The sequence below is a fragment of the Passer domesticus genome, chromosome 16 (assembly GCF_036417665.1).
Source record: "Passer domesticus isolate bPasDom1 chromosome 16, bPasDom1.hap1, whole genome shotgun sequence".
Classification (NCBI taxonomy): domain Eukaryota; kingdom Metazoa; phylum Chordata; class Aves; order Passeriformes; family Passeridae; genus Passer; species Passer domesticus.
The window spans coordinates 8,837,922-8,905,630 of NC_087489.1; the positions used below are offsets into that span (position 1 = coordinate 8,837,922).

At 54.0% G+C, this 67,709-nt stretch overlaps 4 protein-coding genes across 6 annotated transcripts; 2 read left to right on the forward strand and 2 right to left on the reverse strand.

Annotated features, from left to right (window-relative positions):
- Positions 1-489: 489 nt before the first annotated feature.
- SAMD10 (sterile alpha motif domain containing 10) lies at positions 490-12,636 on the reverse strand. 3 transcript variants are annotated; one of them, XM_064391467.1, is made up of 5 exons: positions 12,499-12,636; positions 6,973-7,166; positions 3,480-3,648; positions 2,020-2,160; positions 490-1,757 (listed from the first exon to the last, which is right to left on the reverse strand). In XM_064391467.1, the coding sequence occupies exons 1-5, from the start codon at positions 12,527-12,529 to the stop codon at positions 1,693-1,695; spliced, it is 600 nt and encodes a 199-aa protein (XP_064247537.1). In that variant the 5' UTR covers positions 12,530-12,636; the 3' UTR covers positions 490-1,692. The 3 variants fall into 3 exon arrangements, with proteins under 3 accessions (XP_064247537.1, XP_064247536.1, XP_064247539.1); XM_064391466.1 differs by lacking the exon at positions 12,499-12,636 and adding an exon at positions 9,400-12,492; XM_064391469.1 differs by lacking the exon at positions 12,499-12,636 and adding an exon at positions 9,400-12,490 and having other exon boundaries at positions 490-1,800.
- A 9,071-nt stretch (positions 12,637-21,707) lies between these two features.
- PRPF6 (pre-mRNA processing factor 6) lies at positions 21,708-45,503 on the forward strand. Its single transcript, XM_064391302.1, has 21 exons — positions 21,708-21,903; positions 22,851-23,019; positions 24,096-24,214; positions 24,710-24,788; positions 25,425-25,601; positions 26,408-26,563; positions 27,184-27,278; positions 27,968-28,124; positions 28,333-28,495; positions 31,315-31,433; positions 32,105-32,323; positions 33,644-33,766; positions 34,603-34,724; positions 35,850-35,988; positions 37,105-37,224; positions 38,459-38,635; positions 39,391-39,524; positions 39,987-40,078; positions 42,082-42,196; positions 44,171-44,297; positions 44,994-45,503. The coding sequence occupies exons 1-21, from the start codon at positions 21,833-21,835 to the stop codon at positions 45,144-45,146; spliced, it is 2,826 nt and encodes a 941-aa protein (XP_064247372.1). The 5' UTR covers positions 21,708-21,832; the 3' UTR covers positions 45,147-45,503.
- Positions 45,504-46,401: 898 nt separating this feature from the next.
- C16H20orf204 (chromosome 16 C20orf204 homolog) lies at positions 46,402-53,438 on the forward strand. Its single transcript, XM_064391949.1, has 5 exons — positions 46,402-46,461; positions 51,023-51,157; positions 51,342-51,404; positions 51,508-51,660; positions 52,501-53,438. The coding sequence occupies exons 1-5, from the start codon at positions 46,402-46,404 to the stop codon at positions 52,666-52,668; spliced, it is 579 nt and encodes a 192-aa protein (XP_064248019.1). The 3' UTR covers positions 52,669-53,438.
- Positions 53,439-57,534: 4,096 nt separating this feature from the next.
- On the reverse strand, positions 57,535-59,793 carry LOC135282083 (ammonium transporter Rh type A-like). Its single transcript, XM_064391581.1, has 2 exons — positions 58,585-59,793; positions 57,535-58,521 (listed from the first exon to the last, which is right to left on the reverse strand). Exons 1-2 carry the CDS (start codon positions 59,695-59,697, stop codon positions 58,303-58,305), a joined length of 1,332 nt encoding a protein of 443 aa, XP_064247651.1. The 5' UTR covers positions 59,698-59,793; the 3' UTR covers positions 57,535-58,302.
- Between the last annotated feature and the right edge of the window lie 7,916 nt (positions 59,794-67,709).

Consider the following 67,709-nt stretch of genomic DNA (forward strand, 5'->3'; position numbering starts at 1 on the left):
CCTTGGGCTTCTGCCCCCCGTCACCCCGCAGCTCCCCGTGCCTCCCCACGCCTCCCACTGCCCCCCCAGGACAGAAACAACCCCACCGTGGGGAAGATGGGATTTTTCCTGCCTTCTTTTTCCTGGCTTATTTTTCCTTTTCTTTAAACTCAATAAATTCTCCCAGCTCTGTTGCTCGTGAGTCTCCGGTGAGGTGAGAAGAGCAAATTTTGCTGCATATTAGAAAAGGTCAGTATGGAAAGAGGAGAAAATTCTAATTCCTGTGTCCTGGGGTACCAGGGGCTACACACAGCAAAGCCCTGGAGCTGCTTCCCTGCAGACAGAGCTGAAGGTCACAGACCCCTGACCCACAGGCAGAGAGGGAAGATGTTCAGCCTAGCATGGAGGGATTTAGGGCTGTAGACATCTCCTGAGCATCCCCAGGAAGGACTGGAGGGACCAAACTCAGAGGGCAGGTTCAGGTGTGGGAAGAGCCAGAAGAGCAGAGAGTTAAAATAACAGTCTCTAATTTATTACCAGCAGAGAAGCAGGCAGGAGGATGCCTGGCCAGGGAGCACCATGACCTGCCTCCACACCCCAGTGCCCCAGGGGTTTTGAGGTGCTGCTGTTTTTGGACCTCCACAGCCCTCCCCTCACCACTTGAGGTGGAATGTGGGGAGGTGACAGCATCCACCCTGGCCAAAAATCCTGATTTACACATGGATTTTCCTTATCTGCCCACAAGGGCAGTCTGTAGCTCTGTATGGGAGAATTTGGGAGATGGGGGCCTAACAGCAAACACTTTCTCTGTAATGATGGTGACGGTCATGAGGAAGGTGCCTGGCTTTGGTGGCACCATCGCCAGCCCTTGGGCAGGAGGTCAGGACAGGAACCTGCCAATGCCTGGATGAGCAGAGCTCTGCAGAGCTGGTGGGGGCATGGAGCAGAGCAGGACCAGGCACAGGAGCTGGGGAGGACCTGGAGCCCCGTGTTCCCCCAGCCCCACCCTGGGCAGCCCCCACAACCAGCCAGCAGCACCCTGCCTGCTCCCCCCAGCCCCTGCACGGGCTCTGCCAGCGGATGAAGGATGAGCTCTTGGCACAGCTTCCTCCAGGCCATGGCTCCTGGTATACCCAACCTGCTTTTACTTGCAGATTTTCCAGCTCTGATGACTCAGCTCCCTTTTTAACTCACCAAGTGGAGCTGGGTGCTGGGGTCTTGGCCCCGCTTTGAATTTTTTGTCTGGTTGTATCATCTTGTTTGCTACTGATAACGTCACCTCCCCGGACGCTGGAAGGCAGCCCAGTCTGATGAGGAAACCAAAGCTCCCTAAATAGGCTCCGAGGCATGGACACGAGTTGCTGGGTGCTGGGATGTTGCCCAAGTGCATAATGCTTCAATGTCCTGCACATGGCTCTGAGCTGTCCCTGGAATCACGGCAGTCCCTTTCTCCACAGTGCTGAGCCCTGCCTTTTGCCATCTCCTTTTTTCCATCTCTTTCCCTGTGAACCATCAGGCTCAGGTGGATGGAAGTTCATCATCTGTCCCAGCAGTAGGTTTGCTGATTTTCCTCCAGCCAAGAGCCATGTCTGCTGGAAGAAACCTTCCATCCCTGCACAGGAATGTATTCCTTTAAAAGAAAGAGAAGGAAGAAGCAGGAGAGGAGCCCTGGAGTGTCTGGGAAGCTGTCTCTTCTTATTCCAAGCGTGTGGCTCAGGTCTCGTATCGGCGATGCACAGCCCATCCCAGCGGAGCTCGGTTCACAGTGTTGGTGCAATCTGCCAAACAGACGGATCAGCTAGGAGACATTTCCAAAAGAAGCTGGAACAAGGTGGGAGAGGAAGGAATAAACATCCTGCAGGGTGGCACGTCGCAGCCCACCCACTACCAGCCCCAGAGAATCTCTTCCCTTGCGTGCAAAAAGCCACTGATGGATTTTGGGCTGTGTGTGCACCACAACTCCCCGCTGTGCTCCCTGAACAACCCCACAACCCATCCCTGTGTGCCACAGCCCATGCCTGGCTGCCCCGCTGGCCCTACCTTGGCTGAGCAGCTGCAGGTTGCGGACCTCCTCGCGCACCTGGAGCTGCAGGACCTGCTGCAGCAGCTCCTGCCTCTGCGTCTCCAGCGCGATCCCCATGCGCTGCAGCTTCTCCCCATTCAGCCGCAGCAGCGCCCGGCCTGCAAACACGGAATGCTCGGTGCCCCGCCAGCCCCCTGCAGCGGGGATGACTCCAGGGAAGGGCAACACAAAGGGGAGCCCATCAGCACGGAGGAACGAGGAGGGAGTGCTGTCTCACTGCCTGCAGTGGTGTGTGGAGGAGCAGGGTGAGGGGGAATGACTGGCAGAGGATAGGGTTAAACTGGATGTTGTGAAGAAATTAGTCCCTGTGAGGGTGGTGAGGCCCTCACACAGGTTATCCCGAGAAGCTGTGGCTGCCCCATCCCTGGAAGTGTCCAAGACCAGGCTGGAGAAGGCTTAGAGAAACCTGGTCTAGCAGAAGCTGTCCCTGCCCATGGAACGAGGTGAGCTTTCAGGTCCCTTCCAACCCAAACCATTCTGGTTTGTGCTGTCCCTTTCAGAGAGCGCCGGGTGGCAGCTCACGTCCCCAGCCTCTGCCAGGTATCAGCAGCACAATCCTGTAACCCATCCCCGCAGGCAGAGCTTTCCTTTCTCTGCTCCACCTCCCACATGAGGAGATGTTTTCCGAGCACAGAGTCCCCACACAGGCTGCTGGTCCCGGGGCAATGAATGGGGGTGCCCATCACAACACATTAGTGCTCCAGTCCCCTCAGTCTGGGGCTATTACAGGAGGGATTCTAAACCAGCTTTTGTCCTTGCTTCCCAGCGTACACTCTCTAATGCTGCCTTTGTTGCCTGAGCAAGGGCTGGCTGAGCTTTTGCATTAGAATTTTGCATTCCCCCCAGGCAGCTCCTGCCCTCACTTCCCTGCCACCCTCCCCTGGTCCTGGCAGAGCTCAGTCTGGCCTTGCACATATTGAAGTTGGGCTGGAATGATGCTCTTACACAGAGGTCAAAGCCACTGTCCCCAGGGAGCAAAGGGGAGGGAGCAGATCCTAGAGGTGAGTCTGTTTGAAGGACTTGATTGGGAGTTGGATTTGGACCCGGACAAAGACCTTTGAAACTTGGACTCTAATGGGCAGAGATTTTTCTCTTCTGCAAAAATTTTCCGCATTTAAAAATTTTAATAATACTATTATTATATTAAACTTGGTGATGAGAAGACTCTTCCCTGTCTTATAAACCAATTTAATAATTTTAAAGAACCTCCAGCCTGTCCTGGAGCTCACCCAGGTGGCAGATGCCTCCTGCCCAGCCTGGGTCAGCGTCACTGTGTCCCCTGCTCTCCCCCTGGCTGCATCTCATGGGGAGAGGGGACAGAAATGAGGGGTATGTCCATCTTCTGAACCACCAATGTCCCAACAGCCTTTCCCAGGAGCACGTGCTAATGGCAAACAGTGCAGAGGACACTCTGTACCTGTGATGGCGTGGTGGGAGAACGCCTCCACGTAGATGAGATAGTTGTGTGGGCAGTGCTTCTTCAGCCATTTGCACACATCCTGCTGGGTCCACAGCACCACTGGCTTGACCAGGCTGCCCAGCATGGGGCTGGTGTGGTAGATGCCATAGTGGTCACAGCCACGGACCTGAGGGGAGTGGGAAGGGAGAGCCTTAGTGGGATTCAACCCTGGGAGAAGGAAAACAGAAATCAGTGCATGGGGATGGGGGAGATGCTGGTTGGCTGCATAGGATTGTGGTGGTGCTGGCAGACTTTGGCTCCACAGCCTCTGGAGCCTCTGGGCTCACCCTGAAATCAGAGGCACCAGTAAGGGGGGCACGGAGAGTGGGGATGGGAGTTTGAGTTTGTTGTCCTGCCATACATAAACCCAACACTTTAAACTTCCCAGCCCTCCTGTTGCAGACAAGAGACCCAACTCCCTCTCCTACACATCTCCCAGCCCAGCAGAGCATTGCGCAGGCTCAGGAGATGTCCTGGGGTCCTCAGGGTCCCACCTCACCAGGCAGAGATGGGCATTTGCTGGAAGCTCTCAGTGGGGATGAAGCCAGTGAAATCCTGGAGGAGAGTAGGAACTGGTGCAAAGCCATCCCTACCAGATATTGGTGCTGATGCAAACCCATCCCCACCAGCACTCCCCAGGAAAGCAGCCAGCAGCCACCTGGTACCCTGGAGTAGGAAGGACTCTCCTTTTCTCTCCCTCTCAACCCCCTTCAGCCCTGAGCTGACTGGTCACAACAAGGTCCTGCAGCCTTGCAGGTGTCCAAGGCCACCTCTGAATCCTACAGCTGTTCCTGGGGTGCTGCTATGCTCAGAGACACCCAGGATAAAGCAGGGTCACAGTCTCCAGCATCTCAGTGTGCCCTGGCCACCTCCACCACCTGCTGAGCTATGCCAGCACAGTACTGAGCTATGCCCACAGGGAGAGGGGGCTTCTCTGACAGCATCCCTCCACCCCACCTTCCCTCCCTCCAGCTGTCTGCTGCAGTGGCCAACCTCACTCTGAGCCGCCCAGTCTCACCCTGAGCCACTTGGCAGCTCCATTTTCTCTCCTTCCACCACAGATACTCTGGCCTTGCAAGATTGCTGCAGCCTGAACTTATCTCATACAGAGAAAATCACACATCCTGAGCTGTGACTGCACAGGGAGCAAGCCTGCTTCTCCTAGGAATCTTCCAGACTGGCTGGGAAATGGGGCTGGAGGATGCAGCAATCTCCTTTTCTCTGCTTTTAGCACCCAGTAGAGATTGGTGAGCTGTCCACTGCTGAGATTTCATCCTTGAGCAGCACCAGCAAACATCACTGCTCCAAAGCATCCACTTGTGCCCAAGCTGCTGGGACTGTCCTGGGCTGGGTCACAGCAAATTGGGGTGGAAAAGGCATCCCTGCTTCCCGCAGCACAAGGGGACTGGACTGCCAGGGCTCACCGATGCCCCGGACACGGCCAGGACAGAGCAGGAATAGCAGCTGATGCACGACACACGGGCACGGGAAAGGTCGGCAGCGTGTGGCCCTCGGTGTGCCAACACCGACCCCTGCGTGTGAACGCGGGCTAATTAAGCATGTCTAATAAAGGAGCAGGATAATTAGTGTAAGAGGGACTCCAGACATCCCGCAGTCACTGAAACTAATGACACGTTCCTGAGAGATGCTGCAGAGGAGGCATGGAGGGCAGCTGGGCTGGGATGTGCTCACTGCCATGGAGCACGGCCAGTCTGGTGGGGCTGCTGCCTGTGCCCAGGGGAGCCTGTGAGCTTGGAAAGGAACTCTTCCTCAAGCAGAGCTCGTTGGGAACATCCAAGCAAGAGGAAGAAGGCGAAGTTGGGAGGCTGTACATGAATAAGCAAGGAGTCCGTCTCCAAAGTAGATGGAAAATCCATTAGACAATGCACAGGATTCAGCTTCTGAACCAAACCCTCAGCTTTGGGGGACACCCCGGCAGCTGCCCGGCTCCACCAGGCGCATCCCGGGAGTCGCCTGCCTGCGGGAGCAGCCCCAGCCCGCGCCGGCTGCGCGGCCCCTTCACACTCGGCTGAGCGCGCCGGAGAGTGTGCCGTGGGGAGGAGGAGGAGGAGGCGATTTGCTCCGGATTCACTAACGAGTGATGATGAGAAGCGGAGGGGCTGGGGGGAATAACAACCAGCTTCCCGGGAGCTTCCCACAGCTATTATCCAACTAACCCTCCGAGGCACGGGGGAAGAGGTGACAAACAATCTCCCTGGGCACGCACACGGCTGCACGCACATCACTGATCAGACACGGCCCCGCACCGGGGACCGTCCCAGCATCCCTAAACCTGCTGCCTGCTCGGCGTGCATTCCCCGCTCCCCATGGAGGGTCCCCAAGTGAGCCCCTGCGCTCCCCAGAGGGGCAGGGGAGGTGTAAAGGGATCGTGGGTTTGTTTTCCAGCCGGCTGAGCCGCGCTGTCTCTCTGATAAACTCTCAGCCGTGAATATCGAGCGCCGGTGTGGAGGAGAGCAGGCAGGAAGGCTGGGAGGCTGCTCTGGCAGGAAGGCAGGAGGTGGCAGGGGGAACCGGGGGGTGGGAGCCATCCCTGGGCACTGCAAGGAGCAACTTGCATCACCTCCCTTCGCTCTGGGATTTTCCTTCGCTTACGGCAAATTAAGAACCTTTCACCAAATCCTTCTGGGCAGCACATAGAGGTGGAGGAGGGAGAGCCATGATAAGCCACAGCTGGCAGCTGGAGAGTGGCTGGTGTGTCCCCATGCAGGAGCCACCTGGAGCTGATGGGACAGTGCCACCAGCACATGGGACATTGTCTCCCCTGGAGCATCATGACCATACCCATCCCTGTGGGGCCCCTGCTCCCTTCTGAAGCCAAACCAGACAGGAGGCCCTGTGATACAAAAGCATCTCCATGCTGGCAGCTGGAAGCCAGGCAGTTGGATTTTCCCTCTTTTCTTTCCAGCTTTCACTGTCTGGGTGTGCCACTCTGAACCTGACTCCCAGGGTGTTAAAGAGGGGTAGGAAGCACCTGCAGGGATGATGTTCCTTCCTGTGTCTGTGCAGCAGTGAATGGATGGAAACCTTTGGATCACAGCCTCCATAGTACAATAACATTTCAAATTTCAGGAAAACAATGGTCCAAACTTGGCTAAGACACACACAGGCGCTCAGCTATTTTAAGGCATTATAAGGAATTTGGTCCTGGCATACTTAATGCAAAATGGCATTAAGTCCCAGCTGCGGGTGGGAGGGTGGGTGATGCACAGAGGGGAGGTGACACAGAGAGCTGACCCCAGTACAGCACGAGGCCTGACGAAAACACACAACAATATTTATACATGTCACTACAACTAAACACCCAGCAATCCTGAGGACTTCCAGCAAACTCTGAAGGCCTGATCCTGCAGGGAAAGCAGAGAGGCTCGTGCGGGGGTCAGGCAGACACCGGGAGCCGTGCCCCCCTTGGCGTGCCCGGGGGAGCGGGTACCTGCGAGCCCTCGGTGCCCGGCTGCCGCAGGAGCTTGACGGTGCGGGCGCCGTCGGGGCGCTGGCTGCGGCCGTCGTGCCAGGTGAGGCTGCTGCCCGCGGAGCGCTGCAGGCGGTAGCTCAGGTTCTCGGCCGACACCGTGTGCTCCAGGAGGCTGCGGCAGAAGCTGAAGTGAGCAGAGGCGGCAGCGGCGGCTGCAGAGGGAAGGGGGGTGAGAGACGGCCACAATGCCCATCCACCCCATGCTAGGGCACCCAAAATTGCCTTTTGTACCCCATGGGACCTGCCAAACTCAGGCTGTGGGCCCCTCTCTCCAAAAACTCCCCGTTCTTGCCTTCCCTTCCCATTGCCAAGAAGAAAATCCACCAGCCCAGGCGCTGCCAGCTGGCGCTGGGATCCAGCAGGCACCCGACAAGATGTTTGCCCACACAAACCCCTCACGAGCGACGCTTGTTTTGACACCCGCCAGCCGAGCAGACGCGGGACCCGCAGCTGATCCCCGACACGTGGTGAGAACCTCCTGCTTGTCACTGCCACCCTGCTGGGACAGGGACAGGGAGGAGGCCCAGGGAAGCTGCATGGTCCAGGCTGACAGTGAACTGCCACCACCGAGGGAAGGGGAGCAGAGGAACCCTCCCTGGGCAGCCTGGTGGAGAAGGGAATGCAGGCTGGTCCCCCAGCACACACCATGGGTTCCTGGGGACAGCTGCTGTGCACTCCAGTGATGGCCAAACACACATGACCACAAAGAGACATTTATCCACAACGAGTGCTTTTTGTCCCTTATTCATAGAGTCATAGGATATCCTGAGTTGGAAGGGACCCACAAAGATCGTCAAAGTCCAATTCCTTGTGTTTTAACAAGCTGGGGGTGTTGGGGTTACAATGAGGTTGCAAAGCTTTCCCTTGAGGGCGGCTGAAAGGACCCAGCTGCCACAGGAGGAGGGTGAGTGGGTATTAGGGGCTCACGCTCTGTCTGCTCCGGATAAAAGCCAGACAGCTTGACATAAGCAGCTCTGATCTGCGGAAGCAAAGACTGGAGCATCCCCCAGCTCACCTGCTCCCACCACGGGGAGCCAGGCCAGTCATGAACCACCTCCAAGAGCAGAGCAGCTCCCAAAGAAGACCCACTTCCAGGGAAAACCACCCTGGGAGAGCAGGAGGGCTGGAGAAATCGTGATGCAGCTCGTTTTCCTAATTAGCGGGTTTTAAGAGGGAAGAGGTTTCAAAGAGACCATTCAAGTACACCTTTATGCAATAGGAGAACAACTGGCCAAAAATAAGTCAAAATAGAGCAAAAAAGGGCTGTCCCACCACATCACACAGTGTTTCTTAAACACACCCAGCAGGAAGCATTGCCATGGGGAAACTGAGGCAGGGGACCTGTCTGATTGTTGGGGAAGTGATTTTAGAGAAAACAAGGTGGAAGGGGATCAATGGAGAGGCTCAGTGGGGAGCAGAGGCAGGACTGATAGGGGTGGTCTCTGCACCTGTCCTGGGTGACTTCCAGCAGTCTCAGACACCCTGAGCCTGTCGGGTGAGGACCAGAGTGGGCTGTGCTTCCTCCAGCCAAGGATGTCTGAGATGCCACTGTCCTGTCCCTGTCACCCTGAGCACTGCAGCTGTGCTGGGATACCTCCGAGCTGGAACCTGCCCATCCCACTGGGTGCTGGGGCAGATACAAACCTGGCAGCTCTGGAGGGGCTGCTGCCAGAGGTGTGTCCTTCAGCTGTGCTAGGGCTTCCCCAGGACTACAGGGAGTGGAGGGAAGGGAGCTCTGACCATCAGCAGGACCCACATCCATAGGGAGCTGTGGAGCATCTGCCATCAGCAGCAGGACATGGGCATCTCTGCTCCTGCAGCCAACTCTGCTGGAGGCAACGCCAGGAGTGGGAGCAGATGGGAAAGCAGGTGAAAGTGGAAAGGAAAAACGATCTGGGAAGAAAGGCAGCTCCGGGAGCTTTGGGGGCATGGCTCTCCACTGGAGCAGGCAGTGGCTGCCCTGCAGCCCAGAGGCCCTGGCTCCAGCAGCTCCTCCACAGTCTCAGTTTCCCCGGCCCAGCCCTTGCATCCCAACTTTCCAATCACCTGGCAGCACTCGACATGGGACGGTAGGGAGGGTGAGCAGTGCACGTGGGAGCATTTTAGAGCGAGGAAAGGATGGGGACAGAGGAGTTCCGAGTCAGGACAGCCCTGGGCTGGCTCCACGCGGGGACATGGGGGTGACATCCAACACGAGCTGCCCTTTCCGTGCCCTGCACAGGGAGCAGCCACAGCATCCCCAGGAGCAACCAGCCGCCCTCCATCCCCTCCGCCCCTCTCCGCTAAGCCGGAGGCTGTGCCCTCCGGCCAGGAACGAGCATGCAGCACCTCCCCCAAGGCCCGCTGTCCCCACAGCCCCCCGGCCATGCCCTGAAGACCCCTCACCTGGCTCGGGTGGTCCCTGCGAGCTGCGGATGGTGGAGACGCAGCAGAGGGATGGCCGGCCCTGCTGCATCTCGGCGGGAGGAGGGATGCGCGTGAGCGCTCGGCACCGCTGTCACGAGTGCGGCTCCATCCCTGCCTCCCCTCATACCTCGTCCACACCTGACTGATTCCCCCGAGCGCCTCCCTCCCGCTGCCTCCGAGCCCCGGCTGCACGCTCACCCCGCTCCGGGCGGCCCCGAGCCGCTCGCACACGGGCAGGGGGTGAATGGCACCCCCTCCCCGCTGCCCCGGGGGCGTTGGATCCGGGGAGATGCTGGGCGCTTTCCTCTCGTGCTCCCGCCTGATCCCAGGGCCAGCTGGCACTGGGGTGGGCAGGGGCTGCTGCAGGGGACACTGCACCCACCGGGCACCAAAGGGCCCAAGTGGCACCAGTGTGGAGAGCCGGGGGCACCGGTGGCTCGGGTGCAGGAGGAAAAGCGGAGAAGGAGCGTGGTGATGAGCAGCCTCAGCGGGAAGGGCTCGGTGTGGGCTGCACCTGCTCCCGCCAGGGCTCTCATGGCCGTGTTGGGGTCCCGGCAGAAGTGGGGTTCCCCCAGAGCAGAGGCTGTGCTGGATCCTGAAATGGGAATGCAGGAATCTCCAGGCTGGCTGAGCCCGAGCTGGAGCGGGGAGGGGAGAGCTCAGCTCAGGTCCCCAAACAGCCACGGTGACCCCGCTATTGCAAGTCCCGGCTGCTCCCAGGTCCCCGTCCCCGTCTGCCTGCCCCCGGGAGTGACACCCCACTGCCTGCTTGCCGCCGGGGAATCGCTGCCGGCTTGTTTCCATGGCTCTTTGATCCATTTTGGGCATCTCTCCAGCCACGCAGGAGGCGAGGCCAGGCCCGGGTCACCGCAGGGAAGGCAGCAGCCGTGGGACAGGGACAGTCGCGGCTCCCTCCCCTCAGCAGGGACAGCGCTGCTCCCGCTCCCATTCCCCCTCCAGACACTTTTATGGTCGGTGAAACGTGAGCGCTGGAGAGGCTCAGAGCAGCAGCAGCTGCTGCTGGGGAGAGGGACGGGAAACCTCCCTGGGCTGGGCACCTCGGGGCAGGATGTGGCAGCATTCCCCGGCAAAAGCATTTCCTTGTGGGTGCCGAGGTGCCCCGGGCAGATCACTACCAGCAAACCGGCTGCCAGGGGAATTTCCACTGATGCTTCCTGCTTGCAGGTGACCAGGACCTACCCGGGGGACACGGTGGCAGACAGTCAAGCTGCAGGAGGAGCAGGCAGGGACAGCCGGGACAGGCAAAGACTCCTGTTCTGTCCTCTGCCCCCACTTCTCATCTCGGCCTCAGGAACATGCCCGTGTCTCTGATGCCATCGCGCGTGTGGCTGTCCCACAGCGCTGCCCTCCAGATGGGGCCGTGTCTGAGGCAGCCGCAGCGGGGGCAGCCAGGCTTCCCGGGGTCAGACAGCTTCCCGGGATTAACGGGAGAATCTTCAAACAAGCTCCACAAGGAATGAAATCACTTTGCTGGCTTGCCTGGCTGCCCGTGTGTGACGACCCTTAAGGGTGGGTTTGCACACCACGTTTAGCACCAAATACAACGAGGGATTTGCTTGTAACTGGAGGTGGATTTGGGGAGCTGGTCATCTCTTGTGTTCCTGCAGGCAGGTGAAGGGTGGATGCAGAGAGCAGAAATCTCTGAGGGCTCCTAGGACTCTCTGAGGACCAAGGGAATTTGCTCAATTCAGGGAGCAGCTTTGTGAAGAACTCATCCTGCTTTTAGTGGCATCTGCATGAGCCATGAGCTCAGCTGGCATTGCCATTGCCCTGGTCCCCCCTGTCCCTTCCGTGTGGCTTCACCCTGGTGCAGGGCAGATCTGTTGCTTGAGCTGGTGGAGCCTCCAGGGATGATCATTCCAGTGAGGCTCTCTGGGATCCCCACACATCCCATCTTTGAAGCTGTGCCTACAGCATGGGCCAGGTCCTGCCCTGAGCTATTCCCTAAGACCTGAGGAAGATGAAACCAGACTCAAGGAGGACTGACACCCCCTCCAGCTTCTCCAGATTCCCCTGGAGTGTACTTGGCTCAGGCCCTGGGTGTGGTGAGTGTCACCCCAGCGCTTCCCTCCGAATTCTCTGCTTGCAGAGATGAGATGTGAGCCCCAGCCAGAGCCCAGGCTGATGGCTGCCCACTGCTGGTGCCTCCCGAGGACAGAGGAGGAAGGGAACAAAAGGCAGGTGTCCTTTCTGTCCTCCCTGTGTGGCACGATGGGTGCCACGCTGAGGGAGTGGGCACAGTGTTTGGGGGCAACGTTCATGCCTTTGGGATATCTGTGCTCCTGAGACTCCCAGGGGTACTGCCAGGAGGTCCCTGAGCACCCCTTGACAGAGAGAGGACTCCTGTAGGGTTGGGCAGTGTGAGAGTGTGGGGTGAGGGCAGCGGGCAGGACTCCAGGTGGCTCTGGGCAGGTTCTCCTGGCAGGAGGCAGGTGTGGGAGCCCACAGACACGGACACCCCTGCCTGCAGTGAGCCCCCTTCCACCTTGGCATGCTCTTCCCGGGGGTCCTGCCCTGCTCCAGCACCCCCAGGCCCGCTCACCCTGTCCTCACACCTGCATCCCTTTGCCCTAGCCAAATTTTCCAGCCCATTTCATTGGTACCCCACAACACCAAGGGTAGGGCACGGGGATGGACTCTCCCCAGAACGGGGCAGTAAAGGGGAATGCGGAGGGACTGACGGGAGGGAGAGGACAGCACTGGGCATGGAGGGCAGGCAGACCCCTGGCATGGAGGGGGCAGCAGCAGGAAGGGACGAAGAACAGACCCCCAGGATGGAGGGGACAGCACCGGGGAGAGATGGAGGACAGACAGACCCCCAGGATGGAGGGGACAGCACCGGGGAGAGATGGAGGATAGACAGACCCCAGGATGGAGGGGACAGAACTGGGGAGAGACGGAGGACAGACAGACCCCAGGATGGAGGGGACAGCACCGGGGAGAGACGGAGGGCGGCCCCTGGGATGGAGTGGATCGCCGGCTCGGTGCCCGCCGCGTTGGCGGCTGAGGGCTGCGCGTCCCGCCGCGCACCTGAGCCCCCCCGCCCGCGCCCGGTACCTTCCATGTCCTTGGGCCGGCCGCAGCTCATCCTCCGGCAGCGGCGCCGCGCTCGGGCGGGGACGGAGCCCCGCGCCCCCCGCGCCGCCGGCGGCACCGGGCGCTCCCGCCCGCCCCGCCCCGGTGTCCGCGCCGGGGGCGGCGCCGCCATCCGCCACCCCCGGGGGCTCCGCCCGCCGCCGGCCCCCGCTGCCGCCCGCCCGAGGATCCCCGAGCAGCCCCCCACTGCTGCCCGGGTGACACCCCCCGATCCCTGCCCGGGTGTCATCCCCGCGGGGGGAACAGGTCCTTGGGGACAGCAGGGTGCAGGGGGCACCATGGACAGGTTTTGGTCATGTTTGCAGTGGGCACAGAAAGGAAAACACCTGGTTGTTCCCTGCACCCCAAATGTCTCCGGTGTCCCTATCTCCAGCCCCCCGGATGGGGGAGGCACAGGAGGGTGCTCAGCCCCGTGGGTGCTGCATGAGCTGCGGTGGGTGGTCTCAGCATGAGTGGGTACCCACCAAACCTCACTGGTGCTCGGCACACCAGCATGGAGATAAACTGCCACCAGCACCTGTCACCACCCCGGCGTGACCAATCCCACAGGTATGTTTTTAGGTGCCTGCATTCAGCTGTCACAGCTGACCCAGACAGGGGCTGTCACTGCCAGCCCCTGCAGCCACCAGGGGAGCGGGGTCTGGCTGTGCAGCCTGTGCTCATCCTGCCCCGGGCTGGGGGCACCTCTGCTGCCCAGGACAAGGACAAGCAGATGTCTGGGCTGTGATACTCCACATTTGCAAGGCTCCCTGTCACAGACCCACTGCAGCACAGAGCAGCATCCTCACCCTTGTTTTAAGAGGAAGAAGACCCAGCTTAAGCACATTGTGTGAGGATGATGGCCCCGTGGGCTGGGAAGGTGCAGCAGGTGGCAGTGACCTTGCACAGCCTCGGGCAGGGTTTGTGTGCCTGTTCATCAGCCTTGCACAGCCACGGCATAAAACCCTCTTGGATCCAAGCTGTGCAGCTGTGTGTGTAGAGTGGAGCACTTGCCAAAACTAAATTCAGCTCCCCAAATCAATAAGAGCTTTCCAAAATTTTGGATGCTCAATCAGGAGCTGCTCTGGATGAGGCTCAAGGCCCTGACAAGGCTGGATGCTTGCTCAGCTCTGCGCTGGGAGCTGGCCAGGGCTGACACATTCAGCGAGCCAACCGTTCTGCCAGGCAGGGAGTGGGGACATCGAGTCACAAACCATGCGTGCAGTGGGGACATCAGGCCCCAAACCTTGTCTGTAGCCTGCAAAAATCCTTTAAGAATTCCTGGGGGAAGTTGGAACTCCTCCTCTGGCTTCAAGAGAGCGGGCAGGGCAATGCTGCTTGTTGCAGGCAGATAAAGAAAGAACGTGTTCTCCATCCCTTTGAATTTCCCATTTCTCCCTCAGCCTTTGTCTGCACACAGAGCTTTTGAGCCATGGCAGAAATTTTCCAAGAGAAATATGGTTAAAGAGGGGCCTTGGCAGGAAAAGGCTGATGTCGCTTGAGAAATGTGTGCAGATTACACCAAGCTGTTATTAAAAATAAGCACTGTGCTGCTTCCAGCCTTTGCTTTCTGTGATTTTTCTGGTAGCAATTGCACTTCTCCAGTAAAGGGTCACATATCCAGGGGATGGAATTTGTTTCCTCCTCATCTGCAAATGAGCCTGGTGCCAGCCCAGCCTCCCAATGCCTGGGGATACTGGGATGGGGTTTGGGTGCCTGGGCAAGTTCAGACTGCTCATCCATCTGAAATTCCAAAGGATTTTCAGAAAATCCTTGAGCCTGGGGCTGTATGGGGAGGGTTGGAGAGGTGGTGTGGTCCCCACACCTGCTCCATGCTCCAGCCATCCTTGGTTTTACAGCATCCAGCATCACTCTTGGGCTGTCACTCAATCCCTCCCATGGTGGAGCATCTTTTAAACAGCCCCAGCAACTCTGTCTTGGGTTTTGGTCTGACTTCGGGTCTTTTAATGTCTGGTTGAGGACTTCTCACAGTTAAACATGAGTTAAACAGCAGGAGTTAGACAGTTTTTTAGGGAAAGCCCTAAACCAAGACACAGCTTGGGGCACTCAAAGCACGAGCCAGGGCTCCTTTTCCCAAGGCAGTGATGGTGCAGGAAGGGGACAAGCTGGGGACAGTGGCTCCACTGAGCTCTAGACCAACAGGCTTCCCCTGCACATGCACATGGATTTGGGCAGGGAGAGCACCAGTGTTCCCGTGGGTCCCACCCCTCCCCAGCAGCCCGCTCTGGAGAGGGTGTGAGGCTGGGATGATTCAGCACGTTCGTTTTTCAGAGAATAAAGGAAGTAATTAAACATCAGCTTTCCTCCCGCCGCGCCCCGCGAGGATGAGAGGGAGGAGATGAAAAGCCTTCAGACGGAAGTTATTTGTCCAAGGAGAAAAGTGGCTAATTTCTCTGGTGCTTTGCTTGTCTGCTCGTTAATGAAAACTGCTCATCAGCAGGAAAAGGGAGCGCCCAGCGAGGGGGAGGAACCAGGATCACACATCCATCAGTGGCTGGGCACGTGGTCTTGGTGGCCTTGGGACATCCTGCTCTGTTGGGATGTCACCTCCACAAAACACCCCATGGCACCCAACCACAGGCCTGGGGGCTGTGAATGCAGCTGGGTATTGGGGACCCCCCTTCACTGCAGCCCCATGGGCTAGGAACAGACATTCCCAAACTAAACACCATGGAAGGGTTTTCCCAAATCCCAACACCCCTCCCTCTCAAATTTTTTGTGCAAAGACTTAAAAATGAATTTGTTGAGGCACTTGCAGGGAGATAGAATCGAAAACAGCTTCGTGCTGAAGCCTCCTGCCTGGTGCAGGCTGATGGATGGTGCTTATCTCAACCAGGCATGGAAATATTTAGTGTTATGAAAATCTCTCCCTGAGAAGAATTTATTTTCATGCTGATAATAAAAGAACCAAAGCTCAGCGTTGGAGAGTGGGGATGCTGCAGGTCACATCGGAGCTCTGGCTTACGGAGCCCGGGAGGAACCTGTGCTGTCCTCTGGCCCCTGGCTGGGCAGGTGACCCTCTTGTCACTCACAGTGTGACATCTGCACCTTCCCAAGGTTCGTGATTTACTGGCAGAGGACATCCAAGGCATTGCTCCCTCTCTGCTGCTCTCTGGCACACAGAGAAGGATTTAAACAATGAAAGCTCTTCTATTTAGACATTTATATAGATATATTTCTAATTGGATTTTGGCACGTCACGGTTATTTTCAAGGCAGTCTGTAATTATTTGAGAGCCTGATCACCTCCTTTCCCTCAGAACAGAGGACTGGCTTTTTTCTTGTTAATATTGTTTCCCCAAGTGAAATTGTGAATTTGCAACTTAATCCAATCAGAAGACACACATGATGTAACTCTGCAAGGACACGGCAGGATGGCAGGATGCACCTCTGCCAGGTTCCCAATCAATGCCCAGCAAGGGCAAAACACTTACGAACATATTTTAATTCTTTTTTGTATTTAAAAACAAAAAAAAAGGAAAGTATTTTAAGAAGATCAGGAGTACTTGATAGGGTGGGGAGGTTTTGCTGGTCCTGCAGTAGCTCAGCCCACCCTGTGCTGAGACTGCCTCGTGTCCAGCTGCAACCCTGAGCAGCTGAACGCCACTCTCTGGCTTTTTCCATCCCAGCTGAAACCTGACGAAATTCCTACTAATTACAGGGGTTTAGCTTTACATGTGTTGTAATTTTTTGGGGCCAAAATAATTTCATCCAGCTCCATCTGCTCTCCATTAGGGAACTGAAGCTTGAGCAGGACAGATCCTCCCACCCTCCCCAGGGCTCCCCCCAGGTTGGGCATTGTCACCATCCCAGTGCTGCACGTGTTATTCCAGTGCCCAGAATGGACACAAATGAAAACCATTATCCAAGCAGAGTTTTCCAGCACCTCACAGCTAATGACCATACACCACCCTGCTGCATCTTAACAGCCTCAAGTTCTTATTTTCTCCAAGTCCGATTTCAGGGCTCTGGGCTGCATTCAATTGCTACTGAATCCGATTTATTATTTACATTGCAAGGTACAGCCTGGCATGAATTGATTTGCCGTGCTCTGATTGCCACTGCACGCTGCTCTGGGATCTGGGAGCTGGTTGCTCACACAGCCAGGCTGCAAAATCAGAAGTTAGGGAATGCCAGAGTTCAAGCTGCCCAGTGCTCTGTGTCCTGCTCTCACCGTTGGTTGCATCTCTCAGGATGCAGGGAGTGCTGGTCCCAGTGGGGGCAGTGGGATGGATGAACTGGTGCCCCCCAAGGGCTGTCACCCCCGTGCTGCAGAGATCAGGTTATTTTGGTGGCACCCCTCACTGAAGAAGAAAGGTTTGGGGAATTGGAGAGGGCAAGTGACACTGGTTTACAGGAAGGAGCCATGGATGGGAGTGCAGGACAGATGGAGAGAGCAGAAAGGATAGGGAATAACAGAACTGGGAAGCAAAGGGGAGACTTGGTATTTTGGGGGATGTAGCAGTTGGGGGATTCGTCACCACTTCACCTTTACTTTCATCATCACCTTCACCTTTGCCTTTGCCTTCGCCTTCATCATCACCTTCACCTTCATTTTTGCCTTCACCTTCACTCCTTACCCTGCCCATGGTCAGAGCTTGCACTACCTTGGGTGGCAGGAACGAGTGAAAATCCCCCAGACCCAAGCCTGTTGCTCCGGGCAGTGACGACCAGAGGCAGCAGCTTTGCTGATGGCTCAGCTGTGGGAGATGCACCCGGAACAGTGGAGGGCAGGACCAGGGACATGCTGCCCTTGGCACAGGGACCCTCCTCCCCCAGCTCATCCAGCAGCCCAAATCACCGAGCACCTTGGGAAACATTCATCCATCTGCCAGAGCTCTTGACTTTGGACATTCCCAGATGAAAAGACGATTTTAAGGAATCCCATTTGGGCAGCATCATTAACATTTTGCTGGCAAGACACCGTGCCCTTGAGCTCTCTCCCACGTGGGGATTCTTCCCAGCAAACCTGCGGCTGATGCCAGCTCTGCTCTCTGGATTGCTGAGAGTGTTGAAGACCCTTTAGGAATCTCTGCTAATTGTCACTGAGACTTCCAAAGGCTTGGAGGTGACTCTCAAAGGCACTTTGCTCCCTCCCAGTTGCTCTGGGATCTTGGCACCTGCTGCTGCTGGCTCTGGGAAAATTCCCACCGCACACCAGAGCTCAGCTTGGGGGGCAGAGGGGGACAGATGCTGCAGATGAGTCCTCAGGGCACCTCTGTATCGTAGCATGGGACTAATTAAAACTTCAGAATGTATATTTACCTAATACGGAGTTGATTTGTTAAGTAGGACATCCTGTCTTCAGAGGATTTCACAGCATCGGGTGATAATCAAGTGAGAACAGGCTCCAAAAGTGTTAATTTAGGAACTGAGACAACAGGGATTAAAAATAAGCCCTGTTTTGTTCTTCTCTTGCACTTCCACATCTGAAATCCAAGTAATCATCCCATTTGGGAGTGCAAAGCAATGGCACCACCACCCAGCTAGCACCACACAGGCTGAGGGTGCCTGAATTTGGGCTCTTTGAGGGCTCAGGGCTCAGTGGAGGAGCTCACACTGCTCCAGCTATTCCTGGCACCTCTGGGATGTCCTGTCCCTGTGCCTGGCACTGGCACACAGGAAGGGGCTGGATTTCTGCTCAGGACTTGCAGGCAGGTGTTTTGCAACAGGGATTTTCATGGAATGGTGGAACAGTTTGGGTTGGAATGAATCTTTAAGGTCCATCCCATCTCATTTGAACCTTCTGGCATTTACAGGGGCACCTTCCACTGGACCAGATTGATCCAAGCCCTGTCCAGCCTAACCTTGAACACTTGCAGGGATGGGGCATCCACAGCACCCTGAACCAGTGTTTTACCACCCCTGCTGTAATAAAGTTTTCCTTATATTTACCCTAAATCTCCCCTCTTTTAGTTTAAAGCCGTTTCCCTGTCTCCTATTGCCAGAGGCAGGCAGCAGGAAACAGCACTTGGGAAGAGTCCCAGCGCTGATCCTGCCCTGCGGATGCATTCTTGCAGTGCTATGTGATATTTAAAAACACGGATTCCCAGCCTCGGGAGAGCCCCGGGGTTTGTTTTCCCGTTGTCCCGGGAGAAGCCGCCGCCGCCTCTGCTCTCCCCGGGGACAGAGGCGGCTTTGTGTGACCGAGGGGCTGCAGTGCCCCGGCCGCGGGCTGGGCTGGGCTGCTCCTTGCTGGGCTCTGGGCCGGCCCTGATCCAATCCCTGGCAGAATCCTTGGTGAGCTCGTCCTTGTGCTCATCCAAGCGATTTTTTTCAGTTTCAAACCTTTGTGAGCGATTCTGATGTGCCCAGCATCCCCTCCCACCTTTCCTCAGCCAAACACACAAACTGAGCTTGGGGAGTCCCAGAGCAGAAGGGGAACGACTCTGTGTGCCCAGGAGACAGGAGTGACCTGCTGGGTGGTCTCATCCCCCTGGGCTTTTATTCCCTCCCCAAAAACGAGGGTGGTAAGAAGCACTGTGCCAACATGCAGACCTGGCAGCAGCTCCCTGCAGGTTGAAGTGCAGCAGATTTGCAACTTTAACAGGGGCTGCTGCCTCTTCAGCCCTTCAGATTTTGTTGCACCAGGGAGAAAACATCTTTTCTTCCTGCTTCACTCCCTGCTTTAAGGTGTTTTGGGAGGACAGAGCAACACACAGTGCAGATGCCTCACTCCTTTCCACATGGGGATGATGCTGATCCTGATGATCCCAGGAGCAGCTCAGGGATTTCTCCCCACCTCACTTCCCACCCTACCACCCCCCAGTGGCATTAATCAGAATAATTACTGATTAATTACCCCGTTGGGCGTTTGGCCATGTTCCTGCAGCAGCCCAGTGCCAGGCTTGGGTAGCAAAATGAAACCCATGGAGTGCCCAAAAAGCTGAGCTGGGCTGGAGAGGATGGCCGAGGGCTGGATCCTGAGCAGCTCACCCCTGCCGTGCTCCAGCCCAGAGCTGCTAGTGCCTCTGTGCCCATTCTGGGTGGGACACACAGCCAGTGCCCTCCCCTGCACTCACCAGGACACACCAACCACCCCCAGAGACGATTAAAGCTCATTTATGGTTGATTTTACTTAACCTGTAAATTATTCTGAGTTTTCTTGTGTAAGAGCTGCTGGGAGAAGATTTAGAGCCCTAACACCAGCCCCATCCTGGGGTCACCCTGCTGCCATCCCTCACCTCAGCTCTGTTTTTCAGGAGATCATCCCAAAAGTGAAATTCCTGCAGCTTTCAGGGCCTCAGCACAGATTGAGCTCTTCCCTGCTGTCCCCATCCATCCATCCGTGGGTCAGGGAGGCTCCTGATGGGCTTCCCCTAGTCCTTCATCCTCTGGCAGGATGGGGGAACCCAATTTACCTCCAAACCCCCCAAATTTACCACACCCAGCCCACTGGTGCTCCATGATGTTGGATGTGCTAGAACACGGATGCAGCCCTGGGTATTTAGAGGGATCCAGGCTTACTGGACAGGCTGGGGGCTCAGGGGGTCCCACACCCCTCCCTGGTGCTGGGGATGCTCCCCTGGGCTCCAGGGTGGACAGCAGAGCTGGGACACTGCAGCCTCCCTCCCTCTCTGCCACCCCAACCCTTTGGCAAAAGGGATTTTATTTTTTAATTATTTATTTATTTTTTTTCTCCAGCGAAAACCAAAAATAGATTGATGGGAAGCGGCTGGGGGTGGGGATGCCATTAGCATGCGAAACGGGGCTATTTATCTTCCCGCAGCTGGGTTCTGCTCCCAGCCCCGGCAGCAGCGGCAGGGCTGCTGCTGGCAGGGGCTGCGGGGTGGCACCGAGCCCGCACGGCCCCGTGCCCTCCCCAGCCCTGCCCCTGCCTTGGCCCGGGCTGTTCTGTGAGCCCCGGCCCCTCTGGTGCGGCTGGACACGGTGCCAGGGTCACCGCAGGCGGCAGCTGGGTTAGTCCCGAGTGGGGGTGGGAGAGGGGCTCGGCTGGGGAAACTGAGGCAGGGACTCCTGGGACACCCTGGGGACAGGGGATGAGCACAGGGAGGGGCTCCTGGACACCCTGGGGACAAGGGATGGGCACAGGGAGGGGCTCCTGGGACATCTTTGGGAAGAAGGGATGAGCACAGGAGCTCCTGGGACACCTTGGGGACAAGGGATGAGCACAGGAGCTCCTGGGACACCTTTGGGAAGAAGGGATGAGCACAGCAGCTCCTGGAACACCTTGGGGACAAGGGATGAGCACAGGGGCTCCTGGACACCCTGGGGACAAGGGATGAGCACAGGAGCTCCTGGGACACCCTGGGGATGAGGAATGAGCACAGGGAGGGGCTCCTGGGACACCTTTGGGAAGGGGGGATGAGCACAGGAGCTCCTGGGACACCTTTGGGAAGGAGGGATGAGCACAGGGGCTCCTGGACACCCTGGGGACAAGGGATGAGCACAGGAGCTCCTGGACACCCTGGGGACAAGGGATGAGCACAGGAGCTCCTGGACACCCCCCTGGGGACAAGGGATGAGCACAGGAGCTCCTGGGACACCTTTGGGAAGGAGGGAGGAGCGCAGGAGCTCTCCGTGAGCTCTGTACCCCTCACCCTGGGCTCCCTTGGCACGGCCATCCCTGCACTCACCACACAGCAGAGCTGGAAGTGGGACACCCTGAGAAGGAACGAGCAGGAACCCAGCTGCTGCTCCCAGAGATGATTTGGCTTGGGTATTTTTAGCAGGGGGAAGCAGGGCTGGCACCTCACGGCCCTGCGAGCAAGGGCTGGGGGACACAAGGTGAGCAGCACGGGGCTTTGTCCAGCTCCAGGCCCTCAGGCCTGATCCTTTGTCCCAAACCCAGAGCTCCAGGCCCTCCTGGCATGATCCTGACCCTTTCCCCCCCTTTTCTGCCCCATTCTGGCCGGGGGTTGTCAAACACAGCTCAGAAGTGTCAGCTTTGCTCCCTGCAGGGCCGCTCGCCGCCTGGGATGCTCCTGAGCAGTTACTCGTGTCCTGATAACAATGAAAACAACAAATTGCTGTAAATGTTAAACTCCATGACAGCACGGCTCAGCATCCCCATGACCTTCATCGCCACCATCCTCATCCCCACTTTTCCTATCCTCACCATCCCAGTCCTCCTCACCACGCCTCCGGACCTCCGCCTCGCCAGGGGGCGCGCTGCTCCCGGGCGGGAGCGGAAGTGCCGCTCTGCCCTCGCGGCCAGCCCCGCCTGTCCCCGCCGCCGCTTCCGCCGCCGCCGCCGCTTTCCCGGCCGCCTCTCCCGGCTCCGCTCCGGTCCCACTTCGGTCTCGCCTCGGTGTCGCTTCGCCGCCACCGCCATCATGAACAAGAAGAAGAAGCCGTTCCTGGGCATGCCCGCGCCCCTGGGCTACGTGCCGGGGCTGGGCCGCGGGTGAGAGCCGCCAGGCCTGGCCTGGCCCCGGTCCCTTCCCAGCCCGGTGGCTCCGCCGGGCCCGGGGCTCTCCCGAGCCCTTCCGCTGCCCGGCTGGGTCCCGCCGCCTGCCCCGCTCATCCCCGTGCCCTCGGGGTGGCCCCTTTTCAGTGCTGTCCCTTCCTGATGTCCGCGGTCGCTCCCCAGCCGGGCGGGTTCGTGTTTAGAAGCGAGCCCGGCTCCGAGGAGGAGTTCCCGGCTGCTTCAGAGCGGCAAAGGAGTGTGTCCCTCCTGATCCTGTGGCTGTGTGTGCGTGGGACCGTCTGGAAAATGATCAATGATCATTGATCCCTTTTGTTGAGGGAACAGTGAAGGTGTTTGGTGGCGGCTGGGACCATTTTTAGGGTGTCCTTTGCTGGGTGTGAGTTGTGTTCGCCCCCCACTGATTTGCTGTTGCCTTCCCTGGGGAGATCCTGCTGCCTGTGCCCCACGAGGTGCTGCCAGGCGAGTGTGGGGCTTCAGAGGAGCTCCAGCTGCCCCATCCCTCTGCCCAGACCCCAGCCCCACAGCTGCAGGGCCAGCTGAGAGAACCAGAGACAGTTTAGGAAGGAGGCCGTGCCCAGGATAGCTGGCAGAGCCATGAGCTGGGGGGTTGCAGTGTATTTGTGGGAAAAGTTCTCCCTATAAAAGAGTGCCCAGAGAAGCTGTGGCTGCCCAGTCCCTGGGAGTGTCTGAGGCCAGGTTGGACGGGACTGTGGAAGGTGTGGAAGGTGTGGAAGGTGTGGCAGGAGGCTGGAATGGGCTGAGCCCAGACGTCCCTTCCAACCCAAACCATTCCACGATTCCAAGGCCGTCTTTCCCCTGGCTGGACATGAGGAGTGCCTGATGCCATTCTCCCAAATGAATGGCGTTGTCCCTGCCTGTGAGCCGTGCCCGTGGGCTGAGCAGCCCCTGGTTTGTCCCTGCAGGGCCACGGGCTTCACCACGCGCTCGGACATCGGGCCTGCCCGCGACGCCAACGACCCCGTGGATGACCGGCACGCCCCGCCCGGCAAGAGGACCGTGGGCGACCAGATGAAGAAGAACCAGACTGCAGATGATGACGATGAGGACTTGAATGACACCAACTACGACGAGGTGAGGTTTTCATCGTGCTGCAGGTGCTGTTCCCCAGGTGGAACGAGAGTTCCTGAGCTCCTGCTCCTGCTGCAGACTCACAGAATCACCGGGTTGGGAGAGACCTTCAGGATCATCCAGTCCAACCCAGCCCCAACACCTCAGCTAAACCAAGTGCCACATCCAGGCTTTTTTTAAACACAGCCAGGGATGGTGACTCCACCACTCCCCAGGCAGCCATGCCAGAACTTTATCACTCTTTCTGTAAAAAACTTTTTCCTGATATCCAAGCTGTATTTCCCTTGGTGCAGCTTGAGACTGTGACCTCTGCTTCTGTCAGTTAGAGCCCCCACTCTTAGCTGAGGCTTCAAACCCAGAATTTCCTGTAGTTTGCAGGCAGCATTTCCTTTTTTATTTATTGATACCTCAGTATGCACAATAGCATGGTGCTTACAGATTTTTGTTGTGGCCTTGCTCCGTGGATTGTGGTTTAATTACTGATACAGAGCCCTGAGAGTCTTGGGAAAATACAAATAAAAATCAGTTTAAGCATTTCAGGGGTTGCATTTTTTTTATTCTTCACAAATGAAAGCTTGTGTGCTTTGACAAGATTGGGCTTGATGATCTTGGAGGTCTTTCCAACCTCAATGACTGTGATTCTGTTCCATATATTGTCCTTGAGTGGCCTGTGTCGTCTCTTGTGTTTAAGTCCCACTTTGGTTGGTTGAATGCTGTGATATTCTTTCTGCTTGCTTTCACTGGTGTAAAAAGAGAAAGTGGTTAATGGAAGAGAATGGCTCTTCTATCCTGGGATCTCATTTATTGCTGAAGAGAAGTGGTTCAGAGAGAGGAGCAATTTTGAAAGAAGCAATTTTGTGGCAGTTTTGCTTCAAATGGTGTGGGAGAATAAACACCACCATGGGGTGGTAGAAGGAGGATGCTGTTATTTAGGGATGTGTTAGTCTGGTGCAGTGTTGTCAGAAGCAGCCTGGGAATGCATTTTCAGGTGATTGTTGGCTGCTGCAGGAACATAACAGGAACTTTAAAAAAACTGCCTTTTTTCCCTCTTTTTTCCCCCTCTCTCTCCAATTTCCCAGTTCAATGGCTACGCTGGGAGCCTGTTCTCAAGTGGGCCCTATGAAAAAGATGATGAAGAAGCAGATGCTATTTATGCAGCTTTGGACAAGAGGATGGATGAACGCAGGAAGGAAAGGAGGTAGGATGAGCTGCAGCACTGGCAGGGGGTGTTTTCTGCTTAATTGAGGATGACAGGTATTTTGCACCACTTGCTTTCATAGTGGATGTGGTTAAATTACTTCAGTGTAGTTAATTAAGAGTCACTGTAGTTCATTAAGATGCTGTGGGGAGATGCTGAGTGACTGGTATTGATGCATCACAGACTGCACAGTTGAGTGGAAATTGTTAGAGAAGTCACCTCATGCTTATAAACAGTGTTACTTGTTAAAGTCACTTCTCATTAAGAGGAGGTCAGAGACTGAAGTTGACTTGGAGGTGTCTGTTTTTACACTATAATACTGTCTTATTTGATAAAGGATCTCTTGTTATAATGTTGATAATCTAAACTTGGAAAAAATACCTTTTTTTTAATGCCCTGACTCTTACCAAACACATTTTTCTGTTTTGTCAACATTTTGATTAAAGACTTGCCAAATGTTGCTTTGAGCATAACCTCAATATTCCTTTTCCTAAGGGAACAACGAGAAAAGGAGGAAATAGAGAAATACCGTATGGAACGACCCAAAATTCAACAGCAGTTCTCAGACTTGAAAGTAAGGAGAAAAATGTCTGAAATGGGACTTTTTATGAGTCACAAGAGGTGGCTGTGTGTTCTTTTTTGTGTGTTTCTTTGCTCAGATTTTGTGTGTTGGCAAAGTACTTTGATATTCTCCAGATTAGAATCACTTTCTGTTGAAAGGATAAACACTGTTCATGTGGGTACACAAGGCAATGAATTTTGTGCAAATTTTGATATTGGCAATTTTTGTTTTGTGCTTTATGGAAGGCGCTACACTTCTGTCTTTGAGGGAAACAGATAACTTGTTGGCATTGCAGGAGTAGCTGAGCACAATCTCCTGATTCTAAATCTTCTTTTAAGTAAAATGTATTGTTTAAACTGTTGTCTAATGATTAGTAATAAACCACTCAATGCTCCAGGCACTAGGATTAATCTGAGCATTTGTAGCACTGAATCTAATAACAAAATTGATTTGGAATCTCAGTCTGGACTAGAACCAAATTCCAATTAAATGCATCTAATTCTTTTGTACATTGGATTAGGGAAAAATCTGACCCTTAAATGTTTAATTGATCTTGAATTATTTCAAGAAAATAAATCTATTAAAGAGTTAGAGCACTTCAAAAGCCATTTCTGCAGCAAATACTGATGACAACTCCTGTCTGAACAGCGGAAATTAGCAGAGGTTACTGAGGAGGAGTGGCTGAGTATTCCTGAGGTCGGGGATGCCAGGAACAAGCGGCAGAGGAATCCTCGCTATGAGAAGCTGACTCCTGTCCCTGACAGCTTCTTTGCAAAGCATTTGCAGTCAGGGGAGAATCACACTTCAGTGGACCCACGCCAGACTGTGAGTACCCAGCAAACCTGGGCAAGCTGTGGCCAGACTGGGTTGGAGATGAGTGTTAAACTGGGATTTGACCAAAACTCGGTGTGGTTTGTGAATATGCCAAAGGAATTCTGGATGTTAAACTTGTGTTTAAACATCCTGGAGACTTTCAGTGCACAGCCATTACCAGAGAAAACATGGGGATAAGCAGAGAAAACCTGGTTCTTGTTTTAAAGATGGAAGAAAGTGTTTCTTTTCTTATTTGGTGAATTCAGGATGGTGATAGTTTTGGTGAGCATAACCATTTCATTGACAACAACATCTTGCAAAAGGGAACAGAAAATCAAGTTTGCTTTCACGTAATGGTTTGCATAGTTCTGGGGTGATTGTGTTAAAAATTGTTTGTCTTTCAGTCAACTAAAAATTAGGTAATTTAGCTTTTTGCTCTGTGGCCAGAGTTTGCTGTGGCCATAGAATTGTAGGAGCAGCTGACTGGCCCTAGACTGGCTCCAGGTGTCCATGGGACTTCTTTGCAGGTATTCTTATTTGAATGTGCCAAGTTCAGATGCCTGTGCTTGAATTTTTCACTTTCTCATTGCTTATTTCACTGACTTGACTAAAATTTAGTAATTACCTATAGGTTGGTTATTACTGTATGAGAAATGTTTTGGGATCCAGGGAAGCCATATCAGAAGTACTTGTGGGGGTTGGGCATCTGTGTCCTGCAGCTTCTGGGGAAGTGCAAATCAGCCAATAGTCTGAATTATTTTTGACATCTCAGAAGAGGTTTTAGGAATTACTTTCTCACTCTATATATTTTTTAATAGCAATTTGGTGGACTGAATACTCCGTATCCAGGGGGTTTGAATACTCCATACCCAGGAGGGATGACACCAGGCTTGATGACACCTGGGACAGGTGAATTGGACATGAGGAAGATTGGCCAAGCCAGAAACACCTTGATGGATATGAGGCTAAGCCAGGTAAGGATGTGGGAAAGCAGGATCTGTCACTGGTTTTAGAGTTTTAAATTCTCTTGGGAGTTAGAAGATCCAAGAACAGCTGAGCTCTGACATAATTTTATAGTCACTCTCCCCAAATTTTATGCCCTCAAAATGAATAGAATTTCCTGAGAAATACTGATTTGGCCCTGGAATTCTTGGTCATTATGGGAGATCAGACTGCCTGCTTATAGCAGAGGTGCCCTTGAGGCAAACAGCACAGGTAATTCTACCAATGGAAGCATCTCTTCTGACCTGTGTAGGCATGCAGGACAAACTACTGCAAAAGAATGATTTTTGCCTTCTTTATCATTGATTTTCTCATCTAAATCTGGTTATTCTAAAAGGAATGCCTTTAGCTGGCAGGGCTGCAAGACCTTTGGGTGACTGCTTATCACCAAGCTGCTTCTTGTCAGGATTTTAATATTAAAATTGTGTATTTTGGAAATAGAAAAAAACTAATAAGCAAGGCTTTGTGTTTTCCTCTTTCCTTGCTTTTGGGAACAGATTAATATTTAGGGTTTTTGTAGAGCCACAGTGTCTTTTTATTTGTTCAGGGGCTGTGAGTGGTCATTTCAGTAGCTGTGGCTTGACTTTCCCAGGTGTCAGACTCTGTGAGTGGCCAGACTGTAGTGGACCCAAAAGGATACTTGACAGACTTGAATTCCATGATTCCCACACACGGAGGAGATATCAAGTAAGTTTAAGAAGGATTAACAGATTTATCCTCTTAGCAATGGCACTGATCCTACATGTAAATGGAAATCTGTCTGAGTGGGTGCTTTCAGCTGGCATTTAGTTTGTAAGAAATACCAGGTGAGTTTTTGAGGATGAATTCTTTTAACATGAGATCTGGTCTAGTCTTTCAGCTGAGGTATTAGCATCTGACCTGGATGCATCAATTGTGAAGATTGTTTCCATTCCATCCCTATTTCCATGCCAGAGTGATGGCAGTGTGTGGCTGCCTGCCAGCCAGGAAATAACCTGGTTAATTGTACCTGTGTGCTGCTAATTTAGGCTTGATTGACGACCTCTGAGAGCCTCTTTAGCCTGGGGCTTGACATGTGTTTCATAAAGACTTGCTCTTTAACTCAGAGCAGTATGTGCAAATATTGATGCTTATTCTTGACTTACATCAGTGCTTGGGCTTATCAGCTTCTGGCTGCAAGTGCCCAGCTGTAATTCCCAAAAATCTTGTTTAAATACTAAACTGGTTTTCACTGTGATCTGGCTGTGTTGGTGTGTATTTGATAGAATGTAATTTGTGTCTCCAATATGGAAAAATTAGAAGTCACAGTTACTTGTGCATCTGAGCACATCCTGATTCAGGAGAATTGTTTCCCAATGTACTGAAAATTTTCCATCCTGTTTTTCCTCCTCCTTTAGTGATATCAAAAAAGCCCGTTTGCTTCTGAAATCCGTCCGAGAGACCAATCCTCATCATCCACCAGCCTGGATAGCATCAGCCCGACTGGAGGAGGTCACTGGCAAGCTCCAGGTGGCTCGAAACCTCATCATGAAAGGAACAGAGATGTGCCCTAAGGTCAGAATTGCTTTCCTTCCCTGCTGGTCCTTGTGGGATAGTAGGAAAAAGTTGTGGTTCATGAGCAGCAGAATCTCTTAAGCTTGACTCAGGCTCTGCCTGATACAGCTTCACTATTTTCTGTGTTACAAAACACCTGCTTAGCCAGAAGCTGTGCCTTTATACTGTTGCTCTGATGTAAAGGAAGCTGGGTTGTTTTTCCTGCCAGAGTGAAGATGTTTGGTTGGAAGCTGCTCGGCTTCAGCCTGGAGATACAGCCAAGGCTGTGGTGGCCCAGGCTGTGCGGCACCTGCCGCAGTCGGTGCGGATCTACATCAGAGCAGCAGAGCTGGAGACAGACATCCGTGCCAAGAAACGTGTCCTTAGGAAAGGTGAGAGCTCCTTGGGCTCAGGGAATGAAGGCATTGCACTCTCTGTATTGTGTTGTAAGTTATTCAAGATGTGGCCATAAGTTCAGGTGGGTTTTTGTGCTTCCTTGTTGGAATTAAAGTTGACAATTTGTGTACTAATGGTGAAACTTGCTGCTGTTGAGCCAAAGAACAAAGGTGTTGAAGTGTTTGTAAAACATCCTTCAGCAGAAAGCTGCTGGTACTGAACAATTCCAAAATGGTATTTCACTTACCTAAGCCAGTTCCAGCTTGATCACAATTAGATAAGTAGATGAAAGCAATTAAAAAAATGTGTTCCAAGGATAAAAAGGAGCTCTAGATGTCACCTTTTGATACTTTTTGGAAAAGATACCTGAATTGATTGTTCCTGCTTGCTTGTAGCCTGTTAGACACCTCAGTAGCTGCTGCTGGAGGAGCTTTAGAGGTCCTGGGGTTCTCATATCATTCAGCCTGTTGAGCTGCAGGATTTGTTTTAGTGTAGCAAGTTTTGTCCTTGACAAAAGGATAAAAACCCTTTTTTTGTGGTGCTTACCTGAAACCTTACATTTTCTTGGATTGCTTGCACTTGGAGGTTTTCCTCTCATGGAATTACTGTCCTTTCCAAACAAAGATCTCTTCAACAGCAGTTTGTTGTGTTGTCCTGAGCCCAGGTCTTAGGTTCAAAATATGAATTATTGATTACTTTAAGTAGCTGGGCCTGTATCAGTAGAGATTAGTTTCCTCAAGACTACTGAATTGTATTAGTTACATCTCCTGCCTTTCATCTAGACAGGGAAAAGGGCCTGGATTTAATACATTTACTGACTCATTGTGAAGCAGTCTGCAGTACTGAGTGGTTTAGGTTCAAAGGAATTAGTTGCCTCCCACCTCTTACCTCTTGCATGTAAAATGGCAGATCTCTAGTGAAATGACCTCTTAGTACATCTGGATGAAAGGTGCTGGATTTGAAGTTCTAAGCAGTTCAGATATTAACTATTCAGTAGCTTTTTTAATCCATTGACTCTGCAGTGCAGCATGGTGTGAAGTGCTGCTCCTGTGACACTGCATGTCCTTCTCAGGAGCAGTCACAGATGTTGAACAGAAAAATGCTTTTAAAGGAGCAGAAATAGATCTGTGAGCCCAGTTCAGGTAGGGGAGGGTCTTGTGTGAGAGCAGTGACTTACCCACTAAGTACTGAGCTTTGCTTCAAACACTGTATTTATGAAGAGAAAAACATTCAGTTTTTGGAACCACCTACCTAATCTCTTGGTACATAGCTGTTAGTGGAATGGAACTGGATTTGTCATTCTCTTCCCAGTTTCTGCCTGTTAACAGCTTCACAGTGCTCCTCTGCTGCCTAGGGAGCATCAGTAATATGGAGCTTGGAGCCATAAGTGGCAGCATAGCCCATTATTTCTTCAAAATAAGAAAGCCTGAGTGCCAGGTAATGTCACTGAAGTGTGACCTTTCATAATGCATTTCTCCTTTCTGTTTGCTGTGTGCATTCCTACCATCCAGCAGAATCTCTGGAGTTTTTTAAGCCTCAGTCTTGACTGAAGACCCAACAATCTGAGTGGCTGAAATACAGCTTGAGGTCTAAAAATCAAATCCTGTGTTTATGAAAACATGTTCTGTCCTGCAGAGTGATGCTTTCAGATCCTGCAGGCTGACATTACTCACTTAAATTCTTCAGGAAAATCTCAGCTGTAGACTAGCAGACAAATAGTTAATGCTTGTTGTAGATCTCTGTGTTGGGGTGGGATGTGCTCTGAGTTGAGGCTCAGCACTGTGCCTCTGCCTCTACATCAATGCCTCAAAGAACAGCCTTGCCTGGAAGCCCAGCTAGTTCCAAAGTGCTTTTAGATGCCTTTTCCCACCCATTTTTGTGTCCCTGTGATTGTGCTTGCTTTATTGAAGAGGGATGTGCTCAGTCCTCTGTAACTATGGCACATTTGTGTACAGTCACCATGGAAGCAGTGGAAGTAATGCTGCAATGCAGCTGATTTCAGCAGTCTGGGGTGCAAATTGGAGTGACAAAAGGCTAAAAAACCCCTTTGGTTTCTCAATCTCTCTTAATGAGATGGGCTGAGGAAAGTTGTTGTTTAGCATTTAATGTTTCAGACAGCACATGTAGGACAGGCTGCAGAGAATGAGTTCTACCAGCAGCAGCTAACTGTGGGACAAGATTAAAGAAGCCTTGAAGAATCCTAATTAGATGGAGTCCATATTGGATTGCTGGAAGCACACTGGGTACTCATGGCTTAGTGTCAGCGAGACCTTTAAGTTTTTATGCATCCCAGTTTTATATTTGCATGGCAGGACAACAGCTTTTTGGGAAGTGAAGCTGGGGTCCATTGAGCTGTCAGGAGAGACACACAGGAAAACTTTGTGAATGGGCAGTGTAATCATGTAAGGAACAAGGCTGTGTTATTAGTTAGTGTTGAAGATGCTCCTTTTCTATAAAGGCAGACCTGGTGTGATTTAAGCTGCCCAGTTGAAGATCTTCATCTGCTCATTTGCTGAGACTGGAGGCTTTGTTCAGCCAGGTGTTTTACTGAGGAGGATGCAATTACAGCATGTACAACAAAAAAGCCCTTGGCTCTCCAAAACCTGTTTCCAATTAAAATGATTAAGTGTTTTATTTTCTGATTTTAAATTCTCATTGTTGAAGCAAGAGCCCAAATAAGTAAATTCCCTCCTTTCCCTCCTTCAGGACATTTCCTTGTAATAGCACAAATCCTTTATTATATCATGTTTAGAAAATACAGATCTCATTGGTAAACTATTTTATCATTATTGACATAATTGTTTTGCCTCTCTAGCCCTTGAGCATGTTCCAAACTCGGTGCGTTTGTGGAAAGCAGCCGTGGAGCTGGAGGAACCTGAGGATGCCAGGATCATGCTGAGCCGGGCTGTGGAGTGCTGTCCAACCAGTGTTGAAGTGAGTTTAAAAAAAAAAAAGTGAAATAAAAAACCCCTACACCCTGCTTCAGGCTGGCAGTAGAGCTTTGCAGGCAAAAGGCAGGGTGAGCAGTGTTTCTCCACACGAGGTTTTCACCCATGTGCTTTGTGCCACAGTGGGAAGGATATGATGAGTAGTGGAAGGTGGTTTTTTTTTATCTTGGAATTAATTGTCTGGTGGTCATTACATGCCTCATTTTGGTGTGTAATTGTTAGGTTAGTCATGGTAGTGCACAGCTGTGCCTGCTGTAGGCACTGAGCCCTGTTTGTGTCCATGTGTGGTGCCTTGACAATTGGGAAAACAAGTGAACATCTAACCTGGTGAATCTAAAAGTTACTCATTTCTGAAACACCAAACCAGAGTGTTCAGTGCAGCTGTTAGAGAAGTGATGTGAACAGAAAATAGGAGTCTAACAGCCCAGCAGATGGGGATGGTACCCAGAGATGATCAGGACTGAGCTTCAAGGGCAGTAGCAGCTTGTTTCTCCTCTCCTCCTTTGGTATTCCACAGCCTCCTTGCAGTGCTTGAGGACTGTTGCCAACCAGTAGCAAGCAGTGTGAAGCTGCTTATCTCTGTGGGCTGACACTGCCATACAGCAGCCTTGTCATCTCCTTGTTCTCATCTCAAATCCATCTTTTGTTGCTCTGCAGCTGTGGCTGGCTCTGGCAAGGCTGGAGACATATGAGAACGCTCGTAAAGTCCTTAACAAAGCCCGGGAGAATATCCCGACCGATCGTCACATCTGGATCACTGCTGCCAAACTGGAGGAAGCCAATGGAAACACCCAGATGGTGGAGAAAATCATTGACAGAGCCATCACATCTCTCAGGGCTAACGGGGTGGAAATCAACAGGGAGCAGTGGATACAGGTATGTGCTCAGTCTTGAAGGCCCAGGGGGACTCTTCAGGTTCTGTTCTGAAGGCTGCTGCTGGTTGTGGGACAGAGTCATTTTGCACCTGGCGTGTCAGTGGAGATCCCTGTGAAGAGACAAGAGATGAGATTAAAAACTCAGTAGGGTCAAGGCCATAAGTGATACCCTGGGGTAACATCACGTGTGTTTTGCTGAGAAATGTCTGGTTTGCTTCTGTCATGGAAGATAAGGAGCTTCAAGCTGAAGCAGCTGCTGCCTTAAGTAGGATGGAGGCTTAAAGCCTTCAGTGAAGGATTTATGTATTTTTTTGCATATGTCTCTTTTGGCTTGACAGGTATTTGTTTGCCCCACAAGTCTTTGTCAAATGGCATTATGAGAAATCAATACAAATACTGTATTTGCAGCATGTGGGAAATATTCTGTTAGTCCTGTACTGAAGCTCTTTCCTCCTGAATATATTCTGTGCTTTGCTTGACTGTGAGTCTTTAAAGCAGTTTCCTACTAAAATAATTTACAGTGGGTCAAGGCAGCAAAATCTTATACTGCTTAAGGGCATTGACAATGAATGATGTATTTAATATTAAATGGGTATCCTTGCTAACATATAGAAGAATTCAGACTTCCTTTACAGCAGTAAAACAACTAAAGGTTAATTTCAACTTCTGTTTAAAAAAATCCATCATTGTGTTCTTGAGTTCCTTCTCAGTACTAGAACTGCTCCATTTCTGTTATTTGATCACAGGGCTTTTCAACAAGTTTAAGCAAGACATGCTTGGCTTTCTGAAAGCTTTGGGTGTCAGGAAACTCCACTTTTCCATACATGGTCTGGTGAGAGTCTTTGCACCTTTGACTTAACACTGCTTGATGGGATACTCTTAAATTTAATTATTGCTAAGCCCTTATTGAGATTTAATCATCTCAAAGCTGAAAGAAGGTCAGTAGTCTTGATGTTACAGTTCTTCCTTGTGAAATTTTGCTATTTTTTATTGGCCAGGTCCCTACTTGGGTCAGCCCAAGGTTGTGGAGCTGTAGGAAGAGAGCTGGGTCCGGAAAGATCACACATTGCCACCTTTTCAGTGGATGGAATTGATGAGATCTGTTTCTTAACCAGCTTGTGAATGATTCTGTGTGCAGCTGCAGCACTCCCTCGTGGCTGCAGGCTCCTGCTCAGTGTCAGGGTGTGTTGGGGCCATGAGGTGTTTGTGCTGTGGCAGTGACCACAGTGTCTCTGTGTTTGTGCACGAGGAGTTGCCATTGCAGACTTCAACCTCTTGTGCTGAGCTCTCAGAATGAGCAGGGCTTTCCTGTTGTTCCTAGGATGCCGAGGAATGTGACAAAGCTGGAAGTGTGGCCACATGCCAGGCAATCATGAGAGCTGTGATCGGGATCGGGATCGAGGAGGAAGATCGGAAACACACCTGGATGGAAGATGCAGACAGTGTATGTCCAGCTGGGATGCTGCTTTTTGGTTTTGTTTTGTTGTGGATTTGTGTTTTTTCATTAGAGGAAATTGAACTGGTGCCTGGAAATGGCTTTGTCAGTGAAAGTGGATGTGACTCCCACACCACCTGCCTGCCTTTGGCCACTCTCTGCCTCAGGAGGTTATTACAGAGCTTTATTCAGATTTGAGTTTTTACTAAACAAAAAGTTGATATTGGTATAGCTTGTCTGCTAACTTGGTGTGGATTTTTTTTTGTGAGTGTGAGACATCAACAGAGATTGAGTTATGAGTAAAGGATCTGGGAGTTGAGTTTCAAGGCATAACCATTGTAGTCAGGAGTTAATGTAAGACTGGACAAGGGAGTGGGTAAAAGTTTTACCAGGCTTTTTTTGCTTTAGGGGAATAGTTTGAACATGTGCTAAGAACTAAATCATATTTCAGCATGAGAAATGTCCCACTTCACTGGCCTTAAATTGGGCTCAGAACAGTGGGGGGCACATGCTGTGGTGCTTAGGGTTTTGCCTGTGAAATAACAAAATGAAGTGCTAACATGAGATCCTTTCCAATGCCTTGCTGATGTTTCAAGCTGGCCTGTGAGTGTCAGTCCCATTGAAAGGCCAAGGATTCTTGTGCTCTGTAGAGGGATACTTGGAAATTCCTTCCCTGCTTCCTTCTAAAAAGCTGATTGTGAGTGTTCTGTTCTCTATTAATGCCTCAATTCATGGATTACACCGAGTTACTGAGTTCTGGGTTGAATTGTGCATGTGTAATTCCTGCTTGCTCTCGATTCCAGTGCTCCCCTAAGCTGACTTAGTCCTGATCTGTCTTCCCTCAGTGTGTTGCTCATAATGCCCTGGAGTGTGCCCGAGCCATTTATGCCTATGCCTTGCAAGTCTTCCCCAGCAAGAAGAGTGTGTGGCTGCGAGCAGCCTACTTTGAAAAGAACCATGGAACCAGGTACGTGTGCTGCACACCCCCTGTGTGAGGGCTTCATCCCTGTGACAGGGGGACAGGCTGGGGAGGAGGGAAAACCACAGCCTGGTCCCTGGTGTGGTGCAAGTGCAGGGTTAGTGCAGCTGTTTGAAACTCACTGGTGTTTTTTGCAGGTCTGACCTTCTTTGTTATTGTTGTGCTCAGAACATCCTTAAGTTTTATGAAGTCATAAAATGGTTTTTGGCAATAGGGGTTATGTGGTAAAAATAGCTGTGAAGAGACAAGGTAGGAACAATTGTCTTTGAGAAGGCATCTCTGGAAAAATATAGGGCTACAAATCACCTAAAATGTGTTTTATTTGGTTTTCATAGACAAACTACTTCATAGCTTAATGTGTCCAAGCATCTCTGGTATTTTCTGATTAAACACTGTGAATGTGTATCAAATTCTGAATTAAGATTGCTGTTACACTGTTACAGCTCAGGCTCTTTTTAAAGTTTATTCACAAAGCTTTACATGTCAGAAACTTTCTGCCCACAGCTTAGACTAAAGCAAACAATCTCTGCAGTAGGCCACTTGTACACGTGGACTCATCCTTATTAAAGCCAACAGGGCTATATTATCAAAGTGACTGCAGATGCTGAGTTCTTCCTTATTCAAGCCTTTTTTTTTTATTTGGAACAAATATACCTTCTCTTTTGATGTTGTTTTTCCATGTTTCCCAGTGATGGCTGGCTTTTAAGCCCCATGTTCTACCTGAAAAGTGTATTTGCCAGAGGAGAAAAAAATAAATTGCATAAGATCAAGCCAACCTCATCTAATAATTCTGAAAACCTTCCTGTCTCAGCTTCTAGTAAGGTTTGTTAAGCAGAATGACTCTTTCAAAGTGAAAGGAGCTATTTGTGTGAGGGCTCTTTCCACAGAGGCTATCAAAGGTGTCTGAACAATGAGCCGTTTGTGGAATGCTGATTTCAGAACCCTTGTGAAAAAAGACCCCACCCTTTCCTTGTTATGAAACAACTTATCAAGGTTTACAACACTGGACTTTGCAACAATATTTATAACACCGAGTGATAGTGGAACTGGTGTGAGAGACCTCGCCTTTGGCAGTACCTGGAGGGATTGTAACTTGCTGTTTCTTGTCTTCAGAGAATCCTTGGAGGCTCTTTTGCAGAGAGCTGTTGCTCACTGTCCCAAAGCAGAGGTGCTGTGGCTCATGGGAGCCAAATCCAAGTGGCTGGCAGGAGATGTGCCAGCAGCCAGAAGCATCTTGGCCTTGGCTTTCCAGGTGGGTCTGTTACACTTGTCAGAAGGTGTTAAATGTGACAGGTAAAGAATACTGAGGAGGCTTTTTCTGTCAACACCTGATTCCTGCTGCCTTTCAGAGTGATGGAGACTTCCGCTGTTCTTTGGTTGCTTTGTGTGGCACAATTTTCTCCTGTAAAATAGCAGCGAGCTGGAAGCAAGGCTGTGGTACTGCTGTTTTAGTAGTTCTACACCAGTTCTGAGCTGGAACAAGTTGTCCAGAGAGGTTGTGGCTGCCCCATCCCCGGGAGTGTTGAAAGCCAGGTTGGATGGGGCTCTGAGCAGCCTGGTCTGGTGCATGGCATCCCTACCCATGGGATGGGGATGAGATGATCTTTAATGTCCCTTCCAACCCAAACCAGCCTGGGATTCTATGAGTTTGCAAACCATCAGTTTTACTAGCATGACTCCCACCAACCCCAGGCATGGATCAAAATCCTGTTGTCTTGGGTCACCTCAAGGGAAGGATTGTGGTCTGCCCTAATGAGGTCACTGCATTACTTTTGTCTTGGATCAAACCCACTAATGAAGGGAATTGCCTGCTGGATGCTGTAGCAAAAATAGGCAAAGTGTTTCTAACATTGGGAATTAGGCTTAAAAGCTAAGTGAGAAAAAGAAAGACAGGTCCTGAATTGGAAGGTAAAAGATACTTCCTTAATCTCTTCTCGGTGCTCTTTGTTACTAGGCTGAAAAGTTCTTGACTGAAATGACTTTTATTGGAAGAGTTTTCACAGACCTCAGTGGGGAATTGAAGCTGCAGCTTTTTTGCTTGAGGGTAATAAATGAGGGTCTCATTGTGGCAGACCCTGTGATGTTTTCAGTATTTAAACTGGAAGTTCAGAAGATCAAGCATTACTGCTTTTCAACAATTGAGAAGCATCCAACTTCTAAACTGGCATATATCTTTGTGTTGCCCATCTGTTTTGGAGGATTTCTATAAACTTCAAAGGTCAAAGAAGACTGGGAGGAGCTTACACTGAAAAAAATCCTACTGTGGATTGACAAAGCTCTGATTTCAATTTTAATCTGGATCAAACAGAGGATTAAATCTGCTGTTGATTCACTGTGTGCATTTGTCTGTCACTTTGTGTTCTTGCAGGCCAACCCCAACAGCGAGGAGATCTGGCTGGCTGCCGTGAAGCTCGAGTCGGAGAACAATGAGTATGAAAGAGCGAGGAGGCTGCTGGCAAAGGCTCGCAGCAGTGCCCCCACAGCAAGGGTAAGGACTTGTGCAGGGTGGAGAGGCTCAGGCCTCTTGGCCACGGGGGATTTGGGACGGAAGGAGGAGTTCCTTCAGTTCTGTGGCCGTAGGGATTGACCCTGTGGCTCCCTGCCACTGCCTTCCGGGCCATGTGGCCGCTTTGCCGAGCGCTTCGAATTGCGACACAAAGTCGTGGCATGATGGGAAAAAAAGGCTAGGATCAAGTGAAGGGTTTCAATTGGTTTTTTACACAAATGGCAAAAGTCAGGAAATTCCCAGTTTACAGCTGTTTGTGTAATGTTTGTTTTGCATAAAAGCACGTCTTGGAAAAAAGAGAAAATGCTTTCACAGAAGACTCACTTATGCTTCTACTAAAGACAGCTCTGGGGTGGTTTGGTGCTTAAAGTTACACTCCTGTGTTTATCTCCAGATACCTCTGGTATGATAAACTGTCCATTTTCAGCTCTTCATACAAAAGCATTTTAACTTGTCCAAGTAAATTGAAAGTTAGTTTGCTCTCTGTCCTCCGTTCCTCCCCCTCAGTTGTTGTTACATCCTACATCTTTTTAACTGTCCTTTTCCTCCCTGAGCCAGGGAGCTTCTGTAGCTGGGGCTGAGGCTCTTCTCTCAGACTTGATGCCTCTCTTGTGAGGTCACAGTGGGGGAGTTTGGGAATGGGGAGGATGGGGATCAAAGAGCAGTGAGAAAGCCTTTGGTTTGTAATATATTTCTCATAGCTGTGACTTCCCTGCATAGCCAGAAGGAAGGATTTGGGGGACAGAAAAGTACATGCACCAGTTTGTAATGAGCAGGACAACAGAGCCTGAAGCCATAAGTAAGAAAAGGTTGTCTTGGTAGCTTGGATCTGAGGAGGTCAGATTGTGCTGGGGAAGGAGGCTCAGGTTTGTTAATTTGTTAAAGCTGTGTTCTTTATGCAAATACTACTTTTCCAATGCAAGCAATTCTATGATTCTGTAGTAATGCAAATGCCAGATCTATGTTAATAATTATGTAAATAGGTGAGATACAGGTGGATCACACTGTTCTAACTCCTTTAGTATTTGCATTTACCTTTCTTATTGTTACTTGTTCCCGCTATTATTTAACTCTGATATTTAAATTTTTATTTTATTTCAAACTGTAGGTAATCAATGCCATTCTAATGGATGCATGAAAGTGGGAACCTGCTGCTTTGGCAGATAAATGGTTTTCTAATGGCTGCTGGTGGTAAACAGCTCTGCTTTGTTCCCAGGTCTTCATGAAGTCTGTGAAGTTGGAATGGGTGCTTGGGAACATTGCTGCAGCCCAGGAGCTCTGTGAGGAAGCCCTGAAGCACTATGAGGACTTCCCCAAACTGTGGATGATGAAAGGACAAATTGAGGAACAAAAAGAGCTGGTAGAGAAAGCACGGGAGGCTTATAATCAAGGGGTAAGATGGATGTTACTGCAGGTTTGCTTTGTGCTGCTGGTATGGAGAGATGTCTCTCTTTGAATCAAAATGGAGAGCCAAAGACATGGTTTCTGTCATTGGTTAAAACAGTAAAAGAAAAAAAATTAAATAAGCAAGAATTTATTTTGCCCATTACCCATATGCAAGATGGACTTTCTTGCTTGAGAGAGTTCTCTGTATGCCTGACTCCTCACAGGCAGGAAAAAAGGCTTTGCACAGTAATTCTCTAAGACCTCTAAAGACTAAAACCAGAACTTGTAAAAGAAAATCTTCCTCAGCAGCTCTTAGATGCACACTGTGAAAGGAGGTGGCCTACAGAGCACTACTCTCTCTTTTAAATGGTAATTGGTGTCCTTGGGTATGAATGCTCAAAGTCCAGATTTCTGCCAGGGTCCATATCCTAATGACTCCCTGCACACTCTGCTGTGATTTGGGGATGTATGAGAGCCCTCCACCTGCAGGAAGAGCACAAATTGTAGGTAAGGGAGGTGTGTTCTTTCTCTTACTGCTGGGATAGCTCAGTCATACCCGATGTACCTGACTGTTTTGGGTACAGGAAAAATTTCACTTCTGTGCTGTAAGACTAACTGGAGAAATTTGAGAGACATAATCAACTCAGTCTCTCTTCTGCTAAACTCTCCAGGAGGATATAGGGAGGGAAGTTCTTTTCTATAGGAATTACAAGATTTTTTTTCAAATTTACCTATGAGCATACTTTTTTTTTTAAAAAACAGTTGAAGAAGTGCCCCCATTCCATACCCCTGTGGCTTTTGCTGTCCAGGCTGGAGGAGAAAGTTGGGCAGCTGACTAGAGCAAGAGCCATCTTGGAAAAGTCTCGCCTGAAGAATCCAAAGAATCCAGATCTCTGGTGAGTTGTGTGGAGTTGAACTGAATTTGGGCTACAGATTCAGTCTGTTCTTCAGGACAGCTCTTTCACATCATCTCAGCCGTTTCAACCTGGGCCTTAAGACCATGCCCATCCTGGAGTTTCTTCAGGACTAATAACTTCCCTGAATAGCAGAAATGCTTTGGTGGTCCTGGCTAGCTGCTCTAAGGATCTGGGAAGTAGTTATTTCTTTACTGACAGTTGTAATGCACAGAGCATGCACAGGGCTCTTTCCTTGCTGTTACAGTCCTGGTTTCAGATTGTTTTTTATCAGGGCCATTATGGAATAAAAGTCACATTTATTTTTAGATGGAGAGGAATGGGAAGATGTCAGTCACCTACACATATTCAGAATATGGGCAGATGTTTTCAGTTTCCAGTGACCCTCATCAGTGTTTGTTTCAGCTGTTGTCATAAATATCATCAGAGTCTCTTCCCTACCAGGTTGGAGTCTGTGCGCTTGGAGTACCGAGCTGGGCTGAAGAACATTGCAAACACACTGATGGCCAAGGCACTGCAAGAGTGCCCCAATTCAGGTGAGCTGGATCTCACTTCTACCTTAAACACAATTGTTTTACCCAGTTGATAGAAGCACGTGTTTTTCCCAATATGTCCTTTCTGGACAGGTCTCAGAATATGGTGTTTTGCAGAATTGGCAGTCATCCTTCTGCAAAGGAAATGTTGAAGGTCTTCGAGAACAATCCAAGTTACTTTGTGCTCTCTCACACCTGAGGGGTCATGGGTTGGTGTTGTTCCATTTTTCTGCAGTACCCAGTATATTATTGGATCCATGGTCCACAGTTTGTACCCAGGCTTCCTGCAAAAGTATCTTGGATATGGGTGGGCTTTTCTCGGAAGCTGGTAGAAGTCTGCCAAGGTTTAAAATGAAACAAAGACACTTCAGTGTTTGTAGTTAGGAATTTCAGTGGAAAAAGAATGGTGTTTTCCCTGTCCCTCTAGAGTACAGCTGGCCTTAGGAGGTTCCCAGTTGCTGGTTTGCCTCCACTGGTTGCACCACTGTGAGTTTAATAACTTGTGCTGGCAGTGAATTTCCACCACAGTCATGATTAGAGGATCATGAACCATAAATGTTCAGTCCTGGTTTCTGATTATTTTAGCTCATGTAAGAAAAGGCTAGGAGGTCATGTGATGTAAGTCAGTTAGTTCTAACCAGCAGTGGAAACATTTGCCTCTTGGGATGGGAGGATTAAGTGCCTATCACATCCCTATTTTGGGGCAGAGTTGCACGAAGACTTAATTATTTAAACATGTTGACGTCTTTGGGGAGAAGATGTCACATAACTACAAACTGTAGTAACTTACTTCAGGGCAAGGCTTGGCTTGCCTTCAGGCTAGATTTTGAAGGGTGTTTAATTGGTGGCTGCTTAAGTCTCAGTAAAATAATTGGGAATTAAGTGACTTCTGTGACACTAAAAACTCATTGCAAGGTACTCTCCATGCAAGTGGGTCACCAAAGCTGCACCACCCAAAATCCTGCTTTGTTTTTGTGAATGACCTAATGAGTGTTTGTCATCACAGGCTGTTTTACAGATCTGCCTGTTGCTATGGAAATGGGCAGCAGGATCTCAGTTTTTGTTTAAACAATTGTTTCCAACTTTATCTTAGACCTCAGCAAACCATAATCAAAGCCTGCAGACTTGGCTAGGTTGGCCACCTGCAGTCATGTAAACCAGAGGTTTGGGTCCATCGACTGCTGAATTGATTCCTGGTGGGTGGCAGGCTGCACAAAGAATAAAATAGGAATATTATGGTGTTTGTGATCCTATATGTAAAGAGCAAGGAGAAGAGAGTCTGTCTCCTGTCCATCACTGCAGTTATCAAAGCTCGTGTGTGTTCCCATGGTGCTGTTTATGGGAAGTGAGAGTGCTTTGATGGAGTCCTGGCAGACACCAGCTCTCAGGCTTTGCTTTGAAGTGATCAGGTGTGCCTGGCTGACATGAGAAACTGCAGATTTCATGCTCCCCTGAGCATGTTTCCTTCCTTGCTTTTGGCAGTGAGAGGAGCTAGGGATTAAACCCAGCTTTCCTGGATCTGCTCTGTCCTTCATCAATGTGTGTGGAGCCAGCATCAATAAGACTGTGGTGCTCTCCAGCACCCTTGACACTGCTCCCAGACTGTACTTTGCACTTTTTGAGACTTCTGCCACTGCAGTTGCCTGTTCAATCAGACAGATACCTTTCCCTTTGGGAATGCTGATTTGCCCTCTCTGTCCCAGAGTTTGCTGTGTCTCATCTGAGAAGCCTGAGCTCTGGGTTAGGCAATGCTGGAGCTGCAGGAATTGTGGTACAGAAACCCCCAGAGCTGAAGCTCCAGTGTGGTGCACACAGTAGCTAAAAATTCAGAGTACTGAATGAAGTATCTGTGTGGAAAGAATGGTCTGGGATGAGGTTGGGGGTGAATAACCACCAGGGTGGGGACTGTACTGCTGCTTGTGATGCACAGCACTAGCCTGATGCCAGGGTGTGGAGAATTAACCTCAAAATAGCACTAAACAATCTTCCTACTTGATTTGATTAAGGAATCCTGTGGTCAGAAGCAATTTTCCTTGAAGCGCGACCGCAACGAAAGACCAAGAGTGTGGATGCTCTCAAGAAGTGTGAACATGACCCACACGTCCTGCTGGCTGTGGCCAAGTGAGTTTCTGTGCTTGATGCAGTAAAAATATCTGTCTGTGTGTGGCTGCTTCCAGGATGGAACACTGCACTCCAGCACAGCCCTGTGATTCTGGCTGCAGCAGCTCTAATGAGTCCCAAAGCAAGGAGCAGCTCTCCAGCTGTCTCCTAGTAACTGTGCAAATCTCTCCCTTGATCCCAAGTGGGGAATGTCAGCCTGCCCTCGAGCTGTTCTGGTGGGTCTGGGACTGGCACAGGCAGCAATACACTCACAGAAAGCCAATGCTGGGTATTGGCACCCTGCAAGCTGCTTTTTTTCTGTCCCTTGAAGAGGATGTCACTGTGCTGTCAGGTGAACCAGGCTTTGTTAAGTGGTTCAGGATATGTTTTAACTATCTGTGAACATAGGGACTTTTTCTTTTAGTTATTTTTGAAGCTTTATGTGGCTGACTGTGTAGTTTTCATCTTTTCTCTCTATCCTAGATTCTGTCAGGTGTCTTTAAATTCTGAGCTAGATATTCTGCTCCTGAATGTCCCCTGTGTCAGTGTTCTTCAGCTGTGCCCTTTCCCAGAATGCAAACCACCAACCATTCTGTAGTTTGCTTCTCTGAAATAGAAAGATAATCTATTAGGAATTGTTTTCTTGTCCAGGTTGAGTCATGAGAATTCCAGTGATTAAAACCCACTGTTAGAATTGACATCCTGCTCTGATGTGTGAACAGCCTTACAGCAGCTGTGATGGAAACAAACTTACTTTTCTCCCTTTGTGAATAGCAGAAGAGGTTAATACAGGAGACATTTTGCTCGAAGTTGCCCAATTCTTTCACAACTCTTCTTTATAAGCCAAAGAAAACTGTAGGATACACTCCAGTGACTGCAACACTGGGTTCTGCCAGATCCTGACAGCTGACTTGTTCAGCTGCAGCAGCAAGTGAGAAAAATGTTAACTTCTGCTTTATGGCAACTGCTCCCAGGCCCCTTCTGGTGCAACCTCGGGCTGTTTAACAGCTAATCCCAACATAAACAGCTTCCACCACCCATCAGGACTTGTCTCTGTAGGTACAGAGTGTCACACATCTGTGACAAACTTTTGTTAAATATGTTCCTGAAAATGGCCACTACTTGCAGGTGTTAAACCTCTGCTATCATTGTTCTTGTAAATCACAGTTTATTTAACACAGAACAATCAAGAGTATTATAGGGCTTAAAAACAATCACATAAGCTGTATAATTTTATGACAGGCTAAGCTCTTTATGAGGGGTGGATGATTTGATAAAGACCTTATAGCTCAAATGAACTCTTTAATGCACAGGAGTGAAACCAAAAGACTCTTGACTCAGCTGGTTCCTTACTGGGGAGAAATTTCAGCATTGACCAGTGCCTGGATGAAATGGCAGCAGTGGGGCTGTGCCAGGTTGGGTTTGAGTGCAGAAACTTCCATACTTGTTTTTCCTTGGAAAATGGGGCTGACAAGGCAGGTCTGCTCCATTCCACTCCAGCAGGCTTTGTAGGTGTGAGCATGTGTCCATACAGCAGTCAGTTACCATCTTTTGGAAGTTAGATTTGTTAGATGCTGAAACTGACTTGAAATGTAAAGGAATTGAAGGAGTGGGAATAGATGTGGGCATGTAATCCTGTCTCTTTGACACCAGGTCTAGAACAGCAAAATTAAAGCAATTGAGGCAGCAAAGGTTGAGCTCTGTAATGCTTCCCCTCTCAGCAGAGCCTGTCTGTGCCTGGGGCTGAGTTATCCCCCAAGTTATCCCCCTGCCTCACAGTGGGGCAGTGAATAGGAAGTGCTGGATGTTCTTTTCAGTCCTCTCACTCCCTTCCCAGGGGCAGGATGATCTGCAAGTTGCCTAAAAATCTGCTGCTTACTTTCTGGGAGAGCAGAGAACTGGAACACCTGCAGAGCCTTTAAGGTGGAGCTCTTGTGGGTTGCCATCTTCCTCTAAAGTGAGACTTTGTCAGCTCCCCTCTGCTTTTCCCACCAGGCTGTTCTGGAGCGAGCGGAAAATAACCAAGGCCAGGGAGTGGTTCCACCGCACGGTGAAGATCGACTCTGACCTGGGGGATGCCTGGGCCTTCTTTTACAAATTTGAGCTCCAGCACGGCACAGAGGTGAGTGTGAGGGGTTGTCCAGCCCTGGGATTGCTGCAGTGCTGGGCTGAGCACACTGCCACTGCTCCTGCCTGTGTGGTCACAGGGAGGCTGGGTGTCATGTCTGGTCAGGAATGAGCATGCACAGGCCTGTGTGGTGGCTTTTCAAAGGTGCTGTCATTAGCTGAGATGTGTTTCAGGCTGCTTTGCTGTCCACAGTCCTGCTGGTTCATGCAAAAATCTCTGCAATGAATCTTCCTCTTGTAAAACTCAAGCTTGCTCGGAGGGATTGTGCTGGAATTGTGGTGCTGGATTTGTGTAACTGGGGCTGTTTCTTCCCAAGTGTCGAGTACAGGTTGCACGTGAACACAGCCAGAGGAACAGCCAACTCTAATCTCTTACAGCAGTTTTTACTGCTGAAATGATGGGGGTGTTTATCTTCTGACTTCAGCGAGACCTTTCACTTGACACAGCTCTTGCAGGTGGTAATGCACAAGTTTCTGCTGCAGTTTCTCTCTAAAAGCCAAAACCTGCTTACCTGCAGCTCAGCCAGGCAGGAGACTTGCTGCTTCTGGATTTTGACTTGGACTTCCTTTGAAAATAACAGACCCCAAACCCCAGCATAATTTTCAGAAGAGTGTTTGAATCAGGGAGGGTTCAATTTTTGGCTGTGTTCTGGAACAAACCAGGACAAACTGTCGTTTTTCTTCCCTGTAGGAACAACAAGAAGAGGTGAGGAAGCGCTGTGAGAATGCTGAACCTCGCCACGGAGAGCTCTGGTGTGATGTCTCCAAGGACATAGAGAACTGGCAGAAGAAGATTGGAGAGATTCTTGTGCTTGTGGCAGCCAAGCTGAAGAATACCTTCTAGAGTGTGCTGGCCTCAGCTGCCTCAGAGGTCCCTGTAGGACTTAACCTGCTCGTGGTGCCCTTTCAGTGGCACAGATTTCAAAGGACAGGACATGGATGATGACAGGAAGGAACTTTCTCCCAAAAGGAAAAGCTGCTTCCTTCTTTCCCCAGCATGGCCATCAGCTTCTGCAGCACATGGGGACATTGTAGCTGGTGTCACATAGGAGGCAGGAGCAGTCTTGTGAGGCTCTGTTGGCATTTCCATGTTGATTCCTGATTCCCCCTGCAAACACTAGCTTTAATTAGCGCTTGTATGGGTTCTGACATGTGGCAGTCCCTCTGTTCTTGGCCCTGGCATGTGTTCCCTGTCCCCCTTTAGTGTTTGGCCCATTTGATGTTGGTTCCTTGTCAGCAGATCTGGGTTGTTGCTGTTGGAATACACGGGGTGTCCTTGAAGGAGATGGGTGGAGTTTTGGGAGCAGCCCAGCAGCACAGGGAAAGGTCTGGGCTGGCTCTTCTTCTTTAGGTGCTTTAGTTTGGTCTCTGCTAACAAGCAGCTGCACAGCTTGGAGATCTTCCTCCAACCTGAGCAGCTGGAGCATTTTGTCAAATTCAAAAGCATATTTTTAGAGAACTTTTCCTCAATTTTTAAATGTATATAGTAAAGCTTATTCTTTTAGGTATCTGAGTTCATTAAGCACAGTGGTGGTTTGAAGTAACAAGGCCAAACTCAGCGATCCCTGAAAGCCCTTTTGAAGGAAGAACATTTATTTAGAGTTGTTGGGAGGCTGTGCTGTTACACATCTGTGACTGCCTGTGGCTGGGAGGTTTGGGATGGCTCCCTCCAAGTGCAGATAGAAAAAAGCAAACTCAAGAGAGGGAAAGCTTTGTGTTTGGGACCCTTTGTACACTGTCTTCAATTTTCTACACTTGTGATGTGTACTATTTTTACCCCAACCTCCTGACTTGCTTGTGATCATAGAATTAGAAGCTGTACTGTCTTACACCTGAGGCTATAGCAGCTGTATCCAGGTCTGTGGATGTGCATTGTCCCATGTATTTAGTTGGAGGAGAAACTCCCTTATTACTTGTTGGAGAATATGTATAAAATACAGCTTCTTTTTTTTGTTTCCTTCTGTTGTCTTCGAGTGTGATTCTGACTGGGAAGAGGGGGTCTGATAGCAGAAACCTTTGGACTTATCAGGCTCCCACCACTCTGGGAAGGTGCCTGCCAGTGGTGGCTGCACCAAGCTGGGCTACAGCCTCTTGCCAAAATGGATGAGAAGCCAAAAACGGATCTTCCAATGCTGGAGCAGAAAGGCTTTTGCTTCCAGGTTGGTCTGGAAGCAAAAGCCTTTGTTTCTTTGGGCTCATAATGGAAACTCTTGTGCATTCTCTGGAATAGCTGATGAAAGGGTGTAGATCACGGATGTTCCATGGAATAGTTTCCCAAAGGTGAGTGAGAAGCATTGGGAGTTGAGAGGCTCTTGTTTAGGGATTTTGTGCCATTGCTGGAGGAGAGTGGAAGAGTTTGGGAAGGGGAATGGAGATGGTGTTCAAGGGAGAGAGTAGACATGGCAAGGGAACCTGGCTGGACAAGGGCTCAAGACAGGCAGAAACTGCAGGATAAAAGCAAGTTTAAAAGTTTTCAATGTGTGCTGTCCTTCAGCCTCTTGTGCTCCCATGGGGGCTATGTCCTGCTTTTCTGGGCAAGGAATGTGGCATTCTGATTCCTGGTGTGGTGCTGTGCTGGGGAAAGCTGGCTGCTTGTGGTGCATAAATCCCTCTGCCCAGTGGTGCTGTGGTGTTGGTGGCTGCAGAATTGGGATAGGAAAGGGAAGTGGGAATTGCAGTGGTGTGGCTTTTTCTGCTGGAGAGATTCCTGACTTGTATTGGGAGCATTTCCCTTGAGCCAGGTAACACTTGTGCAACCCACTGATAGGATCCTCATGCTTACCCCTGCCTCTTGCTTAGGTGGCACCACCACATCTTGCAAGGAATTTTTGGGATGTGGAAGCCCCAAGGAAGGGGCCTTTTGCTGCACACCGTGCCACCTTCTCACAACATCAGGCTCCTTTGGCCACCTGCTCCTGGTACCTGCAGCTTCCCTTTCCTTTGGGCTACATTCCTTAGCTTGGAGATTATTTTTTCTTACTTAAAAGGGACCATCAATCTTAGAGCCTTTTAGTGTTTGTAGATGTCTTGGTGGTTTTTAAATGGATTATGGCACCCATGAATTTTAGCTATATATAGAGCTCAATAAAGAAGTTATATGGGTCCTGTCCCAGAGGAATGCTGCAGTGTGCTGTGGGTCCCACTTCCTGGGAGGGACATTCTCACCAAACTGAGCAGAGCTGGATTATTCACCATTTGTTCTATTTCTTACTCAATCACCCACATTCAGCTCCTCAGCGGAGCCTTGTTGCAGTCAGTTCACTTTTTTTTCCCAAAATTGATACGAATTCTGTGCCTGGGCTGGGGGTGAGGTACAACATGGAGAGGGCAAAGGGGAGAGGGCTTTGGTTGGAAGCACGAACACACTCCTCATATTGATATTTTGGGGGTCTCAGCCTGGACAGGCACTTTTGCCATGGGTTGGTGCCGTTGTCAGCGTTCACCCACTGCGGTCTGCGAACGCAGAGCGAAAGAATCTCCCCACGCCAACAGAAATCGAAACTGCGGGGGTTTGAGCACAGCGTGCGCTCCGGGCTGGGGACACGCGTGCTCTGCACCCCCGGGTGGCTGCAGCAGGGGCTCCTCCAGGACACGGGGACCCTGTCCCACCCTGTCCCGGCCGGCCCCGCATCCCGGGCAGCGCCGCTGCTCCCCGGGCCGGGGGGGCCGGGCGGCCTCCCCCGCGGGGCCGGGGCTGGGCCGTGTCCCGTCCCCCCCCGGCGGTGCCGTGTCCCGTCCCCTCCCACCGTGGAGCCAAGTTCAAACCGCGGGCCCCGGCGCAGCGGGACGGGGCCGGACCGGGCTCCCCGGGACCGCCGCGGGGGCCGCGCCCGCGGGGCTCCATGGTGAGTGCGCCGGGACCCCCCCTTGTCCCCGGGACCCCCTTCCTCTGCCCCGGGACACCCCTCCCCGGAGCCCACCCACAGACCGGAGCTCGGCTCGGCCGGGGTGGGACTGGCAGCACCCGCGGTGGGGCTCGGGAGCTGCCGGGAGGTGACTGCTGCTCCTGGAATGAGGCTCGGACCCACCGGGAGAGGGGCTCGGACTGGTCGCGATGGGGCCAGACCACTTGGGAAAGGGCTTGGAGCATTGGAATGGGGCCGGGCTGGGTCCAAACGGGACTTGGATCCTTTAGAAGGGTCGCGATGGGACAGAGGTGGGAGTCCGTGAGGAAGGGGCTCGGGTCTGGTCCAGCTGGGGTCAGGCTGCTGTGTCTGGCATGAGGCTTAGACCTCGCTGGGATGGGATTTGGATTTGGCTGGCCCTGAGGTAGAGAACGGAGGGTCTGTCCCTGCCTTGGGGCTCTGGGTGGTGACAGAGTCCCTTTGGCTAGGAGGGACTCGGGGACAGTGTGTCTGGCTGGAAGGACCTGGTGACCCCGGTGGGTTCCCAGGCTGGCGGCAGGAATTGTCCCTTGCTGCCCTGCTGGCTGGGGCTGGCAGGAGTGCCAGCAGGAGCTGCTCTATCAACAATGGTGATTCCCCTTATCTCCTCGTATTTGCTGGAGGATTAGAGTGAGGATGAGATTAGCTGTGCCTGTCCTGCGCCCGTGCTTCCCAAGGCTGCTCCTTCGCTGCCAGCTCTCCCCTAGGAAGGGATGTGCCACCTGCCTGTAGCTTGCTGCTGTGGGATGGGGGCAGAGGCAGAAGGAATAACCCTAAATCAGCTGCTGAACTTGTTCTCCTCCATCCTAAAGGAGAGAAGTCAGGAGCAGGATTTGCTACCTAGGTCTCCCTGCATCCCTCTCTTGTCACTGCTGCTTTCCATGATGGGGGGAAGCACCTACAGCACCTGCTGACCTTCTGCCCTGGCTGTTCCCTGGACTGCTCTGCACTTCCTTCGGGGCTGAGCACTGAGCCCAGGCTTGGCTGTCTTGGAATGCTGGAAATGGTGTGATTTCTCCTGAAACTGGGTCCCAGTTGTTTAATAAACCACTTCAGGGAAGTCATTCCCATTTTCATGGTAAAATAGCACAGCCATGCCTTCCTGGCAGGGGAGACCTCTGGAGAGCAACCCTTAGACTTTGGTCAGGGTGTCCTCATGGAAGCAGTGCTCTCCCTTGATTATACCCTCGGCTCTCTGCTTAATCACCTCTGGGGCAAGATCTCCCAGTGCTTTGCAGGGAGCAAAGCCAGGAGCACAAGGAGATTTCCCTGTCCTTCCCAGCTCCCAGGCAGAGCTCAGCTCTGTGGAAGGTGTGTGGTGATTAGGGATGCTGAAGAGCCCCGTGGGATTTCTGCTGGTCGTACCTGGGTTTGCTCCTCTCTTAGCACATGCTCCGAGGTGATGGTTGTGTCCATGTGTTCCCAGAACTGTGCTGAGTTTTGCCTCATGTTAAGCCTCCATCACTCCCACTGAGCTGCAAGAGGATGGGAAAAGGTTTCCTCACCCTTTTGGAGCCAGGTCTACCTCAGGATAGAGCAGGTGTGGATTTAACAAACAAGCCCCCCAGGTTCTCACCAAAGAGGAGAGATGGAGTGTGCCTGGGCTTGGAATTCAGTGAGGGAAATTCTTCCTTCTGGCTTCTTGGAGCAGAGGAGCAAGTGCAGAGGTGCTGGGGAAGGCAGTGACCCCTGAGCTGAGGTGGGGAGCAGCAGGCATGGGCTGCAGGCAGAGCTGTGGCCCCTTCCCCCTCGCTTTGGCTGCAGCACAGGGGTTGCATAGTTGGAATGAGCTGAGCTGCTTTCTGCCTGCCCAGACCTGACACTTGCAACTTGAGGGTTGTTTGGGAGGGGGTTGTGTTTGGGGGGGACTTTTCCTGTGAAATGATAGAAATGCCAGGATGGGGCCCCAGTGCCATCGCTCAGAGTGTGGAGATGTATTGAGTTGTTGGGTTCCTTTCCTGGCACAAATTTTGATCTCCCCATCCTCACTCTGCTGCTGCTGGGCTGCTCAAATATCCCCAATCCCGGTCACTTGAGCTTGTGCTGGCTTTTCTTCAAAGCTGTGGGATTCATCCCTGCCTCGGAGGGTCCATCCACCCCCTCCCTGTGCCCCTCTGCCAGCTCAGGTGTCAGCACTTGGGGTTCCCCGCTCTGCAGGGGCCAGCGCGGGGCTGCTGAAGGTTTGGAGCCAGGAGCTCAGCAGCAGCTGGGATGTTTGTGCTGCTTGTGGTGAGGGCCCCCAAGCCTGGGGTGAGCCTGGGCTGCGGGGAAGCTGGAAAAATGCTGTATTAGTTCCATCCATGCAGCAGAGGTGTGGGAGCATCCTTTTGAGGGTGTTGGATCCGTTTGAGCTGAGGTGTGGGTGTTGCTGGTGGGGACCAGCAGCTCCTCCCTCCAGCTCCTCTCCAAGGATTCCAGCACCTCCCTCTCTGCTCCCCTTGGGTTTTGGCACTTGAGGTTCTCTGGCCTTGAAATGGGCATCTAGTGGAACCATGTTGGGGCAGGGAGCTCAGGGGTGAGCCCCACAGGCTGACACAGACCCCTGGCATAGCTCTGTGCCAAGAACCCACCCGCTGGGATGAGAGAGAGCTCTGTGTGTGCCATGGGCAGGGCTGCTGGGCTGGGCTGAAGCTGGAGCAGTTTCCCAAGGGCTTTGCCCCGAGGGAAGATGGCTCATCTCATGGGAGGGTGTTCTTTGGGAGAGGAGACAGTTGAGGCTCCTCCATCACATGCTGCATCTTCAGGTACAGGCCCCATGGAGCTTCTGGCTAGGGGCTGAAGGCAGAGCCCAGGACACTCCTTAATCCCCAGCTGACTCTGAGCCCTTCCCTGGCAGATTTTCCCCCGGGTGCTCTCCTGTGCTGTTCTGCTGCTCCTGCTGGTGGCCGTGCTGAGCAGAGGCAGGAGGTGCAGCATCGCCAAAATCCTGCGGCAGTACCGCGCCGTCATCTTCCATGAGATCCAGAACCTGGTGAGCTGAGGCAGGGCTCTGCTGCTGGGCTGGGATGAGGGATGTGGGGAGGGGAGCTTAATATGGAGGTGGCTGCTTTGCCAGCAGCGCTGGGGAAGGGGTTGTGTTTAAATGGGGGATCCTTGCTCCAAGTGGAAGGCACTGATCCTGTGAGCTGCTGGATCTTCTTGCTTTATTTCTCCAGAGGAACCTGACTGGCTCAGTGCACAGGAGCAGAAGGGCTGGGCCCGCTTGTCGTTCAGACAAGGTGAGCACAGAGGGACCTGGGGCTGGGGCATTGCCTGGGCTGAGCCCCCAGGGAGCCACGGAGCCTCCCTCCCTGCCCGGGGTCCCGTGCTTCTCCTCTGCAGGAGCAGAGGATCCTGCTGTCCATCTACAACATCAGCATGTCCCTGCGGGAGCTGGGGGCCGGCACCCTGCAGGGCCCTGAGGAGCTGGCGGTCTGGAGGGTGGCCAGGAACACCGACTTTGTGCTCCGGGAGAACTGCAGGAAAATCAGCAAGGTAGGAAACCTCTACTTCCCAGCCATGTCTCCCAGTTCCCAGGGCTGTGGGCAGAGCTTGCCTTGTTTGTGCTCTCCTGGCTGCCCATAAGGGGTCTCCAGGCTCTCCCTCTTCGCTCCAGGAGCTGGGGAATGCTGACTGCACATCCATCCCTGGGAGCTTCAGAATAACCAGGGGAGGGAGGCTCAGTTGTGGCAGTGTGGGCCAGGCTGGTGGGGTTTTACCACTGCCTCCCAAGTGGGTTTTTCCACGTGTGCCATGATGCCGTGGCTGAGGGGAACACAGGGCCTTGTCCTGGTGGGATGCTCACCCCGTGGGTGCATTCACCCTGTCCTGCTCTTGCTCCTGAGTGCTCACAGGCAAGAATTGGGATTTCTCCCCTAAGGGCTGGTCTGGGTTCCTCTGGCTTGTCCAAAGCTCTGCTGGGGAAACCCCATCCAGGAGGATCCCTGTGGCAGCACCAGCAGGGAAAACCAAGGGCAGCAGAGTGCCAGCTCCCAGCTCTGCCTGACCCTGGCACGGGGCTGGCACTGTCCTCCCTGCCACTGCTGGGGACATTGGCTGGGGACAGCCCTGCCTGGGGTCTGCTGGTGTGGGATGGAGCGGCTGCTGCTCTGGAGATCAGATCTGGTGTCCGTGGGTGAGCTGTGGGGTGCACACTGCCAGCTCAGACAGGGATGGCCAACTTTGGGGGGACTCGTGGGGACCTGAGACCGTGTCCTTGCCACGGCCATAGGCAGTTTGGCCACCTCAGCCACGCGTGCGGTGCCTTTTGTCCCCTGACTAATGCCAGTGTGGTGTGGGGGGGTTTCTGCCCGTCCCTCGGCTCACGGACCGCAGAGCCCACCGCGCACCCCCCGCCCGTCCCCGGCTCCGCCGCGGCGCGGGGCAGCCGCCCGCAGGAGGAAGATGCTGCGGGACATCGGCAGGAAGGCGGAGAGGCTGGCGACCTGCTGGGAGAAGCTCAATGCCCTGCACGCACCCCGCCAAACATCCTGGGACTCGTAGGGACGCCCTCGCCGCACGCCGGGGGATGGAAGTGCTGCTCCAGCCCCGGGGCTGCCTGCGGCTGCTTTGGGAGCCTGGGACAAGCTCAGCCGTGAGGGCGGAGGGGCTGCTGCCAGCAGATGCCCGAGCTGAATCCACCCTCCTGCTCCGAGCCGTGCCCGGGCAGCACATCCACCACCCCTGCCTGGGGCTGGCAGCTTGGTTTGCTGTGGGATGGCTGTGGCAGAAACCTGGAGCACCAGGAACACTGGGAAGAAGAAGGGAAAGGACTAAAAAGAGAAGGTGAGGTGTGGATTCTTAGTCGCTCCTGGCCCTGCAGCAGCTGCTGCTCTCTTGAGGACAATGGGTGTGTTTTGGGGCAGAACGAGGACATGTGGGGCCAGGCTCTGGGGGCTCTGCTGGAAGTGAGGCCGCAGTGCATCTGCAGGGCTCTGAGGTTGTTAGGGCTGTGCATGGGGACAGGTGTCCCTGAGGCACTGCTGGCATGTGCAGAGCAGCCAGGCACCCACAGTGGACAGGGAAGTAAAGGTGCAACACTGGGGAAGCCTGGGGAGTTCTGATCTCCAAAAATACCAGGCAGGGTGGGGGCTTGAGGCCAAGGCTCAGCCTCAGTGATGGGCAGCACTGTGGAGGGACCCGGCTGCTTGGCTGGGGGTGCCCCCAGCAGGGAGGGAATGGTGGGGTGTGGGGTGAGAAGTGAAGGGCATCCTCCCTTGTCACTGTGCTCTGCCAGCACCCTGCCTGTGGCCTCCACTGCTTTGTCGGGTAGCAAACAGCCTCTGGGAAGCCAGAAATAAAACCTCTCCTTCCCTGGAAGTACTTTGGGTGCTTTGCCTGGTGATCCAGGGGCTCTTGTGCTGTGCATGGAGCTGGCACAGCTCTGGCCATGGTGGCTGGGCTGTGGAAGCCCAGGCAGAAGCCCACAGCAGTGGAGGGCCCAGTGGCATCCTGCCCCTGCTCACTCTCTCTGCATCCCTGCTGTGGGGCGATGGAAACCAGGAGCTGCTTTTTTGGAAGGACATTTCCCCCGGAGCAACAGCCAGCAGGGCCTGCAGTGTGCCCGTGCCTCAGTTTCCCCAGCCCGTCTCCGCCCGTGTGGCTGCAGTCCCAGCCCTGCGGGGCTGCGGAGGACACGAGATGGCAGCAGCGGGCTGTGTGTGCTGAGCGGAGCCGGGCACTGCCCTGTGTTCCCATGGCCACACCAGCATCGCCGGCCCTCGGCCCCACCGAGCCCCGGCCCCCGACCCGCTGCGGGCAGGGCTGGGGCCAGGGGGGCACAGTGGGGTACCCCCGGGCCCTGCAGGAGGTGGGGGTCGGCGTTCCCTGGGGGTTTCTGGGGGTTCAGACCAGAGAGGGGAGTCGGGGAGGGGAAGGCAAGGGGTGCTCAGGGGTGCTTGCCCACCCCCTGCCCCTGGGAATTGGGCTGGGAGGAGCTGGGGTGGGGGGATGAGAGCCCTCCCTGCCCTGGGCACATCAGAGAGGCTGGGCTGTAGCAGGGTGCAGGCAGGAGCGGCTGATTGATGGGGCAGGACAGGGACCCTGGGTCAGGGGTCAGAGCAGGGGGTGCAGCCTGGGAATGCTGCTCTCCTGGGGTCCCTGGAAGATCCTGCCTGGCACCGGGGGCCATCCAGGAGCCACAGCTCAGCAATCCCAATGCCAGAGGCCGCCTGGAGCCATGCTCCTCCCCGGCTGGCCCCATCGTGCCTGGGCTCCTTCCTCTCAGCTCCATCCTCCTCCTCGGGAGCCAGCACTGCCCTTTCTGCTGCCCTCACAGGAGGTTTTGCATTGCTTCAGTTCCTAGGTTTTTTTCCTTATTCCTTCTCCCTTATCCCAACCACCGTCCCTCCACAAACCACGAGCACCCCAAAATAGCCCTATTGACACTTGATATCCCATGGATGGGGCTGGGACCAACAGCACGACCTGATAGCTCGAGCACCAACAGGATCGGGACGGTGGCTTGGGACAGGGTGACTCCCAGCCCTTATCAAGGCTGGAGCAAAGTCCCCCCTTCAGTGACCCGTCAGCACCTTCCCAGATAAACCAGAGCAAAAACCACCCCCCTTCAGTACCCTTCCCTCACAGGCAGCTGCTGCTGGGAACCTGGTGTGGCAGTGGGAATGAGTGCATGGAAAGGAAGGAAAGAGTGAAGGAAGAAGCAACAGGGAGGGAGGGGGAAAAACGAGGTCGTTGTGATGGTGGAATCACAGCAAAAACAGCCGGAAAAAGGAAACAGGCCCTGAAAAGTCAAATAAAAATAGCAGCGAGGCGAACCCAAGTGTGCAGCACATGGGAGTGAGCGCATTTCCTTCGAGGGCAGCGCCGTGTGCTCCCGGCTGCTCCGGGGGGGCTGCTCTGATGTGGCTGCAGCCGCTGCCATGGCCCCCCCAGTGCCCCCAGTGCTGTGCCAGGCGCTTGGCAGCAGCTCAGGGCCCAGCCAGCCCCTGCCTCTCCCCGTGTGCCCTCGGTGCTGCGGCCGCAGGGATGTGGCAAGGGCTGCACACGGGTGTGGAGCTGAGGGGATGCAGGGGCTGGGGGCTCCTGGCCGTGCCCACAGCCCTGCCCTGTGCCCTGCCCTGTGCCCTGTGCCCCCAGCTCGCTTTGCCAGATGCATCCGAGCGCTGTGTGAGCGGCACAACCTCGGCTTCCTCCCCTCCCAGCTTGTTTTGCAATCGCAGCAGGGTCCCGCGGGGAGATGGGGGTTGGTGCAGTGGCTGTGGGGACAGGGATAGGGGCGAGGATGGGGGCTGCTGCTCCTTGCCAGGACTGTGGGCTGCATCCCAGCCCAGCTCAGAGGCAGCAGCAGATCCCAGCGGGTGGGGCACTGTGCTGGGGACAGTGATGGGGGAACAGAGTGGGGTACGGTGCCCAGAGCCCCTACAGGGGTGCAATGCCCAGCTTCTCTTCTGTGGGCCCACACCAGGGTACTGTGCCCAGGAACTGTGCGTGGGGAGCTTTGCTGGGGTCCACACTGGGGGACAGGGACTGCTGTGGCTCCACAAAGACACATTTCAGCCTCCTCACCACCACTGTCCCACTGAAACGCAGCTGTCCCCAAGCCATCACCATCTTGGGGTGCCAGCAGCCCCTCTTGGCTCTGGGGGACCCTTGCCCACATAAGCCCTCTGCTTCGATCCTCACTCCCTCTGCAGCGGGGCTGGGGACCCAGCCCCTGGCAGCCCTGGCACACGCAGGCTGTGTCTGATGGGGCAGGGCAGCGTTTTGTTCTCTCCCATCTCCCTGCAGCTTCATGAAGCTGCTGAAAGCCCAGATTTACAGTGTGATAAACGCTGGAGGCTCTGCAAAATATCTGACTGCTCCATCCTTTGGAGAGGGACTGGTTTGGAGGAGCGGGGAGCTCTGGGCAGCACACCCAGAGGCAGAACAGCACAGCGGGTCCCAGGGAGGGATGGCCGGGACTGATGGAGCCGTGCCATGACCCAGGTGGGTCCCAGCACCCCTGGCCAGGAGTCACTGGGCGCCCAAGCCCCCGCGGGCAGTGGGAAAGCGCTGACCCCCCCCTCCCATCATTTCTTGGGCCTCTCGCTGGTTGTTGGAGCATCTGCCGACCAGATTGTGCCGCGGCGTGCCGGGGTGCCCGTGCCAGGACATGCCAGCCGGGAGGCGGGGTGTGCCCAGGCCCGGCTCCGGGTGTGCTCCCCTCCCTGCGCCCTCATTGCTCGCTCCCCTGCTGGCTGCCGCGGGCTGCTCAGCGGGAGCCTGCCTCCTCATCCTCGCCGGGAAGGGCTGGGAGATGCTGGAAAGCTGCTCCTCCGACAGCAAGAGGTTCGCAGCCTCGGGGCTGTGCCTGCGTGTGGGTGTGAGAGGGTGCTGGGGTGTGTGTGCACAGATGTGTGTGTGCATGTGGGTCCGTGCAGCACATGTGAGCGTGTACACGTGTGTGTGTACATGTGTGTGTGCGTGTTTGTGTGTACCTGTGTGTCTGGGCACACGCCGGGGCTGTTGTGCGTGTGTGCAGAGCTGTGCACACACCCGTGTGTGTGATTTCAGGTGTGTGAACGCCTGTGCACGTGGCTCCCCTCCACGGCTGCTTCCCACGCGGTGTCTGAGCCCCCGGTGCCGCTGCCCCGTGTCCCTCCTTCCCGTGCCGGAGCTGCACCGGACCCGGCAGGCCTCGGCGCGGGGCAGCCCCGGGCCTGGGCTGCCGGGCCCAGCCGAGCAAGGGCTCTCCCGGAGGCTCCGTGCTGCCGATCGGCCCCGGTGGGATCGCGGCCGGTGCCGGTCCCGGCGGGAGCCGGGCTCTGCTGAGGAGCCGGGCTGGTCCCCGCTCATCGGAGCTGTCATGGGGCACATCCACACCGAGCTGCCAAGAACATGAGGGGCTTCTGGGGCTCGTTTGGGGAAGGGGGACCGAGCTGCCTCCCGCCCCCAAGGCCGCTGGCCCCGCTGCTCAGCCCGCAGCATCCTGCGCCGGGGCCCATTGTTCGGCCGCGCCGGGCTGCGGGGCAGGATTTCTTTGTCAGAGCTCGGCAATATTTTATTCTAACAATTAACCAAACACGCCCGGCCCCCCAAGCCTGTTTGTGATTATTGGAGGGCGAATTCCCCAGCCTCTCTCCCTCTTGGTGTTGGCTCCGCCTGGGGCTGCACCGGGTGGAAGGGATCCAGGGTTGGGGACCCCCAACCTCGCCGGCAGCCCCCCACTCCTGCAGCCAGCGCTGGGGGGCTCGGTGACCCCCTCGGGAGCCGGCGAGCACGGCCCGCATTGTCTCGGCAGCAGCGGGATGCGGGGGGCGCGGGGCAGCGGTGATTCCCGGCGGGGGGATGTGAATCACAGCCTCGCTCTCCGGGCAGGATGCGGCCCCGCGCAGCCCCCCTTGCCGCATGCCAGCCACGGACCGCAGGCTTTGTCCTCCGCAGGGTGGAAGCGGCTCGCTGCCCGTGGTGGGATGGGATGGGGCCGCTGCTCTTCCTGGGATGCTGGCGCAGCTTTCCCAGCTCCAGCTTCGGGGTGGGATGAGGGTGCTGTGGGCTGCGGGTGCCTCCTGCATCCTGGCTCTCTCCGAGGCTCCTCGCCGTGCTTGGGCTGCATCCTCATTGCTGCGCCAGGGCTAAAAAGAGTTGGCGCTTCCCTTCGCAAACTCTCCTGGAGGGTGAATTGCCCAGCCCAGGTTATCAGATCCCTGTGAAGTCCTTGCTTGGGGCCATCTCCCTGATGCTGCAGTTCCACGTTCCCGACAGTGGATACGGAGTTCCTTTTCTGTAGCTGTGGCCTGGGCTGGCAGCCTCCTCCTGCTGTCCTGCAGGGGAATCTGGAGCCGAGGGTCGGGTGGGCACTGAGGGTGATGCTGCTCGCTGGGAGCGAAGCAGCCGAAGGCAGTGCCTTGCAGAGTGGGCTCGTTGGGGGCTGTTAGCCATCCTGGGGGAGACACCCTGAGCACGTTTCTCTGGCTGCTGCTGGGAGTGAACGGACGCTGGGAGCCACTGGGACACGGAGGGGGCTGCGGCTGCAGGGTAGGAGGACAGAGAGGGGGCCAGTGCTGCGGTGCTGACCCAGCCATGCCGGCATCCTCGACAGCTGGATGGGGCAGGAGTGACAGCAGGCAGCATCTCCTGCCTGCTGACCCTGCCGGTAACATTCCCTGTCCCTCCCTGCTGCAGGCACGCCACTGCCTAAACCTGCTCCTTCAGAGCCAGGGCTTCTTCCTCAGCGCTGCCGTCCGGCCCCGGGCTCTCAGCCTGATCGTGGATCTTAAAATACAGCGAGTCATCGAAGCAGAGCCGCTCGGGCGGCCGGGCCAGGCAGGGCAGCCGCAGGGCAGCGCCGGTAAGCAGCCCGGCGAGCAGCGGGGCACCGAGGGCCACCGCCAGCCCCGCGGCCTGGCACAGCGCCTGTCCCCCCACCGCCCGGGCCCCCCACCGTCCCCCCACCACCCCGCTGGCATTGCCCCCAGCGGGGGACAGCTGAGAGGGCTGCGACCCGGGGGTGTCCTTGGGTGCCACCAGCACGGCCACGACGCTGGCGGCGGCGCCGAGGATGCCGGGCAAGCCGTGGAGGTTGTGGATGCCGCACTGGTCGTGCAGGGTGAGTTTCCTCGCCAGGAGCGGGGTGAGGAACCTGAAGCCGAGGACACACGCCGCGGCCGAGAGGCTGCCCAGGGCAAGAGCGGCCGCTGGCGGCACGGCCATGTCGGCCACCGCGCCGATGGCCACCCCGCCGGCCAGGCTGCCGTTCTGCAGGTGGCCGGGGCTGAGCTTGCCGTCCCTCTCCAGCAGGCTGGAGGCCACCACGGTGGTGATGGCACCGGCACTCATGGCCAGGAGGGTGTTTAGGATGGCACGGTGCTGGGCATCGCCAGGTTGGCAGGGGACAGCCACGAAGCTGGGCCAGAAAACCCAGAGGATGAGTGTCCCCACCAGGGACATGAGGTCAGAGCTGGTTGTTGGGGTCTCCTTGGGGTGCAGTGGCTGCTGTGTTGCCCCGAAGAGAGCCTTGGACACACCAAGGCCGAAATAGCAGGAGAAGACGTGGATGGTGATGGTGCCGCCCACATCCAGGACGCCCAGACAGGTGACAATGACCCACTCGCTGGCGAGGTAGATGGGGATCTCACAGGTGGCCATGACCAGCAGCTGGCAGGGGCTGGCCCTCCCCAGGATGGCCCCCACGGAGATGAGCACTGTCACAGCAGCGAACACGGAGATGAGGAGTCTGTGGAGGTCCAGGTGGATCTGGCCATGGTGGAAGTGGTGGAGCAGGCCCTGCAGCACCAGCGCCCACTGCATGGAGAAGTTGAGCAGGAGGAAGTTGTGGGTGAGGGCGCTGAAGCCGTAGCGGGGCAGGAAGGTCAGCAGGAGTCCCAGCCCCACCACCAGCATCACCTGGATGTCCTGGAAGAAGGGGAAGGTGCTGTAGACCTGGTTGGCCACCAAGTTGGTATCCTCCACCTGCGCCGAGGGCTCATCATAGGTGACGAAGAGGGCAAAGAAGAGGAGCAGGGCGCCCTGGAAAAGCCCCAGGAAGAGGGGCAGGAGGCGACGGGGATAGGTGGAGGGTGGCACAGCCATCCTGGAGTGGACAGGAGGGGACGGTGGTCAGTGGTCAGCAGGGCACTGGTGTGAGGTGACAGCCCAGCAGTGCTTCTGGGGTGAGCTCTGCTTGCTCCTACATCGGGGGTTTTATGGCCACAGTTAAATTATTAACCAAAGAGCTAAGTTTATGCTCCCGAAGAGGAGGGCTTTGCCCCTCCCTTCTTTAAACACAACACCCATAAAGTAACCACATGTTCTTGTTTGGCCGCCATAAAAGTGGACATGAGGAGCATTATGATTTTGAAGGGAAACAAGAAAAACCTGTGGTGGGGCAGATGAGGAAGAAGGAGTTTGGTGAGGAGCTGGCCAGGGATGGGGGTACCACGGCACTCATTCCCATTTAACTGATCCCCATCCAGGAATGGAGACCTCCCTGCTGCAGCCCTGGAGTGCTGCTGGCAGCTCAGACAGTGCCAGCTCCCGCTCTGGCTCTGGCACATTCCACTCCAGGTTGGCTCTGGCACTGCCGCCACCCCATTCTGTGGGATGATGCACGTTTTCCTTATCCACCACTTGGATTTTGCAAAGCGCCATAAAGCTCCAAAGCCAGGGTTGAAAAGATCGTTTTCTCACAGGTTTGCATTGGCTTAAATGGCTGGATATTCATTAACAATTAGCGCGCGAGAAAAACAAAGCCCAGAGCAGCCAAGCAGCTACCCCGAAGTTTCTGGGTTGCTGCTTAGTGTGACATTTTGCCAGTGAATGTCTGGAAAAAAAGAAATTAAAAAAAAAATATATGAGAACCACAAGAACAAAAGGCAGAAGGGTTGGTAAATATTTGTTCCAGAGAGGAGATATTTTTGTGCTGTCCCTGATCTCAACACCCCTGCCGCGGGCGCTGGCTCCGCGCCGCTCTTCGTCATTGTTACTGGAGGATGAGGCAGGCGAGGGCGCAAAATGGGAAACAATTGTTGAATAATCTGCACGAGGCTCCTCTGCCAAACCCTCCCCGGCCATTTTTCAACCCAAAGATGCTGGAAATGGGGGCAACAGAGAGGAGGAAGTGGTGCTTTGAAGGCACTGCCTTTGACGGGTGAGATGGGGCTGCGTTGCACCCGAGCCATGGCCAGCAGCAACAGAGGGGTGGTGGGAGCAGTGGGGGTTTTGGGATGGGAGTCGGGATGCTGTGTCTGCCCCTAACATGTCCCTGCTGCATGGCTGTGGTGCTAACAGCAGTGGATGCTCCCATGGGGATCCCTCACCCAAGGAAATGTGGGGCTGGGGTCTTCGTGGTGCCATTCGGATCTTTGCTGTCCCTGAGGTGGCTGGGGATGGGATGGGATGGGATGGGATGGGATGGGATGGGATGGGATGGGATGGGATGGGATGGGATGGAATGGGGTGGGATGGGATGGGATGGGATGGGATGGGATGGGATGGGATGGGATGGGATGGGATGGGATGGGATGGGATGGGATGGAATGGGGTGGGATGGGATGGGGTGGGATGGGATGGGATGGGATGGGATGGGATGGGTTGAGTAGGCAGGATACTCCCATTGCTCCTTCCTCTGCCTGCACAGGGGCAGAGCCTGAGCCACCTCCTGTGGCTGCTCCCAGCTCCACCAGGCAGTGGCATGAAGGACAAAGGGTGCAGGAAAAGCATCCCCTGGCTGTTGGTATAAAAAAGGCAAAGAAAGGAGATTTTAGCCCCCAATGCCTCACCTGTGACCCTTTGCACACCACAGCAGCCCATCAAGGGGATTCTCAAGGAGCCAGCCTGGTACAGTGAAACCCCTTTGGCTGACTGGGTGAGGTACAAACCCAGAGAGATGCTTGGAGCAGGTTGTGCTCCTGTGATGGAGACCTGGGCTGCTCTTACAGAACTGAGAAAGCATTTTGGCTCTGGGTCAGCAGGGACTGGGCTCCTTTCAGGGTGGCTAGAGGTGGGTGCTGCCTGCTTGCTCCTCTCCTGCTCCCCACAGCATCTCAGCCTTCCTCTTCCTGCTTTGGTGTGCAGCTTTTTTAAGGCGTGGTTAAATCAAATGCTAAAAGGAAAAGCTATGGATCAGGTCTTGTAAGAAACACAGTGCTTGGGAGACTTCAAGGTTATGGCTCAGTGCCTCCTGCAAGGAAGAGGAGGAAGATGCTGGAGGGATGTATCCTTCTGGAGCATCCCAGCACTGCCAGATCTGCTGGAGAGGACAAAGAGCACATTGGGAAGTTTGGGATGTAAATGCTCTCCTGGATCTGGCCATCATCACTGGCAAGGAGCAGAGGCTTGGGGCACCAGGAGGTCGGGGTCCCTCGCTGGACTCTGCCAGGTCAGGAGATGCTGGGGACACAGGGGGAGGCTCCTGTGCAGGGCTGGACTCAGGGCTTGGGGGTGCTTGAGGGGGTGGCACGGCTCACTCAGTGGCAATAGGGAATTGCAGGGTGTGCAGGGTGTCCTTGGACACACAGTCTTTTTCCACTTGGAAATCTTGCTCTGGCAGCACTTGGGGATTTGGGGTGTGTCTCTGGGCTTTTGGGATTCCCTGTGACCCACAGCACCTCACATCCCTACCAGCAGCACCCTCAGCTTTGCCACATCCACAGGGCCAACCAACAGCACATTCCTTTGATGAGCTGTTGGGTACCACAATCCCCTTCCTTGGGAAAAGGCCATCCCGTGAGCCTTTCCATGTCCCAAACCAGATGAGGCACAAAAAGCAGTGATGCCCAAGTTCTCCCCGGACCAAAGACCCCACAGCTGAGAGGGGGGAAACTCTGCTAGGTTGCAGATTAAAAAATAACCTTTATGGCACCCATAAAAGAAGGTCAGAATTCCAAGAGGTCGCTGGGAAGGTGAAAGTCCCCCCCAAGCCCTGGAGCACCCCTGAAGGCAGCGAATGATTAACCCCACAGTGCAGGGTGCACCGTTGGGATTCCACGGTCCCTGTGGGGAGAAGGTCCAATCCCTCCAGTGACATTTTCAGGCATGCTGAGTTTTCTCTTGGCACCAAAGGACAAGGGATGGAGGAAGCATCTGGCGAGGGCCTGGGCAGCAGGGAGGGAGGGGAGCATTGAATTCCACCCCCCACATCCCCCTTTCACTGGGGGGGGCAGTTGTTTTATGGCAGGAGGACTGGGGAACCATTTTAGCAGGATCCACGCTGGGACTGCTGGAGGAGTTCCCCGCTGAGGGCTGGATACAAAGAAAAGCTGAATTAACCGAGGGTCATATAAGGCAACAGGATCTGACAGATCCGAGCCAATATATGCTGGCAGCAGCCAGTCCATGGCACTGTGAGAAACACTCCTGCAAATTTAACAAATCCCCACGGTCTAGAAAGTCATGTACAAGAAATTACTAATGAAGGGATCTAGTCATATCTGGATTTCCAGACGTTGGTCATGCTCCCACCGCGTTCTGCAGGCCATATAAGTACATGGATCTGAATCCCGGGTGCTGGAGACCGGGAGGATGGTTACGATCGTTCTGCCTGACCTCCTGCGTCAGACGAGGGCTCCCGGCGAGGAGGGGATGCCGGGCGGCGGCGGCCGGATCCCGCGGCTGTGCCGGGCTGGGGATGGATGCAGAGCGAAGCCTGAAGGGGAGCGAGGCTCGGGAATGCTGCGGTGGCAGCGGAGGGGCTGCGTGCTCCCATCACCCAGTGGCGATGCGCTGGCACACAGATGGGTGCTGGGCAGGAGGGAGAGGGAGCTGCGAACTCTGCAGGGCAGCGCCGTGTGATGGGAAGGAACTGCTGACAGCACCCCTGACCTGGGCATCACTCTTTAACCCCAGCTCTCTCCAGCCTGGAGCACCCCAAAATTCCCTATTCCCTAAAGACCCTGCCAGAATCCGGGCCAGAATCCGGGCCAGAATCCGGGCTGGCTGCGCAGCTCCGGCTCTGCTCCATCCCCTCCTGCTGCCTCAAGGAGCCGGGAGCGATCACCGGCGATGCTTTCGGAGCTCCGGAGCAGCCGTGACCCCCCGAGCCCCGGGGCCGGCTGTCAGGCGGCGGGCAGGGGGCCAGCCCCCTCCTCCCCAGCCCCTCGCAGCCGGGTCCTGCCGGGTGGGGGGACACAAAGCCCAACAGACGTCACCCCGGCATCACGCGGACCGAGTGGCCTTCTCCATCTTGTTAGCACATTGTGTAACACAACATGTGGAGGCGCTGGGACCGCACACGCATGCACTCCCCGACAGCCCAACCGGGGGGAAAAGAGGGAGGGGAAAAAAAAAAAGGGAAAAAAAAAAAAAAAGAAAAACCCAAGGAAAAAAAAAGGAAGCAATTTAAGCTTTGAATCTTTCTCTTTAAAATGTTCTCATGGCTTCATTAGAATTTGCAGCCACAGAGGCTTTGAAGAACATGGTATAAGGAGTGAAACATCTGGAAAAATTAGGATTAATGAAAACATAATTCCCAAGACTAAAGGAAAGATTAATCCTGCGTTACCACTTGTGTGTTCCACAGCTTTTCCCCAGCTCGTAACACTGAACTTATTAAATCGCCCTGAGCTGAGTTTTCCTTTTCTCTCTCCCTCCCCTATGGAGCCCAATGGAAGCAGCTGATGCCAAATGTAAGGATAACCAACTGTGCTGGCCAGCGCTGCTGTGAGCACAGCCAGCCCCGTGCCCAGGTGGGCACCCCTGCCCAGCACACCTGGGGGTCCCTGGCTGCTGGAGGGGGCCCAGAGGGTTTTAGGGTGCTCTGTTCTGGGCTGGTGGGTGCTGCACCCCACTGGGGCTGCACCTGCTCCTGCCCGGGGCACTGAGCAGGGTGGGCACTGACCAGCTCGTGGGATGCTGGCAATTAAAGAGAAATTAATGAGCGCCCCTCTCTGCTGCTGGGTGCTGGGCCAGGGGGGGACTGAAGTGGCTCTGAGGTGCTGGCGGCTCTGGGTGGCGTTTCTGTGAGAGCAGGGGCAGCCCTGGTGATGTGCCATGCTGTGCCATGCTGTGTCATGCTGTGCCAAGCTGTGCCACGCTGTGCCATGCTGTGCCATGCTGTGCCATGCTGTGCCATGCCATGCCATGCCACTCCATACTGTGGTGTGTCATGGCAAGCACATGCTGTGTCGTGCCATAGCAAGCTGTGCCACACCATTCCACGCTGTGCCATGCCGTGCTGTGCCATGCTGTGCCATGCCATGCTCTGGCACCACCCCTGCTCCAGGATCCAGGCTGATCCAGGGGGTTGGGACACGCCAGCCCCGTGCCAGCTGTCAGTGTCCAGCTTTGCCACTGCTGTGCTGGAAGGACTGGGGGTCACACTGGCTGTGCCAGCCCCTGTTCCAGCCCCCTGGACAGAGCTGCCCTGAGGTCTTGGGCAGCTCAGAGTGGAGTCAGCCACGCTGAGGGACCCTCTGGCGTGACAGACCCCTTGTCCCTGTAAAATCCTGCAGCAGTTCCTTTGCCACCAGCAAGTACCACTGGTGGGTGCCAGGTTTGGGGTCACATCAGAGGTTTGTCCCTGCACCCTTATCACCACAGGCTCTCATCTGAACACAGGTGGGGAGGGACAGGTCCCTCCCCACAGCGAGAGGCTCTGGGATCGTGGTGCTTCATGGGAAGAAGGAAAACAAGGAGGGCTCACTCCGTTATGTCTTCATCCTTCCCGCCCTGGGCACGGCGAGGCCGGGCACTGCCAGCTCCACACCTGGGGTCAGCTGAGCTCCCATAGCTGGAGCCTGCAAGGGTCGGGATGCTCCGAAGGATGGGGACAGAGCAGCACCCAGCGAGTCTCTGCCGGGGTTTGGGGGGGCTCTTCCTGCTGGCTGCTCCCCACGATGTCAGGGTGAGGGAACCAGATGTTTTCTGCATCCCCTCCTTCTGCCCGGATTATGCCAGGACTGCCTGTGGACGGGGCCAAAGGTGTGTTTGAGCCACGCACGGGAGAGCAGGGCTCGTTTGCCCCAGGCCTGGTGGAAAAGGCTGCTTTGCCCCGCACACGGAGTGAAGGAAGAGGCAGCGTGCCCAGGCCACTCCCCAAGAAGGGGAAGCTCCCCAGGGGGCTCAAGGGGACCCCTCTCTCCCTCCTTCCCACGCTGCTGTCCCGCTCAGCTCCAGCTTGTTTTCCAGAGAGGAAACCGGCAACCTTGCTATTATTATTTTTTTTTCTGAATTTTTTTTTTTCTATTTTCCTTTTTCTCGCAGTGTGAGCGGCGGGGCCCAGCTGGGGGCAGCGGTGCCGGGTGCCGGCGGGCGCCAGGTGCCGGCGGGGCGGCGCGGGAGGTGCCCGCCGGCCGCGGGGGGACAAAGCCGGCGACAGCCCGCGGTGCTCGGGGCCGCATTGTGTGAGCGAGGAGGAGATGGATGAAGGTCACATCCTGCCACTCTTCCGATGCCCGGCACCAGGAAAAAGCTGCGCTTTGTAAATATAAAAATAAACAACAAACTCTTCCCCCCATTTACCACCTTCCCCCCCTCCCCAAAGAAAACAACAACAGCCCCCGCGGTATCGCAGCCACCTGCTCGGGGAAGTGATTTTTCATATAGGCAGGAAACGGGGGTCTAATTAAATCTGGGGTCAAGAGCATAAAGGGAGAACGAAGTTTATTTAGGAGTCCTCGAGGAGGGCGGGAGGGGGGTGCTCAGCAGGGCTGTGGGGGAAACATAGGACATTGTTTTGGTGGGGCTGGGGGAGAACCTGGGGGTGTTTTGGCCCCGGGGTGAGTGGCAGGGCATCACCTTCCTCCTGCCAGAGCGTGCCACAGGGGACAGTGGTGGCAGTCCGGTCCTCACCAGGGCAGGGATGCTCTGGGGGACTCCCCACTCTCCCTGTCCCCCTGCGGGCAGAGAAAGGAGCCCTGGGAGCGTCACGCTCAGACCTACAAGAGTGTCCCCAAGCCTTCAGCGAGATCATACGAGGTTCCTGTTTCACAAGACGGAGGATGGCATTTCCATTGTGCTCGCCGGGGATGTGTTGCAACGGGGCAGCCGCTTCCATCCTTTGTCCTCCTCCCCGCAGAGGAGGAGTCTCAGCCTGTGCCAGGGTGACCCGTCACACCCTGCCCCCCCCCCCCCAGCCCCAAATTTGGCTCCAGTGGCCGCGGCAGCCCTCCTCGGCGGGTCCCGTCCGCAGGCATCGCCCCACCGCCCGCGCTCCCCGGCTCCTGCAGCGCTGGGTGCCCTCGGCCGGGGTCCCCTGCAGGTTGGGGACACTCCAGGAAGGTGACACCCACCTCGAGCCTCTCCCAGCGCTGACCCCGGGGTGCTGCCGCTGCCTTCCCCTGCCCGCTGCAGGGCTCCTGTTTAATTTTCACCACCAATTAATAAACCCCACCAAAGGCTTGACCCCAGCAAAGCCCAACTGGGGAGCCCTGGGTGCTGGCAGCAGCCGCAGCTCCCCGGGGTGATGCCACCACCCCGGCCCCTCTCCCATGCCCACAGCAGGCAGCTTCCAGCTTTTAGGAAGCACTGCAGAACCTTTGCCTTTGGGTCGGGTGCTCCCAGCCCGGACCCGCTTTCTATTCCCCAGCTGGGGTGTGCCGAATATAAAGTATCACAGCATTGTTATGAAAAATAATTCAAACCCACCAAAAAGGCCAGCAGCAGATGGAAGGGTGAAATCGGAGCAATCCGGGCTGGCTGTAACCCTTCGTGGGCAGGGAAGGAAGGACAGGCAGAGGACCAGCATCCCCATCCCAGCCCTGCCGCTGGTGCTTGCGGGTGTGGAAGGGAAGGTGATGGGCTGAAAGTGTCCCAGAGCAGGGGGATGGTTTCCCATGGGAAAGCGGGAGCTCGTGCCTGGGGGCTCATAAAACAGCCGGAATTTTAGACAGGCTTTAGGGCTGCAGGGCAGCGCCTTCATCCTGCTGAAGGAACATCCGACCTGGGCACCACTCAGCCCGGGGGCAGTGGAGCATCAGGTCCCTTCTGTGACCACTGATGGGACGCAGGTGCCACCCACCACCCTGGCTGCGTGTCCCCTCCCTGTCACCAGCATCCCGCCGCCCAGCCGGGCACCCGGGGTGGCGCTGGGGACGAGGACGCGTCCCCAGCCGCGGGCCTCGCTCCAGCTGGGCGCTGTTTTGTAAGGACTCCTGGGCCTCTGCGGC

What these genes read in the sequence shown, in the direction of transcription:
- C16H20orf204 (XM_064391949.1), top strand. Translation starts at nt 46,402, where the DNA reads ATGGATGAGAAGCCAAAAACGGATCTTCCAATGCTGGAGCAGAAAGGC. An exon ending in AGAAAGGCTTTTGCTTCCAG is followed by an intron (nt 46,462 to 51,022) that starts GTTGGTCTGGAA and finishes CTTCCCTGGCAG; the next exon opens with ATTTTCCCCCGGGTGCTCTC. An exon ending in ACTGCAGGAAAATCAGCAAG is followed by an intron (nt 51,661 to 52,500) that starts GTAGGAAACCTC and finishes CACGGACCGCAG; the next exon opens with AGCCCACCGCGCACCCCCCG.
- LOC135282083 (XM_064391581.1), bottom strand. Translation starts at nt 59,697, where the DNA reads ATGGCTGTGCCACCCTCCACCTATCCCCGTCGCCTCCTGCCCCTCTTC. An exon ending in AGCCCTCTCAGCTGTCCCCC is followed by an intron (nt 58,522 to 58,584) that starts GCTGGGGGCAAT and finishes GTGGGGGGACAG; the next exon opens with GCGCTGTGCCAGGCCGCGGG.
- PRPF6 (XM_064391302.1), top strand. Translation starts at nt 21,833, where the DNA reads ATGAACAAGAAGAAGAAGCCGTTCCTGGGCATGCCCGCGCCCCTGGGC. An exon ending in ATGACACCAACTACGACGAG is followed by an intron (nt 23,020 to 24,095) that starts GTGAGGTTTTCA and finishes CCAATTTCCCAG; the next exon opens with TTCAATGGCTACGCTGGGAG. An exon ending in GCAGTGCCCCCACAGCAAGG is followed by an intron (nt 37,225 to 38,458) that starts GTAAGGACTTGT and finishes CTTTGTTCCCAG; the next exon opens with GTCTTCATGAAGTCTGTGAA.
- SAMD10 (XM_064391466.1), bottom strand. Translation starts at nt 9,469, where the DNA reads ATGCAGCAGGGCCGGCCATCCCTCTGCTGCGTCTCCACCATCCGCAGC. An exon ending in CGGGCACCGAGGGCTCGCAG is followed by an intron (nt 3,649 to 6,972) that starts GTACCCGCTCCC and finishes CACTCCCCTCAG; the next exon opens with GTCCGTGGCTGTGACCACTA. An exon ending in CCTGCAGCTGCTCAGCCAAG is followed by an intron (nt 1,758 to 2,019) that starts GTAGGGCCAGCG and finishes TCTGTTTGGCAG; the next exon opens with ATTGCACCAACACTGTGAAC.